The sequence below is a fragment of the Macaca mulatta genome, chromosome 7, assembly GCF_049350105.2.
Source record: "Macaca mulatta isolate MMU2019108-1 chromosome 7, T2T-MMU8v2.0, whole genome shotgun sequence".
NCBI classification, from domain to species: Eukaryota; Metazoa; Chordata; class Mammalia; order Primates; family Cercopithecidae; genus Macaca; species Macaca mulatta.
Window position 1 is genome coordinate 82,730,112 of NC_133412.1, and position 72,089 is coordinate 82,802,200.

Below are 72,089 nucleotides of genomic sequence, written 5' to 3' on the forward strand. Positions count from 1 at the left end.
TCCCTACACCCCCTGACTTAGAGCACTTACAAGGGTACCTGAGCCAGGCAGCTCCTACCTGCCACCTGTCCTCTTTGCTGGCTCTTGCTAGGGGTCAGACTAAGGACCATCCTGCTGTCCTCCTCCCGACCTGCTGAGAATCCACTCAGCTGCCCATATACCCATTTGCCTTTTCTCGTATACCATGTAGACCCCCACATACAAAAGGAACCCTTACAAATCTGAAGAATCCTATGGACAAAAGTCTGCAATTCCTCATGGCATCTGCAATCCCCCACCTGCAGGTCTACTGTTCTCACACACCTGTCTCAGGATTCTTTACATCGACTTGCAAAGTTTGAACTTGTTGCTTTGTGGACATTGCACTCAAGAGTTTCAGAATATTTTTCTTTCTCTCCTCTGCATCTATATCTTTCTTGGGCCAATTTGTGTCACTGCCCAGCTAATTTCCAAATACAGTACTTTGCTGTATTCATATGTCCCACTGCCATCATTCCCCTGTATAGATAGTGATTATTTGGCCTAAAGCTCATCTTTCTATAGCCCAGAGTGAACCCCAATCACACACATGAGTACATGCAGCATCTTTTTATGTGTGTTAACTTCCCCCTGGGCCCTGGTCTTTCCTGGATGCACTGGCTCCTGGGGATCCCAGCAGTGCCTGTTTTCCCTGGGACCTGCCCATCACACTTGGCAGGCAGGACATCATGGCAAGACTTCCTCTCTGCCAATCTGTCCTGCAAGATGAGGCAGGCCCTGCAGGATACACTCCTCAACGGCTAGACCCTCTCTTTCTGAATCAAGATTTTTTGGGTTTTTTTTCACCTGTTGGCTACTGAGAAGGAAAGGACACTCTGTAGTACTCTTTGAAGTCTCTTCCACTCATCAGAAAGACTTAGCCAAATATCTGAGTGTGCTCACGACCCACCATCCTATCAGACTACGTGGCCCTTCCTCAGACATCAGGACCATCTTCTGGCATCTGCCATCCTGGAAACCCTCTTCCTCCAAAGAGAAATTTGCCACCCCATCCAAGTCTCCTCTAGGGTGGGTGACATCCTCACGTGGGCCTTCCTGGCCTTGGGTATATGGAATTGTCTGCAGGCTCACATGTGTGATCCCCCAGCCAGGGCATCTGTGTCTGGTCTCTGTGATTTTAATACAGGGGTTATCTGAGAAGTGCTGCAGAAGAGAGGGGGATCAGGGGGCAGACAAAACCCAGAATCAAAGATGATGTGAATGACGCTGGGAGAAGAGTGGAGGGCTGGGGAACCCTGGAGAGAAGCAGGTGGGGCTTGAGTTACTCGGGGCTGTGGCCTACACCTCCAGGGCTAGAAATCAGAAGCTGTAAGCAGGATGTAGAAAAAAAAAGCAGCCTAAAAGTCTCACTCTTTAAGATGTGCTTCCTAGCCTAGCAGCACCAGCAACTCCTGGGAGCTTGTTGGAAATGCGGCGTCTCAGACAGCAGATCCACTGAATCAGAACACAGCGCGTTCCATCCAGGCTTCCTAGGTGACTTCCCAGACGTTTCCACACCACCTTAACTTAGCCTCTGCGGGCCTCCCGCAGCTGGGCCGGTTGGTGGCATCCCTACACCTGGCTCCTCCCACTGGGGCCCCTGGTGCTCTGGCCCTGGGCCTCTAACACCAAACACCCTGTCAAAGAACCCCCAGCAGTGGAGCCTCCTCCCCACAGCTTGGGTAGGCTCTGCTGGGGTCTCCAGACCGAGAAACATGCAGCTGAAGCCCCCACGGCAGAGGCCACACTGGATCTGACCATCCAGTTGGGGTCACAGCCCTACACAATGTGTCCTGATCTCCCACAGGGTGACGTTTGAGGGTTTCAGACTCTTGGGTCCCTTGCTCAGTGAACTTACAGTGCCTCCCTTGAAAGGCACCGTGCTGTGAACCTGAGGCTTATTTACAGACGTGTCCAAATCCTCTCTCTGGTCCTGTGTGCAGTGGCCACGCCCTTCACAGTCTGGATGTGGGTGACTGTGTATACCTGATACGCCCTGGATATCCTCCTTTGAGGTGGGCAGGAAAGCCACAAGGCACAGGTATAGAAGGAAGAACTGCAGGGAGAGGAAGCCACTGGCCTCCCACAGAGACTTGCTTAGGGCTCCAGGACAGATGTCCAGGCTCAGAGAGAGCGTTCCCTCCCATGGAGAAAATGGTTGGAATTCATATGAACTCTCCAAGCCCATAGGTCCTTGGGTATGGAACGAGGACTCTGAACTCCTTGATCTCCAAGGTCCCCTTCAAGGTGAACGCCCGCTCTAGAAACTTCCTCGTTGTCATCCTGCCCAACAGGGTTCTGTCCCTGGGTACAGACTTTCAGGTTGGAACTTTCCAGGTTCTAGGACCTCGTCCAGAGGATGACTATTACTACCTCAGAAAAACGATACACAAAACTCTGACAAATGATGTAGACTCAGACACAAGCGGCATCCAAAGGCAGTGGTGCTGGGACAATTAGATAGACACCTGCGAGAAAATAAAATTGAATCCATACCTTACACAATGGCTGCTTCAGGGACAGGGTTCAGGGAGACTCACTGCACATCAGGGTCACCGGGGTACTTGTAGCCTGCATTGGTTGGGGGAAAGCCAGTGGGGTTTGATAGGCTTGTCGTGGTCAAGGAGCTTCAGCTCACATTGCCCACTGAGCCCTCATTTGATAGGCCCCCCGTGGGCAGCAGCTGCCTTTTGTGGGCTCTGCTCAAATGACACAAGGACAGTCACTGGGCTTCTTTCTGCCAGGGGAGGGGAGAACACAGGATCAGAACTGCACATACTCTGGTCCTAATCGCTGGGCCTGGCAGGGAGCAAATGTTCCCTGGTCACCGTGCAGAAACAATGACGGTCACAGCAAGTGGGGCTCAGCACTTAGGTGGGCTGCATCCTTCTCTAAGGTTCAGACTGAAAGACTGAAAAGGGGGTCCAAGGGGAAGAACAAGGGGGAGGGAAGGAGACTACCCAGAATCTGAGCTCTCGGGAGCCAGGTCAGACCCCAAGGCCTCTCCCTTTGTACTTTTCCATGAGGCCTCTCTCGTCCATAGCTTTTGCCAATACAGGTTGGAGATAGGCCACTCAGTATTGCAATCCCACAAAAGACAATGGGAAGGCTGTCTCTTAAAAGGCCATTTTAAATATTAATGGTCATAGGGCAATGCTCATAAAATTAACTGAAAAAATCAGGTCAGATGACCCACTTTTGTAGAGGAAACAACAGCAAGGCACACACAAGGCCAGAGGTCACTCTTTGTCCAGGTAGTCGGTCCCTCTCTTGTCAGGCATCAGATGCCCCCATGTCCCTGTCACAGCACTTTATTCTCTGTCATCCCTGGCAGTGATGTGTCCTGGTCCTCCCCAGATTCACTTTATTGAGCCTTCCAATTAGCATAGTGCCTAGCATAAGCAGGAGTTCAATACACGTTTGCAAATGAGTGAGTGAAGGATGGATGGATGGGTGGGAAGGATGGATGGATGGGTGGGAAGGAGGGAGGGAGGGAGGGAGAGAAGGGGAGGGAGAGAGGTAGGGAGAGAAAGAGGGGAGAAGGAAGGAAGGAAGGAGGGAGGAAGGGAGAGAGGGAGGGAAGGTGAGGAGAGGGGAGAAGGAAGGAAGGGAGGGAGGGAAGGGGGAGGGAGAGAGTGAGGGAGGGAAGTGGGGAAAGGGGAGAAGGAAGAAAGGAGGGAAGAGAGGAAGGCAGGGAGGGAGGGAAGAGAGGAAGAGACGGAGGGAGGAAGGAAGGGAGGGAGGCAGAGAGGGGAAAAGTTCAGAGAAAAATCTACCAAAATGCTAATCAGGGTTATGATCTAGATACCTTATTTTATCTTCTTTATAATTACCAGTCTTCCAAACTTTCACCAGTTAAAAGATCACTTTTATAATAAATATACTTTTTATCAAAACTCAGCTATTTGATTTAAATCCATCTGAAATGGTTTCTCATAACTCCAAGTCCTATTTTTAACTAATGAATCTAGAAGACACTGGAATTAGTTCATGTCTATCAAAGTGGTCAAGTCTTGAACCAACATTGGGACACATGATCTGACAGTTTCCTAAATGCTCATTAAAGAAATGGGACTATTTGGAATCAAGGTGCCCCACAAATCTAAACAAGAACCCCACATCTAAGGATGAAGGGGAGCACAGGTGCTCCCCTTAGGGAAGATGACAGCAGCACTGGGGACATGGACAGTAACCCTTAAGATGGTGGGCCTGTGTCACCCAAAGTTGCCACCTCTGAAGTGCCCATAATAAAGGTGGCAAGAGGGAGATCTCAGAGGGAGATCTCAGACATTCTACTGGGTATAATATTCCAACCTGCCCGACTTTGCTTCCCTGAAGCTAAATTCATTCTGCTTTTAAGAAATGGATATTGTCACCTTGTTGGGGTTATAGGCTCACACCTATAACTCCAACACTTTGGGAGGCCGAGGCAAGAGAGAGGATCACTTGAGCCCAGGACTGTGAGGCCTGCCTGGGTAACAGTAAGATCCTGTCTCTACAAAAAATTCAAAACTAGCTGGGTGTAGTGGCACGAGACTGTAGCCCCAGCTACTTGGGAGGCTGAGGTGGGAGGATCGCTTGAGCTCGGCAGGTTGAGGCTGCAGTGAGCCATGATTATGCCACTGGGTGACAGAGCAAGACCTTTTCTCCAAATTAAAAAAGAAAAAGAAAAAGAAAAGAAAAGAAATGGAGGGGCTGGATTATGCAGGTAAACAAAAAAGCCCTTCTGCGGCCTCCTCTCCACCTTCATCCTCCTCCTCTAACCAGAGATACATCCATGGGCCCCAATCTCCCAAGCACCAGTCACCACCAACTTCTTACCCCCAAGAAAGAGAACAGCCTCAGGGGACCCCCCAACCTCAGCACTCTCTCTGGGCCTCTGCAGTCTCACACAACTCCGTAGCTTTCGCAAGGCCGAGAGCCGAGGGACCTGGTTGGGATCAGGGCCCACCCTTCTGCAAGGCTGGCCCTGACCTTAGGCCAAGTCCCAGCAATGTAGCACTGTGGGTAGCATCCAGGCCTCCAAGCAGCAGACAGACCACTGCTAGCAAGGGATCTGGGTGCGTTTATTACCAAAGCCTTGGTTTCCTAGCTTGACAAGTAAACATCCCAACAGAGAAACTACTTTGTAGTGTTGCTGGACACATTAATGAATTAGTGCTATGTGCCTGGTAGTGCTTTAAAGACATCAAAACATCCAATTCATAATATCCAGATGAGGTAGGTACTGCTGTTGTTTCCCTTTTACAGATAAAGAGAGGGTATCAAAGAGAGGTTAAGAGATGTGCCTAAGGCCACACAAGTGGCAAATGTTAGAACCAGGATTCCAGCCCAGGGAGTCTGGCTCCAGAGTCTAAACTAGTTTTACTATGCAAATGAGTGTCTTTACAATGCATGTAAAGTCTTCAACGCAATGCCAGGAACATATTAAAAGCTCAATAAATAGTAGCTGATCCTCTTGGCTGCTGGGATGCCTCAGTAAAGCAGATGGTGGCCACCCAGTGCTCTGTGTACAAACCTCATCTCCCTCCTACACCAACAGCCTTATGAATCAGGAGTGTGCCTGTCTTGTCCACCTTTGCATTCCAGCAGGCCCCAGCATCATGCCTGTAGCTCTCTGAAAACCTGCGGATGTATAAGATGACACCCATTTATCAAGCACCCACTGTGTGTGCCTTATCTCATTCAACCCTCCCACTGCCTCATGGGCAAGCTGGGCATTTCAGCATCTTGGCAAAGGGACACCGCCCTTCCACCAGGATATCGGTGGAGGCCCCTGGTCTGCAGCCCATTCCCCTTCTCTTGCCATCCCCATCCAGTCATTGTAGCAAGGGGCCTTGCACATAAGCATGGACACCCCAGGCTGCATATTTGAGCTCCAGCCATGTCCACATCTCAGTCACAGCTGGCCATTCTCAGCCAAGGCATGGGCATACAAGTGGCCCTAGGGAAGATGAACCCTGTGCAGGCCCTGGGAGCTAGCAAAGGGGCATTTGGGCAGAGAATTATAGAAAAGGAAGGATCTGGGGGTCCAGGGGACATGTCCCTTTTTCCCTGCAGACCTCTTTCCCCATTGGGGAGCTGCAGCCAGAGTGGGAGCCTCTTGGAACATATGACCTTGTCTCTTTGGCCCAGAGCTGATGTCTTATGCTATCCCAAGTGTGAGCTGTTTTGGTCTCAAAAGAAAAGTCCCTTCCTCTTCCCTTCAGGGAAAAATACTGAAGAGGGCAGGAGACTGGTGGTTTGAGACCTACCCCTTAGAAACCATGTGATCCTGGGCCGTGACTGACCTTCCCAGCCTTGTGTGTACAAAATGAAGACAAACACCTACCTCCCCACCCTGTTGGCAGGACTCAAAGGATGACAAAGTGCCAAGCAAATCAATGTTTTCTTATGGATAGCCAGGGAGGTGAATATAATTCAGGGGAAACAGCCCTGGGCCTATGGAAATGGTCAGTCTGTTCCAGGAATAATACCTACCTAAAGGATGCTGTTAAGGACTGAATAAGTGTGTGTGCAAAGGCACCTGGCACCCAGGAAGAACTCAAAAACTATTCATGGTAGAGGTGGTGGTGCTGGTGACGACCATTCCTGGTGGTGCTGGTGGTGCCAGGCACCTGCAGATATTTGGCTAAATTACATATTTTAATGATCACAATAACCAAAGAGGTGTGTTCCTATAATGCAGATGGAAAAAGCAGGGCCAAGATCACAGGGTTCGTGAGTGAACAGTGAGGCCGGAAACACACGCCTGTCTGTCTGCATTCTATTCCTCTTCCCACCACACTCAGCACCACCTGACTGGCTGTCTTGCAGACTCTGGGGATAATTCATTCACAACACTCTTACCTGCTCACAATAAGAAGCCTGTTCACAGCACCCAGGCCAGATCAGCCATTGAGACATTTATACTAGAGATAGTGGGCCACCTGCTTTGCCAACAGATACACAAGAGCTCCTTGTGTTCCCGTCCACATCAACTCGGCTCATCAAAAAACCCATCCCAGGGAAAATGAGCTTGCTGATAAACCAACCAAGCATAACAAGAAATACCAGCAAACTTTGAGGCACTTTACAAGGAAAGTCACACCCAAGTACTTGTTGGACCCAAGAAGACTCAGGTAGCAAGGCAGGGAGTAGCTCACGACAGCCACCCGAACAGTCACTTCTATTTAGTTCTCGAAAATAATGGAAAACAAACTCGGTTTTCACAAGTGGTATGTTGTGTACACTGAGTCCACATCAGGTGTTCTTGAATTCTCTGATAAATAAAAACCACAAGCAATTGTGGCACCACCGGGCTGGAGGGAAGCACCGGCTTGCACCTGTCATTAGGAGCAGCCTGGGGCCTTATGGGGCAGACCCTTTTCCTGAACTAGTGGTGTTGGAGTGAACACCTTCCAGGTCCCCAGGGCTCGCTCCTCACCCTGAAAAGATTAAATCATTTATTTGCATAAGAAAATATCTAACCCAAATACAGGAGGCACAGGCGGGCACAGGGCGCTGTGGTTACAATACAAGCAACATCTGGACCTGCAAACTCATGATGCTGCTACAAGAAGTGCGTGCAGGGAAGGTGGGTGGCTGGGGAGGCAGCCCAGCATCATCCCCAAAGTCTTTACTATTGCTCTCCCCTCTGATGAGTCACAATGCTCTTTGTTGGTGATGCTTGTAACATAACCCTCCTCTCCCCTCTTCAGCAACTGGCAACACCAAGGTGCTAAACTCTTTTTTTTTTTTTGAGACAGAGTTTTGCTCTTGTTGCCCAGGGTGGAATGCAGTGGCGTGATCTCAGCTCACTGCAACCTTTGCCTCCCAGGTTCAGGTGATTCTTCTGCCTCAGTTTCCCGAGCAGCTGGGATTACAGGCACCTGCCACCACACCAGGCTAATTTTTATATTTTTAGTAGAGACGGGGTTTCGCCATGTTGGCCAGGCTGGTCTTGAACTCCTGACCTCAGGTGATCCACCCGCTTCCCAAAGTACTGGATTGCAGGCATAAGCCACCTCGCCCAGCTGCCAATCTCTTTAAATGGCTTCAGCTGCCAAATCACACCAGCAATTTTGGGTCACTGATGCCTACCCCTCTTCTCCTACAGACCCTGCTCTTCTGGGTAATTTCCCCTGATTCCCTTAAAATGATACCAACACCCAAGAATTTCACCAAAGGGGGCAAGCACGGGACACAAACTTACCACTGCATCAAGGGCCCTTTGAGGCTAATGTGCCATGTCCTTATAAAGCATCTCCCATCCCCACATGGTGTAAGAATAACCATACAATTCAGGCTTTCATAACAGGAGATGCAGGCAGTAGAGGGAGAGGCTTTGATGTTAGGACTTTAACTTACTGGCTTCCCGCAGGTGTTCCACGGCACAGCAGGGGAAACAGATTTTGTAGAAGAGGTCAAGGTGAGGATGGAGCCTCAACAGAATCTTCAAAACCAAAAGGCAAGTTGCAGTACCAGCCGACCCTCCGCCATGCAGAGACCGCTGCAGACGCTGAAACACCCTCCTCACCGTCAGGCTGGCTTGTCCCCGGGCGTCTGAACAAGCCAACCTGACAGGATGGGTACTCAGTGGAGGACACTCTCTGAGAAGACTGAGATGGTGGGGAAACCCACTCTCCAGGGCTGGCTTCCCATTCAGCTATTTGAAGAAAGAGCTACCCTGGAGAACCTTAGTCACTGCTGCGGTTGTAGAGAAGACCGAGCACAGGAGTAGCTCCTCGCGGAGGAGGGACACAGACCACACTCCCAGCTTCTTGGTGACCTCCAAGGGAACCAGTTGGAACAGCAGCAAATGGGCTTTTCCTCTGGCTTTTGCTCACCTCGCTGTGCACCCAGCCCAGATACATTCCACACTTACTCATAGAGTAAAGCAAGCCAGGTATGAGGCAGTTACAAGCTAGCAGTTTTTTATGTGATTGATTCTGTCTTCTCTGGAGATGCCCCAAGATTCTCTGGAAACAATTAGGGCTCAGTATTTCCTAGCCAAGGAGCAAGCTTCCAGGAAATGAGCAAGTGAGCCTCCAATTGTATATGTAAATGTAAATTGTGTATGTAGATGTAAAAACAGCATGCACGCCCCTCCACCCCCAAGCCTTTTTCATTTCCAAGCTTTTCTCTAAATCACCAGGATCCAAATACCTCCCACCCAGCTCCCATCCCCGCCCTCCTCCTCAGCCTTGGGCCCACATCTGTCTTCACAAAAGGCGCCTCGCTGGCCTGCACCACAGAAAACATCCAAGCCCAAGGTACACAGGGTTTGTGTCTAAAGGGTTTTTATTGGAGAGCCTGTAGTGCTGAAGTGCCACCAAGGATTTGGAAGGTCACTCTCAGCAGCTGCCACTTCTACCAGGACCAGTGGCGAGCACCTGGCAGATGGAGCCTGGGTATTTCCGCGTAAGGCAGAGGAATCCAGCTTTTCCATGAGGTTCAGCTGCAGTGGTCGAAAACCCTGTATGAGCCAGCAGTTCCAGTTCAAAGGTTGAGGGGGCGAACAGCTGCGAGGTGGCTGGGCTCCCGTGAGTCACCACTCAGGCCTGAGTACACCGTGGAGAGGAGAGATAAAGCAGCCACGGCTGTTCTGTTGCCAGTCCCACCCCTCTGGCAAACAGATGGGGGAAAACAGAGAAGGAAAGTCAACAAAGAAGGTGAAATGCAGGGAGCAGAGACTACACGCAGGCCCCCCGTGGCTGGCAATGCCATGCGTGGTGGGCCAGCTGCGCCATCCTCACCCAGGGCTTCCCACGGGCTCTGCTCTTTCCTGCAGAGGCCAGACTGCCTTCCTGGCAGGTGGAGGCTGCCGAGCTCCCATGCCCCTTCCCACATATCCCCACTCTTCTCAGAAAACTGAAGAACCTGAAGATGGAGGTGAGTCAGGAAAGGCTGGAGTTTTCATCCAAAAAAAGAGAGCAGGACAATAAACAGGCAAATACATAAACCCTGGAGCAACGCCAGGAAAAAAGGGGGAAATAAAAAATAAAAAAATAAAAAACACATTTCTAGAGACAGCAAAATCCCAGGGTCCCAAAGGCACTGCTAATAGACTACTAGAAGCGTCTTTGTTGCAGCCAATCACCTCTAGCCTGGGAACACCGCTCGTCGGGAGGCCTCGATCAACCTGAGAAGTCAGCCCAAGGCCCTGTCTCCAGAAGCCAGCAGCAGATCTTTGGGTCACATCACCAGCGAGTCTTCACTTCACCAGCTCAGAGGTGAGCCACTCTCACCTGAACCTCTGCCTTCCCGCAGGGACCTCCTGGGTCCTGTGGGGCCTCCTGGGTCCAGGCGGGTTTCTAGTCCAGCCCAGTCTAGACTGACTTCAAATATAGTCCCCCTGACAGTGTGCTTTTTTCCAGCCAGCTGAATCACCGTTCATTTTTAAAATGGTTTTTAAAAATTACATTTCTAAGGCAAACAACGTAGAACTGTGACAGAGCAGAGGAACAACAAAAAAGCACAAAGAATGCTGCTAATCACAAGCTGCCTAGCACTTTCCTTTCCCTTCAGAGAAGGAGAAACTTTTATCACACATGTGCACATGAGCACAAGTGCACACAGTTTTTCCCTGATACTAGAATTCTTTGTGAAGTAGCCATGCTGATTTCTGCTGAACATTTTTTTGAAGAAAGAGAAAGGAAAGAAAGAAAAGAAAGAAAAGAAAGAAAGAAAGAAAGAAAGAAAGAAAGAAAGAAAGAAAGAAAGAAAGAAAGAAAGAAAGAAAGAAAGAAAGAAAGAAAGAAAGAGAGAAGGGAGGGAGGGAAGGAGGGAGGGAAGGAGGGAGGGAGGGAGGGAAAGGAACCACAGATGTGTCCAGGTCTGGAAGGGGCTGACCAGCTCTAAGAACATCCACCTTGAACTCTGACACAGGTAATGCCAAAATGAGGCCAGGACCTGACCAAGCCAAAAAAACAGCAAAGGATCAGATGGGGTCCAATGTGTAGATCCAGTAGAGAAGAATGTCAGAAATTCTAAATACACAGTTGGACATCCTTCAGGCTTGTTTTAGATTCTTGATCCTCCTGATCTCTTTTACTATTGTCAACAATTGTCTTAAAAAAACTTTTTTAAAATCAACATGTTTCTACCCTTTGCTCCGTAGCAAGGCACAAAGCCTCTCACACGGGGAGTAGAAGTGGGGGACACTTTAAAGGGGCGCCCAAAGGGTGGCAGAAGCAACTCCGTTGTGGTGATGTGGAAACGAGCTTGCCAGTGACACTCTGAGCAGACGCCTGACACCCACGAATGGAGCTGGGGTTTTATACATAACGTTCATTTTGGTTTCAACACGTCTGATGTGAGAGGGCTTCCAGGTCTTCACACCCCAGGTTGCAGCTGACCAACTTTCCACAGGATGCCAACAGGCTGGGAAACAGGTTTTACCTAAAAGAAAGGGAAGGACAAGAGTCAGCCCCTTCCGGCAGAGCCCCGCACCCATTCTGACCCCTCCTGAACATCTCTATCCCTCACCCTCTCAGCCATTGAAAAGGTCACAGTCCCCAGCCACAGGACCTTTGAGTGTGCTGTCTGGAAGGCACAATCCACTCTTCCAGCAAACCCCCTCCCTCCCCTCAGCTCCCAACTAAGGATCCCTCCCCCAGCTCCCCACACAGACTCCCTAGAACATAACCTCTTTCTCCTTGTATCTATCCCTCCTTGCCAGCACTTCCAGGGTGTTTACACTAGGGGTTGGAAAACTTCTTCTGTAACAATCCAGAGAGGAAATACTGTAAACTCTGCAGGTCCCGCAATCACGGTGATAACTCCTCAACCCTGCTGTGGTGGTGGAACAGCAGCCACGGCAAGAAATGCTTGGCCATGGCTGTGTTCCAGTAAAATCTTATTTATAGACACTGAAATTTGAATTGCATATTACTTTCTCTTGTCATAAAATAGTATTTTTCCTTTAGTTCTTTTTCAACCATTAAAATGTGAAAATCATTCTTGGCTCCTGAGCTGTACAAAAACAGACAGCGGGCTGGATTTGGTCCCTGGGCCATAGTTTGTTGACCCCTGGCTTATGTATCTGATTAGCGTTGGTCTCTTGCTTAGACTGGGAGCTTGAGACAAAAGCCACGTCTAAGCTTCCTTACCTTTAAACCCCAGGCCCACACCACAGTGTCAGACAACATAAGAAGTACAATAAATAAGTTTAGGCCAGGCATGGTGGCTCAAGCCTGTAATCCCAGCACTTTGAGAGGCCGAGGCGGGTGGATCACATTCTGGCTAACACGGTGAAACCGCATCTCTACTAAAAATACAAAAAATTAGCCAGGCGTGATGGCGGGCACCTGTAGTCCCAGCTACTCAGGAGGCTGAGGCAGGAGAATGGCATGAACCCGGAGGCAGAGCTTGCAGTGAGCCGAGATTGTGCCACTGCACTCCAGCCTGGGCGACAGAGCGAGACTCCGTCTCAAAAAAAAAAATAAGTTTAAAAACTGAATCTGCGGCCAGGCGTGGTGTCTCACGCCTGTAATCCTAGCACTTTGGGAGGCCACAGCGGGTGGATTACTTGAGGTCAGGGGTTCGAGACCAGCCTGGCCAACATGGTGAATCCCTGTCTCTACTAAAACTACAAAAATTAGCCAGGTGTGGTGCCACACGCCTGTAATCCCAGCTACTTAGGAGCCTAAGGCATGAGACTCACTTGAACCCGGGAGGCAGAGGTTGCAGTGAGCTGAGATGGCACCACTGTACTCCAGTCTGGGTGACAGAGAAAGACTCTGTCTCAAAAAAAAAAAAAAAAAAAAAAAAAAAACTGAATCTGCTCAAGACATCATCAAAAGGGACTTTAGAAAAGGAGGGAAAATTTGACCAGTTAAAGCTGCCACCATCACCTCTTGATGTTTGATTATGGGCATTATATAATTACATGAGCAAAATAACAAGGATTTAATAGAATTTACAAAATAATGAACTGCCTGTCATAATATTACATAATACCAAATACATTACCATATCAGGTAGCTATTTACTAGAAGATGTAAACATCCTATTTTTAGGAAATACATAATTATTTGCAGGAAAGGGCCATGATATATATAACTTACCCTCCAATGGTTTAGTAAAAACCGTTTGTGTGCACACACACACATATATACACGGATGAATCAGAAAGCAAACAGGCAAAAAACGTTAACAGGAAAATATGAGTTAAAAGTACAAGGGAGTTCCCTACACTATTTTTATTTTTGCATGAAATTTAATTTTTTTTCCACATAAAAAGTTGTTTAAAGAGAAAACATAAGCCAGGCACGGTGGGTCATGCCCGTAATCCCAGCACTTGGGGAGGTCCAGTTAGGAGAATCGCTTGAACCCAGTAGTTAGAGACCAGCCTGGGCAACATAATGAAAGCTTGTCTCTACAAAAACTACAAAAATTAGCTGGACATGGTGGCGTGTGTCTGTAGTCCTAGCTACCCAAGAGGCTGAGTGGGATGATCACTTGAACCCAGGAGGTTGAGGCTACAGTGAGCCAATATCTTGCCACTGCACTCCAGCCTGGGTGACAGAGCAAGATCATCTCAAAAAAAACCCTACTCAACAGACTAGAGAAAGAGAAAAGTCTCCAGCAAGCCATGTCCAAGCTGTACAGGAGGCTGGCTTTCTTATACTGATCCCCTGGCCCCTTCTGTGGGTTGGGGAGTCGGGGGATCTATCCTCTCAAACCAACATCTCAAAGCCCAAGCACTCATATCCCCCACTGCAAAGAGGAAGGGACTAAGGACCCCCAATGTTAAGGCTCCTACCAGGTCTGACTCCACCATCAGGCCTTCCACTGCCTCTTGCTGCAAGGTCAAAGTCGAGGATGAAGGGTGGGGGCACAGGAACTGAGGAGGAGCAGTGAAGATTTCAAAGACCAAGAATCAGAGCTGAGGGCAGGGACCTGATCACCATAGCTGTGCCAGAGCAGATCTGGCCACAGCAGGCCTGTGGGCTCTGGAGAAAGCAGCCGGCAGAATCAACGGAGATGCAAACTCTGTACCACTGCCATGCTGAAATTCACCTCTGTGAGTGTCTGGGCATCCCACGGAACTGCTCTGAATCTTACGGGGATCCCCTACCATGCTGTTTGCCCTCACCTCACCCTCAGGTTGCTGTCTCTATCCGTGTACTTAAGAAACGCCCACATTGGCCGGGCGTGGTGGCTCAAGCCTGTAATCCCAGCACTTTGGGAGGCCGAGACGGGCGGATCACGAGGTCAGGAGATCGAGACCATCCTGGCTAACACGGTGAAACCCCGTCTCTACTAAAAAATACAAAAAACTAGCCGGGCGCGGTGGCGGGCGCCTGTAGTCCCAACTACTCGGGAGGCTGAGGCAGGAGAATGGCGTGAACCCGGGAGGCGGAGCTTGCAGTGAGCTGAGATCCGGCCACTGCACTCCAGCCTGGGCGGCAGAGCGAGACTCCGTCTCAAAAAAAAAAAAAAAAAAAAGAAACGCCCACACGTACACAAGGTAGGGAGCCACACTGCTCATCGCAGAATCCTTCACGCTCCTCCACGGGGAGAAGTCCACCCGCACATGCCAACGCCTGCCCAGGTCAGGCCTGGCCACTGGCTCTCTGGGTCTCTCCAGGAGATGGTAGAGCCATACCCCAAGTTTCAGCCATGTAGTTGGCTGGGCCTTCAGGCTCTCTGGGGTGACTGGGACTCACGAACAATACTCCAGGGACAGTGGAGGGAACAGGCTGTCTCCAGAGGAGGCTGGTTGTAAAGTCCTGGCTCTCTCAACGTCATCTAGCTGTTTCCCTGTGGCCATCTATGGGCCAGAAGCTTTGGGGTTCCCCCGAGGAGTGGCTTGGGGGACAGAGGATCAAAGCTGCCGCTCACCCAACATCCCTATGCTGGCTCAAACGTCCCTGTGCCTGCACCTGCTGTAACTTCTCCCTGGAATGCCCTCACTACTCCCTACACGTTGAGCCACCTTGGGCTCACTTCCTGGTCCTCTCAAACTCGTAAGTTTCACCTCCTCTGGGAAGAACTTACTGCCCCCTTCCTGGCTGCCCACAGCACCTGTTCCTTCCTCTGTGAGAGCCAGGTGGTCTTAGAAGTGGCCATGCTCAGCCAGGCACAGTGGTTCACACCTAATCCCAGCATTTCAGGAGGCCAAGGCGGGCAGATCACTTGATGTCAGGAGTTCGAGACCAGCCTGACCAACATGGTGATACCCCATCTCTATTAAAAATACAAAAATTAGCTGGGCGTGGTAGCAGGCGCCTGTAATCTCAGCTATTCAGGGGGCTGAGGCAGGAGAATCGCTTGAGCCCGGGAGGCAGAGGTTGCAATGAGCCAAGATGGGGCCACTGCACTCCAGCCTGGGCAACAAGAGTGAGGCTCCGTCTCAAAAAAAAAAAAAAAACAAGTGGCCATGCTCCTGCTGTCTCCCACTCTCAACACAGGCCCCTCGAGGGCAAGGCCAGGCTCACATAGCCTGTACTCATGGTGAAGGGAATTATCAGGCTCCCCAACTAGACACACTCTAGATGACAAGCAGAGATTCCAAAAGGCCTCTCTCAGCCCCCCTTCTCATTCCCCAGAACTGCCAAATTGCTAGTGACATTTCATTGTTAAGGTAAGTCAGAAAGAGTCAATGCCGACCACCACCCCCACCAAAATCTCTGTAGGAAGTGAAGGCATATTTAGCTGCCACGGCCCAGGCTTGTTCAGATTTCCCACTGTGCTATAGGATGACACCGGGTTACAACCATCCCACACAAGGAGAATGACATGTCCCCACTTGCATCTGGCCCATGTTTTACAAGAAGCTTGTCTGACCGGTGAAATAGCTGTCAACACAGGAGCACCTGTTGCAGCACCTGTCAGTGGCGTCCGGCACCCTGGCAGCTGACCTCTCTGTGCAGCCGGCAAGGACACCCTGGGAAGAGGACGCAGCGGCCCCACGAGTGAATGACGGAGAAGCCAGAGGGAGGAGGCCTGGCCTGTCTGTGAGTATGTCTGAGACAGAGAGATGCGGGGACACCACCACCATGTGTCATGTGTCCCTGCTTCCATCCAGGGACACACAAGAAAAGAACACCTGAAAAACATGGCTTGCTTTTGCAAAAGCATTGATACTTAGGATGATTTGTGTTGTTCGTCTTTCCTTCCTTCCTTCCTTCCTTCCTTCCTTCCTTGGTTCCCTCGTTTCTTTTTCTTTCTTTCCCTTTCCTCTTTGTTTGTTTGTTTGATCAGATTCCTGTTCACATAGGCTCCATCCTTGTAGACATAAGACACAAGAATTTTTAAGGTGCCCTGGCTTTGAGCGAGACACCTTAAATGAAAACTGCCCGCAGGCTGCCAATATTGCTTCCCAAACAAACAAAAATTCTCCGGGCGATGCCCATTTTTAACACATATGCTCTGCATTCTGCAAGGAAGAGGACTGGCAGAGGTTTATTCAAACTGGTCTGGGGATGGCTTCCGATGCTGTTTCAGATAGTTACCCTGCAAGTCAGTGGCTCCTCTCCGGTTCCTTCCAGGCCTCAGAAGCTCATGATGCCCATTGTTTCCATACCTACCGCCCAGGCAGCTGTCCATCTGTTGATGCTCCTAACAGTTCACCCTCAGAAGACCACAAGGAAGCATGGGGTGCTCAGCCATTCAGAGGTCCTCAGTAAGTAGAAGCAGCTGCAAGAAGTCACTGCCTTGAGTGTGTTTAGCAACTGCCATGAGGGCATCCATGGGGACTCAGAGCTCCCGGGTAGCAAGCCAGGTCTGTTTTCCCATACTCCCTGCCTACCCTGCAGAGGCCTCATGCTGCAAGCCGCACAAAAATGCCCTTGGTTTCCAAGACAAGACACCAGCCAAAGCCCTCAGCATTACAGCGGAAATCTCATGGGTTTCTAATTATACTCCCGAAGGAAGCCCTACCCACAAGAGGGTGGGAAGCAGGGATTTCTAGAATGCACGTCCACACACCCCACGGGGCCACATCTTTTCCACATATAAGAAGCGGGGACAGGGACCTCCCTCTTGGCAGGGAGGCAGGGCTGGCAGGAGCAGCGCGTTCTCCCAGCAGTGTGCCTTTGGGCTGCGCCTGTCACAGCTGCTGGGCCGCCTGCCACACACACACGGGAGGAAGAGCCCACATCTCTCTCGTCCTGGGGGACACCAAAGTCTCCTGTAATAAACCGGGAATGCAAAGAGGCCCAGAGCATCCACACAACTGCACACTAGGCAACAAAGCTCAAAACACATGCAGCGGAAACCCAAATGCCTCTTGAAAGATAGAACCATTTCAAAACCCCAGGGTACTCTTATACTCCAGTTAGCTATCATTTCTCCCTTCTAATTAGCCTTTTTAAGTACAGAGTTAGAGACTCATTTCTATAGAACTCCTCCCTCCCTCCCCAAACTCTGGCCCTACACACTTGAGGTCTTATCTCCTACGCTGCCTGTATTCTTATTCCTCCTTCATTTCCTACCTGGCTGAAAACTTTGAGGGGGAAAAAAAAAAAAAAAAAACCTGGCTGATAGGCAAAGGCTCTAGGTCACAAGATGTTCTCAGAGAGTTGCCTGGGAAAGAATAAGAAGCAGGTTACTCTGCCTTACTGCCCCGGTGCCAAAAACGTGATTTTCCTCTTTCCACTCAATCATAAAATAACCCAAAGTCATGATTCATCTGATTTAAATGTAGTCTGTTTCCTAGAGAGAACTGAAACATTTGGCTGAGTTATGTCTAAATGGGAAAAACAAGTACCTGTGAACAGATTAGCAATGTGCAGACAAAGAAGTTCACAAAAACATTAAACCAAACATGCAATGTCCTAAACTCTTTGTTCTTTCACACCTATTGACCTGAAAAGTTGCTCATGATTCATTGTTTGGGTAGAAAAATGTGCCAAAACAGCGTGTATAATACAGTCTTATTTCTATAAAAAAGAAAGTTCCACATATATGTACTCACACACACTCTAGTGGTTACTGGTAAGTAGTGAGATGATAGGTAATTGTATCTTTCCTGTTTATTATCTGTATTTTCTACAGCTTAACATTACCTCTGTAACAAGAAAAGCCAGCACTACTTAGTCTTTCTAAACAGTCACTCATCTTTAGGCCTGAGGACTGCAGTGGGCTCGTGTCTAGTGACTCACCTCCAAGTTCACTCACATTCTGATTTTATTTCAACCACAAACAGCACAAACTTCTCAAGGAAGGAAAGCAGAAAAGGCAAAAGAAGAGATAAAACGTTTAAGGACTTGGGAGCAGGGACAAGGACTCTTCTTAGTCCCAGATGACATATCTACACAGAAGACCCAAAGATTCCACATTTATCCTACAAGAATTAATAAAAGTTTAGCAAGGTTGCTGGATTTTTGTTAAAAAATCAGTATCTTTTAAAAATAACTGCAATAAACAAAAAGTTTAAGGATAATATTTTTTTAAGAGACATCAGAGACAAAGTCATGAATCATGAGGTGGCGGCTTGCAGAGAAATCTGCTTTTGACACTGTCCCCAGAATGACAGCAGAGAGAACCTGGCAGCCCCAGAAGCAGAAACCCAGGCATGGAGATTGATCGGTGGGGCAAAGGGGTTCTTTAAGGCTGATGGTCTGGAGCGGAAAACTAATACAGAGGGATCTGCAGGGTCCGGAGTTTCTGCCTAGAATAGGGGCAGAGGAGACACCACTAAGGTGCTTCAGGAAGCTAACACTATTCCTGTATTGAAAACCACCAAGTGTTGGCCAGGTGCCATGGCTCACACCTGTAATCTCAGCACTTTGGGAGGCCAAGGCAGGTGGATCACGAGGTCAAGAGATTGAGACCATCTTGGCCAACATGGTGAAACCCCATCACCACTAAAAATACAAAAAATCAGCTGTGCATGGCGGTACATGCCTGTAGTCGCAGCTACTCAGGAGGCTGAGGCAGGAGAATTGCTTGAACCTGAGAGGCGGAGGTTGCGGTGAGCCAAGATAGTGCCACTGCACTCTGGCCTGGGCGACAGAGAAAGATTCCATCTCAAAAAAAAAAAAAAAAAAAAAACCACCAAGTGTTGACGGGTCCCGCACTATTGCTGTGTCAGATAGAGATGGAATGCACATCATTAAAGTGGCCAACGAAAATGACCCAGAGCATGCCTGCAGACCAGGGGTCTCACTTACTTTTGCCCTTGCAACACGCCAGCCAGCAAGCCAACCTGGACTTTCAAAACACAAGCTTGGACTTGTCTGTTAACTTTAATACCCACCAGGTGGTTTACCTTTAGTAGTTTACCTTTAGTAGTTAGTCTGTTTCACAGCCAGCAGCAGTGCCGATATGGCACTCATTGTCAGCCTAGAAAAGGAACTCGCTCCATTGTTTGAAGAACAGAGACAAGCTGTGGAAATTTCTTAATCTGACACTGGTTTCAATGTGTGCCTTATCTTCATCATACCAGACACAACATCAGTCCAGCAACCAGGCCACAATAATATGGATGTCTATGCCCTCAGGGAAAGGCCCCTTTTCCCACCTTCTAGGAAACAGTCTATAAAGAGAATTTCTGAGCAGATTGATCGTTATATTTTTCTTTGTTTAGGGTCTTCTCTTATTTAGTGGGATGTGGAGATACCACAAAAATCGTTCCGTCTATCATTGTTCCCATGGAGTTAGCTCAGTCACCAAAGATTGATGAGATGCTGTTCAGTGGCTCAGAATCAAAACACTACGTTGATCCACTTGAACCATTAAATGCTCCCTGTTGTACAATATTCCCAGCCCTGCAGGAGGAAGTGGACTCTTGACTGTGAATAGTGATGAGGACATGGTTTTCTTCACATTATATATTACTTCTTTGTATTGAGTGTGAGACAGATAAAATGGCTTAGCGATAAACTCAATAGAGTCACTAACTTTCCTATGTACACAGTCATCCCTGTTATCCTCAGAGAATTGGTTCCAAGACCTCCTGCAAAGACCAAAATCCACAGATGCTCAAGTCTTTTATATAAAATGGTATAGTATTTGCAAGTATTCTATGCACATTCTTTAGTATACTTTAAATCATCTCTAGATTATTCCTAATACCTAATACACAATGTAAACACGAGGTAAATAGTTGTTATACTATATTGTTTTTTGGATTTGCATTATTTTCACTGTTGTATTGTTTTTTTCCCAAAATTTTCTTTTTTCTTTTTTTTTTTTTAAGACAGGGCCTTGCTCTGTTGCCCAGGCTGGAGTGCAGTGGCATGCTCACGGCTCACTGCAGCCTTGACCTCCCAGGCTCCAGTGATCCTCCCACCTCAGTCTCCCAAGTAGCTGGGACTACAGGCATGCACCACCATGCCTGGCTAATTTTTGCATTATTTTTTTGTGTAGAGGTGGGGTTTCACCATGTGGTCCAGGCTGGTCTCAAACTCCAGAGCTCAAGAGATCTGCACTCCTCGGCCTCTCAAAGTACTGAGACTACAAGCATGAGCCACCATGCCCGAATATTTTCAATTTGTGGTTGGTTGAGCCTGCAGATGTGGAACCCTCAGGTACAGAGGGCTAACTATGCATTATTTTGTGGTATGGATAAATATTACCAATTGATTTGATTGTTTTCAAAGGGTGCTGCCCTTTACCTAAAATGCAAATTACAGCTAAGGGGATTTTTCTCCCATTCTGCTATCCATAACCAATCCGTTTTAATGCTTTCAAGTTCTTCATAAGATTTAGGTGTGATTCACTAACAAACTCAGCTTCCAAAACCAGTATGTATGTAAACGTGATAATACAGTCTTTTTTCCAGATATGAGTATAAATAAAATAGTACTTTAAAGTAAAAAATTTACATATCAAAATGTAAAACACCTGTGAGAATATATCTAATAAAAATGTATAAAACATTTATACGTAAATTTTTGAAAGTACTGAAGGCCGGGCGCGGTGGCTCAAGCCTGTAATCCCAGCACTTTGGGAGGCCGAGACGGGTGGATCACGAGGTCAGGAGATCGAGACCATCCTGGCTAACACAGTGAAACCCCGTCTCTACTAAAAAATACAAAAAAAAAAACTAGCCGGGTGAGTTGGCGGGCGCCTGTAGTCCCAGCTACTCGGGAGGCTGAGGCAGGAGAATGGCGTAAACCCGGGAGGCGGAGCTTGTAGTGAGCTGAGATCCGGCCACTGCACTCCAGCCTGGGCGACAGAGCGAGACTCCGTCTCAAAAAAAAAAAAAAAAAAAAAAAAAAAGAAAGTACTGAAAAACATTTTTTTAAATACCCAATAAATGGAAAATCCATTCTCTATTCATGGATTGGAAAAGTCAAAGTAAAAGTGCTGATTCTCCCTAAATTGATCTACAGGCAATGCAGTTCCAATCAAAATCCCAAACACTTGTCTTGTTGAATCTGACAACTGATTTATGCAGAAGGGCCAAGGACCGCCAAGGCTGTGCTGAGGAACACAGGTGTGGAAGGCTCGTCTTCCCGGACGTGCAGAAGCCACGGAATGTGGGGAGCCCAGACAGGGACAGGCCTGCATTTCTATTCCACTTTTACTACTAATTGGGACTTTGGTCAAGCAATGCCCCTTCTCTGGATCTTCGAGCCCTCATCTCAAAACTATGCTCATCCTCACCTCTTCCATTAAGAAGCTCACATATTCAAAGTACACCTCAAAATGATCTGAAAACCCACACACTACAATCCTAAAGTCACAAAGTCACCTGCCTTTGGAGCTCATCGGTAAACTCCATCCAAGCAGGAATGCCACCTACCCAGTCACCCACATCCTCAGCTATTGACATAAGTGAGGCTGAAAGATAAGTTTCTGTTTGGGTGCCCAGTGTGTGGCACACATGGCTGCTTGGGCCGGACCCCCACAGCCAGTGGACATCTAGCTTGTTGTCTGAAGCACAATCCTCCTTTTCCTTCTTTAAAGGTGACTTCGTGTTCTCATTTGGGAAAAGCAATAAATAAGCAATTCTCTGCTGGGTTTCCAGGTGCAGTGTGTTCTAGGAAGGGATCTGATATGGTTTGGCTGTGTCTCCACCCAAATCTCATCTTGAATTGTAGCTCCCACAACTCCCACGTATTGTGGGAGGGACCTGGTAGGTAATTGAATCATGGGGGTGGGTCTTCCCGTGCTGCTCTAGTCCTGACAGTGCATAAGTCTCAAAAGATTTGATGGTTTTATAGGGGGGAATTCCCCTTCACAAGCTCTCTTGCCTGCCATCATCCATGTAAGATGTGACTTTGCTACTCCTTGCCTTCCACCATGATTGTGAGGCCTCTGCAGCCATGTGGAAATGTGAGTCAATTAAACTTCTCCTTATAAATTACCTAGTCCCAGGTATGTCTTTATTAGCAGCACGAAAATGGACTAATACAAGATCAGAGCAGGTCTCTCCATGTGCAGAACACCCCAGGGCCCAACACTTAACCAAAAAACAAGAACACATGGACATCATGCCTGACCTTGAGGTCCCACCAACCCACTGCCCCAAGACCAGGAGGAAGCCTCTGTCTCCACCCTGTACCTGTATTTGATGTCGAATACTGTGGAGTCCTCATCCTCATCATCCTCTTCATTTAGCGGCGCCATTTCCACTCGCTCAGCTGGAGTGGTGATGATATCATACTTGCGGGTCTTCTTTAACCTCTTTCCTGACCTGCAGGAGAAGAAGCACATTCATGAGAACACAGCTGAGAGAGAAAGAGTCATTGGGCCCAAGCCCCAGAGGACCTGACAGCAACTTAGCAGCTGGTGTTAAGTCAGGTTTCCTTCCTCTGTCTGAGAGCATGAGGATCTGACAGAAGGCAAACCATGCTGCTGCCTCCAGCCTGGCTGCTGAGACCACTCCCAGCAGATTCGGTGAACGCCCTGCTAACCCACTTACGATCATGGGACCTCAAGTGAGTGACTGGCCTTGTTAACCCTTAAAGCAGAGGTCCCTGGCCTGAGCACTAAAAACTCAGTAAGCAAGATAAAGAATACACAAATGCTCTCTCTCTCTCTCTCTCTCTCTCTCTCTCTCTCTCTCTCTCTCTCTATATATATATATATATATATATATATATATATTTTTTTTTTTTTTTTTTTTTTTTTTTTTTGAGACAGAGTCTCACTCTGTCTCCCAGGCTTGAGTGCAGTGGCGTGATCTCGGCTCACTGCAAGTTCTGCCTCCCAGGTTCACGCCATTCTCCTGCCTCAGCATCCTGAGTCCCAGGCACCCGTCACCACACCCAGCTAATTTTTGTTGTATTTTTCATAGAGAAGGAGTTTTGCCGTGTTAGCCAGGATGGTCTCGATCTTATGACCTCATGATCCACCCGCCTTGCCCTCCCAAAGTGCTAGGATTACAGGCATGAGCCACGGCACCCAGCCACAAACGTAGTATTTTAAGAAGGCAAAATTCATGCTTTTAAAAAAAACCCCAAAGATCAAGATGTCCAATGAGGACCAGGTTTGTCACAGCCTGATGCTTGAGGGTGCTGCCCTATGGGCCAGTCAGGGGAGAGCTGGGTCAGAAATGGGCTGCTCTGTGCTTGTGTGATCAGGGGCAAGTCAGTTCACCTCCCTGAGCTTCCATTCCCTCACAAACCACATTGGATAGGAAAAGTCTTCCTCACAGGTGAGGGAGAACTGCATGAGATGATGCAGTTATGCCTGCACACAGCAGGCTCCTGGCAAAAGTCACTATTAGGGATGATAAAGAGGAGTTAAATATGCTACATCACTACATCGTTTCTCCTAGGTCAAGGGCTTGTGAAAATGAGTCAATTTTGTTTCCATCATGAGGATTCATGAGGAAAATGGTTACAACACTACAGTGTTCTGGTTTTGTTTCCTTGTTTTGTTTTGTGTTTTAAAGGCAGGCTCTCAGCTGGGTGTGGTGGCTCACACCTGTAATCCTAGCATTTTGGGAGGCCAAGGCAGGCAGATCACGAGGTCAGGAGATTGAGACCATCTTGGATAATATGGTGAAACCCCGTCTCCACTAAAAACACAAAAATTAGCTGGTCATTGTGGCAAGCGCCTGCAGTCCCAGCTACTCAGGAGGCGCGGCAGGAGAATCACTTGAGCCGGGATGCAGAGGTTGCAGTGAGCTGAGATCGCACCACTGCACTGCAGCCGGCGACAGAATGAGACTCCGTCTCAAAATAAAATAAAATAAAATAAAATAAAGACAGGGTCGTATTCTATCACCTAGGCTGGAGTGCAGTGGTGCAATCATAGTTCACTGCAGCCTCAACCTCCCAGACTTCAGTAACCCTTTCACCTCAGCTTCCTGAGAAGCTGGGACTACAGGCACATGCCTCCAAACCTGGCTGGATTTTTTTTTCTATCTGTAGTAGAAATAAGGTCTTGTTATGTTGCCCAGGCTGGTCTCGAACTCCTGAACTCAAGTGATCCTCCCGCCTCAGCCTCTCAGAGTGCTGGGATGACAGGCATGGGCCACCAAGCCAGACCTAACACTATGTTTTTACCTTTAGGATGGTAGAGAGTCACCGTGGGCTGCAGGGAAAGCACTGACACAAGCCACTTCAGCCTCTAGCCTAAGACTCTCTGCACAAAGGCTGTGATATGTATCAGAACATGGCTAGAAGGTCTAGGATACCACTGGGAATAACACTATTAGTGTGATGACTAACGTTCTTTGTGTTTGTTCCTCCACTCTCTTGAACTTTTTCCTAATTGCTTTGTATTCACTGATGTCCCTCCTTTTTCAGAATATTTAATACTGTCTATGAGAAACCAGCCAACCCAGAAAGTCATAAACAGGGCACTGAAGAATCAGGTTCCCTACACATTCTTCTTGCTGACTGTAAGCTATTCCTGAGTGGAGACCACATCAAAGACACACGCGAGATCTCTTTGTCTTCAGCACAGAGAAACTCTCCAGTAAGTTGGCAAAATGAATGAAAACAGAACTTCACTTTCAGGTTTTCTAAAAATTTCTTAGCAACAGCAACTTGGTCTTGTCTTAACTGATATGATTTACCAAAAACATGGTTTACCAAAGTGCCACATCATGTCTTTGGCATAAAGCAACCTACACAACCCACAGCACCCACTTCTCATGTTTCCTTGCGTAAAGAAAAGGAGTAGGATTTTGGAAGAGGGGGAAAAATCAGCTGTAAAGTCTGATGACACCCAAGCCTCATCACACAGCATTTTTCCTCTCTGCTTTCATCACAGGTGCATACACACACACACACACACGCTCGCGCGCGAGCACAGGCATGGGTGTGAGTCTACCTGGATTCTGAACACAGGATAAAGCATGGTGCAGATGCCAAGCCTTGTGGTAAGAGGATAAACCAAAGGGGCATACAGCCAGTCACCTTGCCAGTAGCCTTGGGACAACAGTATTTAGGAAGCAAGCTTTGTGTGGGACTTAAATGCTAACTTTATAAACAGTTGGATTCACATTCTCTCCCCCAAGAGATTCTTCTCTCCACCTCCCTCCAAAGGAGTAAAATAAATCTCTGCATTCTGCCCTGGATGACTTATGATCCCGGACCAATTCCATCTCAACACTGGAAGGGGGAAATTTAAGCCCAGAAGTGGATCCAAATGCCACAAGCAATCCAAGACAAAACCACAAGAAAAACCACCCATCCTCAAATCTCTGAGTCTAGGGTCAAACTCCTGATCTACACGCCTTTCTCGGGAAGACAGCCCTAAATCCCTGTCCAGACAAGTTGTGGCTATCTGGCAGGAAAGCTTGGCTTCTGCAAAGGGGCAAGGCTGGACTGTCCATTTCTGACATGCAGCTGAACAAGCATCTGGAACAGTAGAAAAGGAAATGTCCTGCAAACCCAAGGACATGAGAAAGTCCCCTGTGGACCTTCAAAAGGACACACCCAGATGGCTTCAGGCTGAGGAGTCATAGTCATGTTTGTGACTCTTTTTCAGGCATCGCAAAGCCCAGAAAATGCAAAATCGGATTCGCAAACCTCATTGCATACTTGGAACTTGGTGCCTCATGTAGTCATTGGCCCTGGGGCAGGACTGATGGCTGACCCTGGGAGAAGGCTCTGGAGGCTCTGACTTCAGCCCTGGCCCTGCCTTGTGGGAGTGAATCCCGGGAACCTATAAAATCACTCTTCCTTCTCTATAATCTTATTGTTCATGTATAGAGTCTTACAATAAGAAAATTAGCCTGCTGAGCTAAAATAAGGCCCTTGAACACCAACCCATGGGAGAAGGAAGAAAACTACACTAGCATCTAGAACACTGTGGCCCATGATGCTTTAATGCCAGCCTCTGCAGCCAAGCAACCCCAGAAAATAAAAAATCCCAAGATTATATACCAAAGGTGTGATGCCTAATGCTTCTATGACAACTTGAGTGGCCACAGGGTGCCCAGACGTTTGGTCACACTGTCTGCGAGGATGGCCCTAGATGAGATTAACAGTGGAATCAACGGGCTCTGAGTACAGCAGATGGCCCTCCCTAATGTGCGTGGGCCCCATCCACGCAGTTGAAGGCTTGAATAGAATAAAAAAACAGAGCCTTCCCTCAGGGAGTAGGAGAACTCCTCCTGTCTAACTGCCTTCCAACTCGGACATCAGTTTTTTCCTGCCTTGGGACACAAACTGAAACATCGGCTCTTTGTGACTCTGCAGCTTGTCTGCATTTAGGCTGGACCTTATACCACCAGCCCTCCTGGGTCTCCAGCTTACAGATGGCAGATCCTGGGACTGTCAGCCTCCATAATCGCATCAGTTGATTCCTTACAATAAGCCTCTCTCTCTCTCTCTCTCTCTCCCCACCTCCCTCCTCTCTCTCTCTCTAGCTCTCTCTCCACACATACACACACACACACACGCATACACACACACACCCTATTGATTCTGTTTCCCTGAAGAATCCAAATACAAAAGGCTGTTAGCAAGAGTCCTCATGTATGCTTCAAATGCCAGTTTTGACATAATGAGCTGAAGAAATTACATTTCAAACAAACAACCCTCTGAAACACAACTCTCTTTACAAAAGAAGAGCAATTTCTGCTGTTTCCACTGCTGGGTGTGTTAATAGGGATAAAACTGAGACTTCTGAGAAGTTTAAAGACATTGAGACACATTCCCAGCTGAGGTGCACCGGCTGTGTTGACAAGGGTCTCTGTGGATGGTGGGCAGGAAACCTCACAGCGTATAAATGGAGTTGGGGGTACAGGGACAGGGCAGTGGGAGTGGGGGTGCGGGAAATCTTCACACTTTTTTTTTTTTTTTTTTGAGACAGAGTCTCACTCTGTAGCACAGGCTGGAGTGCAGTGGCACAATCTTGGCTAACTGCAACCTCCACCTCCGAGGTTCAAGCAATTCTCCCTGCCTCAGCCTCTGGAGCAGCTGGGATTACAGGCACCTGACACCATGCCCAGCTGATTTTGGGATTTTTAGTAGAGATGGGATTTCGCCATGTAGGCCAAACTGGTCTTAAACTCCTGACCTCAGGTGATCTGCTGCCTCGGCCTCCCAAAGTGCTGGGATTACAGGCATGAGCCACCATGCCCAGCACATTTCTCAAATTAAAAGAACTCTTCCTTTACTAACTGTGCACCAGTGAGAAGCCGGGAAATTTAGGAACAGAGCCAATCAGCATTTTCCACATACCTTGAGATCCACAAGCCTGTCTGAACAGTGGGCTCACAGAACAGTGCAGTTCTGCCTCAGAGAGAGAGAATGTGAGAAAATGGGAAAATAAAGTGCATTCGAAGCCTAAAAAACCTAATCAAGTCTGGCTCTTCTTCTCTAAGTGTATATTCTTTAACATGTCTTTTTAAATAATAGTCCATAAGGCTGGACACAGTGGCTCACGCCTGTAGTCCCTGCTACTTTGGAGGCTGAGGCAGGAAATCACTTGAACCCAGTAGACGGAGGTTGCAGCAAGCCGAGATCTCACCACCACACTCCAGCCTGGGTGACAGAGTGAGAGCCTGATTCAAAATAATAATAATAGTCCCTAAAAGTTGAATTTTTCCTGGGTGCCAGCTAAGCAATTTAAATTTGTGATCAAATGCAAAACATCTAAAGCACCCTGCAAGGCACGTGCTGCTGGTATCCCTGTCTTACAACTGAGGAGACTGAGGCTCAGGGAAGCCGACTTACCCATAGCCATGTAGCTAATTAGTGGCAGAGCCAGGGTTTGAAGCAGGCAGTCCAATGACCAGAAGACTTGCAGTGGGGCCTCCTTCCCACATGGGTGAGTGAAAGTGCCACACAACTACCCATGGTCTGAAATGTGCCGCGGAGATAGGCTGCATGGGGCTTGAGAGTACAGACTATGGAAGCAACTCAGGAAAATCACAGGGCATAGTGAGCACATATGACCCTTTAGAGGGCCAGGGGGTGCTCCAGCTCAGACCTCCCCAACAGGTCGCCTTAAGCCATCCCTGGCATGCCCTGCTCTGTCACTCCCACTCACTCCCATACAAGAGCCCCACTCCACGTGACACCAGACTTCGCGGCCACTTGACTTCAGCACTAAAAAACTCTTTGCCCTCCCTCATCACACTTTCCGGAACATGTCACTTTGCGCAGCTCACATTTTCATATTCCACACTGATCTGGACACACTTCTAATAAACCCTTTCTAAACTGTGGCTCCCGCAGGAGGTGTGCTGGTTTGCAGCCAGCCCACAACCACTTCCTCCCTCCTTTTGGCATCTATATCCTCTGTGCCCTGGGTGAAGCCCCCTCCCACATGGGCCTGGCCACACTGCCAGTTCCAGGAGTGGACGTGAGCCTGGAGCCTGAGCCAATCCAGGTATTGCCATCCCCAGGCCATGGCAATGGCAGGGGAGCAGGGCAGTGGGGAGGGGAAGGCACGACCAACCCGAGCCAATGACCCTCTGCTGTGAAGGCTGGAACAGGGGAGGTGGGTGCCCCTCCCAATAGCCTTGAGGCCCAGATGACATAAGCCATCATGCCACCATCTAGAAACAGAAAATAAAGGCAATATGGTGGAGGGCAGATTGTAAAGAGAGAGACCAAGTCCTAAATTGACTACTAAGCCAGCTCTCCTTAAAAACTACAAACTCTCTTTTTCACCAAAGCCAGCTGGGGCCGGGTTTTCTGTCACACATAACCTAGCAAACCTTAACTGCCTCGAGGTCTCAGGGAAGGCACTGCACGAAGGGAAACCACCACTGTAATCACAATACCTTCTTGGGGCTTTTTCCATATTTTAATAGTTAGCCTTCCACATGTAAGTATAATTTTCCTATATCCTCAAGTCTGTTTAAACCCCAGGTCTCTGCCCCTTATAGAAACAATGAACTATATACACAGAAGCAGAGTGATTTTTTTGCTTAGGGCTACCTATGAGCAGGCTTTCAATGAGGACAAACATCCGGTGACTGCGCCTCCCAGAACTGCCATGAGCCTAAGGCGAAGGCAGAGACTACATGGCTGTGATGAAGCTGAAGTCCCCTGGGTCCCTTTGCGGGCAGTGGGCCAGCCATGGGAACAGGACCCTCATCTTACCCAGAGACACACGCAGCTCAAGGACAAAGCGCCTGGTTCTAGAAAGAGCCCAGGTTTGCAATCAGACTTGGGTTTGCAGCCTGGTGCCCCCACATCCAGAGCCTGTCCCCTCAGCTATGTACTGGGTGGTATTGGGGGCCAGTGAGACAGCAGCCTACGAGGGCAGCCCAGCGAGCACCCCCCATCGAAAAAGGAACTTTGGGAAATAAAGAAGTGAAAAGACACTGCTGGCCCATCGTCCACAGCGGGAATCTTTCTTTTCTGAGATAGGCTATTATTAACCAGGAGGCGTCAACCTGGTTGAGACGTAAAGTGGTCGTTTTATTAATAAATAAATGTCCATACTGTCTTCATAGGAACAGGCAAGGCCAGATAATTTCTAGAAGAGATAAAGCACTGTTCCATCCAAACCAAAACTCATTTCTAACGAGAGAGGAGAGGTTCAAAATTACTTTAGTCTGAAATATAATCCTGAAGCCAGAGGGTTTGTTTACTCAACGGACTGTTCACCAGCTGCTCAGAAACAGGTTTCGTGTGAGTGCTCATACATCCCACTTATGCAAACAAGGAGGCCGAGGGAGGACACCAGCCCCCAGCAGGCCACAGGGGGGAGGCCTTCCTTCCTCGCCCTTCCCCACAAAGAAAACAAAACAGGACTAAACCCTTTAGACTCAATTCAGTTTTGAGTGTGACAGTCAGAGCCACCGACTCTAAGTGCAGAGACTGAGGTTCAGCGCTCAGCCCTGCAATTCCCTTGCTGGTGTGCTTCTGAGCAAGCCTCTCATCATGAACCCAAATTTCTTCATCCATTTCTACTTCCTAGCAGGTGTGGTCCAGATTCTGATGACAGAGCCTCTAACACCTCTCGTTCTACTTACTCCAAGGGGCCACAGGCTTTCTCACTTCTCCTGAGGCCATTCCAGGACATCCCAACCAGGCTGGGTTTTCTCCTTCTTCTGAATCCTGCAGCCCCTCTTCATAGGCACATCCCTGCCACTGGGCACCATCTACACATGACCTCCAGGCACGCGGGCCCCTCCTGCATCATCCACAGCACTGTGAATGTACCAGCAGGCACTGTGAGACGGCAACCCTGAGTGCCAGGTAATGCACATGTGATCTCATCACAGCCTCCAGCCAGTGAGGCAAGGAGGGCTCCCGTTATCAAAGCAAGGAAACCAAGGCCAGAAGGCACTGAGTGACCTGCCCCAGGAAGCAAGCAGGGCTCAAATCCAGGTCCATCACACTCCACAACATGAGCCCTTCACACTCCAGCAAGAGGATAGGAACTCACCTCAGACCTCTGGATGTGCCCCAACCCTATGACTCAGCACTCGACAGACACTTCTCAGGACCCAGAGGTGCCCCTGCAAGTTCTTTTGGTTGCCAGCCAGCTCCTGTGATGACCAAAAGCAACCAAAACAAGCTTGTGTCAACAGAAGGAGGGCACGCTGTGCCTCTGACTAGGAAGTTTCAGTCTCATGAAGATTTCAAGCCATCTAAATTAATCTGCAAGCTTAGTGAAATGCAGTAAGATACCAACCAATTTCCACTGAGGATCTATATGAGCTGATTCCAAAATTCATGAGGATGGGAGAAGCAGCAAGAATGGAATAGCCGGGAAAATTCTGTAAAGGAGTTAGATAGTAAAACATGCTGTAAAACTATAATAACTGAACACGGCGTGATATGGTTTGAAACTGTGTCCCCAACCAAATCTCATGTTGAACTGTAATCCCCAGTGCTGGAGGTGGGGCCTGGTGGAAGGTGACTGGATCATGGGGGTGGGCCTTCATTAATGGTTTAGCACCATTCTCTTCCTTTTGTTCTTATGATAGTGAGTGAGTGCCTGAGAGATCTGGTGGTTTAAAAGTGGGTGATACCTCCCACCTTGCTCTTTGTCTTGCTCCTGCTCCCACCATGTGAGTGTCTACTCCCCCTTTGCCTTCCACCATGATTGGAAGCTTCCTGAGGCCTCCCCAGAAGCAGAAGCTGCCATGCTTCCTGTACAGCATGCAGAACCATTAGACAATTAAAACTCTTTTCTTTATAAATTACCCAGTCTCAGGTATTTCTTTATAGAAGTGCAAGAACAGATTAATACACAGTGGCTTCCCACATTAACAATCAGATGCTATAGCAGAATAGGAAGTCCAGAAATACACCCAAATACACACTGGAATCTAGTATAGGATAAAGATGGCATTTCAAATGAGTGAGAAAAAGGTAACTCATTAAATATTTTGTTGATAACCACCTATATCTCATGCTTTATATCAGAATAAATTAGATGGATCAGACTTAAATGTAGAAAATAACACCATAAAAGTACTAGAAGAAAATATAGGAGAACTCCAAAATCCGTTTTTTAAAAAGGATGATAAATGTAAACACATAAAAATGTCTTATAGTCAAGGCAAATAGGCCGGGAGCAGTGGCTCACACTAGTAATCCCTGCACTTTGGGAGGCCGAGGTGGGCAGATCACCTGAGGTCAGGAGTTCGAGACCAGCCCAGCTAATATGGTGAAACCCCATCTCTACTAAAAATACAAAAATTAGCCAGGCATGGTGGTGGGCGCCTGTAATCCCAGCTACTTCGGAGGCTGAGGCAAGAGAATTGCTTGAGCACAGGAGGCAGAGGTTGCAGTGAGTGGAGATTGCACCACTGCTCACCAGCCTGGGTGACAGAGTGAGACTCCATCTCAAACAAACAAACAAAAAAAAGTCAAAGTAAATGATATACTGGGAGAACTATTTCCAACTCATTACAAATTTTGGTTTTTGGTTTTTGGTTTTTGGTGGGGTTTTTTTTGTTTTTTTTTTCTTAAGACAGAGTCTCACTCTGTTACCCAGGCAGGAGAACAGTGGCACAATTTTGGCTCACTGTAACCTCTGCCTCCAAGGTTAAAGTGATTCTCCTGCCTCAGCCTCCCAAGTAGCTGGGATTACAGGCACGCACCATCACACTCAGCTAAGTTTTGTATTTTTAGTAGAGATGGGGTTTCACCATGTTGGCCAGGCTGATTTTGACTCCAGACCTCAAGTGATCCACCCACCTCAGCCTCCCAAAGTGCTGGGATTACAGGCATGAGCCACGGCACCTAGCTAACTCATTATAAATGTTTTAAAATTTAATCTCCTTAATATATATATAGTCCCTGCAAACCAATAACAAAGATCAATAATCTAATTGAAAAATTGGTAAAGAACATAACACAGGCAGTTCACACACACACAGACACACACACACAAACCCAAATGGCTCCGCATTCTTAACTATGAAAAAATGTCCAATCTCACTTTCAATAAGAGAAATGTAATTTTGATCTTCACACAGATTCAGTTTTTCACCTATTAATTTAGCAAAAATAGAACTGTCTGAAAACACACTGTTGGCAAGGATGTAGAGAAACACTCTCTCATTACCTGTTTGTGGACATGTAAATTGTTACAACACATACAGAGAGCAGTGTGACAATATCCATCAGTTACAAAAGGTATAGCCCTTAACCAGTAATTCCATTTCTAGGAATTTGTCCTATGTGGCGGAAAGTCAGGGACGCTGAACAGAGGGACGGCTGAAGCCATGGCAGAAGAACATAAATTGTGAAGATTTCATGGACATTTATTAGTTCCCCAAATTAATACTTTTATAATTTCTTACGCCTATCTTTACTGCAATCTCTGAACATAAATTGTGAAGATTTCATGGACACTTATCACTTCCCCAATCAATACCCTTGTGATTTCCTATGCCTGTCTTTACTTTAATCTCTTAATCCCATCATCTTCGTAAGCTGAGGAGGATGTATGTCGCCTCAGGACCCTGTGATGATTGCGTTAACTACACAAATTGTTTGTAGAGCATGTGTGTTTGAACAATATGAAATCTGGGCACCTTGAAAAAAGAACAGGATAACAGCAATGTTCAGGGAACAAGGGAGATAACCTTAAACTCTAACTGCCGGTGAGCCGGGTAGCACAGAGCCATAGTTCTCTTCTTTCAAAAGCAAATAGGAGAAATATCGCTGAATTCTTTTTCTCAGCAAGCGACATCCCTGAGAAACAGAATGCGTCCCTGAGGGGAGGCCTCTGAAATGGCCACTTTAGGGGGTGGCTGTCTTTTATGGTCGAAGCCAAAGGGATGAAATAAGCCCCAGTCTCCTATAGCACTCCCAGGCTTATTAGGATGAGGAAATTCCCGCCTAATAAATTTTGGTCAGACTGGTTGTCTGCTCTCAAACCCTGTCTCCTGATAAGATGTAATCAAAGACAATGCGTGCCCAAAACTTTATCAGCAATTTTAATTTTGCCCCGTCCTGTGATCCTGTGATCTCACCCTGCCTCCATTTGCTTTGTGATGTTTTATTACCTTGCGAAGCATGTGATCTCTGTGACCCACACCCTATTCATACACTCCCTCCCCTTTTGAAAATCGCTAATGAAAATGTGCTGGTTTTATGGCTCAGGGAGCATCACGGAACCTGCTGACTTGTGATGTCTCCCCCGGACACCCAGCTTTAAAATCTCTCTTTTGTACTCTTTCCCTTTATTTCTCAGACCAGCTAATGCTTAGGGAAATAGAAAAGAACCCACGTTGAATATCGAGGGTGGGGTTTCCCCTGATAGTCCTACAGGTATGTTTCCACATGTGTGAAATGACACCTACATGTCCATTAACAGGAGATTGATTAAACAAATTATGTTACATCCATCTAATGAACACTAGAGATTGATTAAACAAATTATGTTACATCCATATAATGAACACTAGAGATTGATTAAACAAATTATGTTACATCCATATAATGAACACTAGAGATTGATTAAACAAATTATGTTACATCCATATAATGAACACTAAGCACCTATATAAACGAATGAAGAGTTTTTTATAGCCTAACAAGGAATAACCATCCAGACACACAAGATATTTTTATAAAGCAAGATGACAAGCATAGTGTATGTATAAGAGATAGAAAAGATATCCACATGCAAAAGAATAAAGTTGGACCCCTATAAATCATGTAAAAAAATTAACTCACACCATATACAAAAATTACCTCAAAATGGAGCTTCCATATAAGTATGTAAGACTTATATGTAAGAGCCAAATTTATAGGAAAAAATAGCATAAACCTTTGTGACACTGGATTAGACAATGGCTTATTAAATATGACACCAGAAGCAAAACCAACAAAAGAAAAACTACATAAATTGGACTCATCAAAATTTAAAACTTTTGTGCTTCAAAAGATATAATCAAGAAAGTGAAAAGACACCCCCATAGAATGGGAGGAATCACTTGCAAACTATACATCTGATCAAAGTATTTGTATGTAGAATATATAAAGAACTCTTACCCATCAATAATAAAAAGACAAATAATCCAATGTAAAATGGGCAAAAGACCTGAATAGACAGTTCTTGAAAGAAGATTTACAAGTGCACAATACACAAATGCAAACAAGGTCAACATCACTAGCCGTCAGTGTATTGCAAATTAAACCCACAACAAGATGCCACTTCACACCCCCTAGGATGGCTATAAGCAAAAAGACAGACAATAACAAATGTTGGTGAGGATATAAGAAATCATAACCCTCATACACTTCTAGTGAGATGTAAACTAGTACAGCAATTTGGAAAACCATTTGGCAGTTTGTCAAAAGGTTAAACATGGAGTTATCACATGACCCAGAAATTCCACTCCTAGGTATATTCCCAAGAGCCATCAAAATATATATATGTCCACACAAAAACTCATACACTTGTTCAGAGCAGCATTATTCATAATAGCCCCAAAAAGGAAACAACTTAAATATCTGATATGGTTTGGCTGTGTCCCCACCCAAAGCTCATCTTGAATTATAGTTCCCATAATCCCCATGTGTTGTGAGAGGGACCTTGTGGGAGGTGATTAGATTATGGGGGTAGTTCCCCCATGCTGTTCCCATGATAGTGAGTTCGCATGAGATTTGATGGTTTTATAAGGGGATTTTCCCCACTCCGCTCTGCACTTCTCTCTCCTGCCACCATGAGAGGACATGTTTGCTTCCCCTTCTGCCATGATTATAAGTTTCCTGAGGCCTCCCCTACCATGCAGAACTGTGAGGCAATCAAACCTCTTTCCTTCTTAAATTACCCAGTCTCAGGCAGTTCTTTATAGCAGCCCCTCAGAACAGGCTAGTACAATATCTATCCATTGATGGATGGGTAAATAAAAGATGGTATACCCATTTGATGGAACACTATACGGCAATAAAAAGAAATGATACATGCTACACATAGATGAACCCTGAAAACATTATACTAAATAAAACAAGCTATTCACAAAAGACTACACATTGTATGGCCCCATGTATATGAGAGACCAGAATAGGGAAATCTATACACATAAAGAAAATTCAGAGACGCATAGGGATTAACTACTATGGATTCATGGTTTCAGTCTGGAGTGATGAATGTATTCTAAAATTGATTTCAGTGATAGATGCATAACTTTGTAAATATACTAAAAACCACTGAGTTGGACACTTTTTTTTTTTTAGAGAGATAGGGTCTGGCTATGTTGACGAGGCTGGTCCAAACTCCTGGCATCAAGCAATCCTCCCATCTTGGCCCCCAAAGTGCTAGGATTACAGGCATGAGCCACCATGCCTGGCTGGGTTGGACACTTTAAATGAGTGAATATGGTATATAAGTTATATCTCACTAAAGTCATTATAAGAAATAGGGAAGGAATGTGTGTGTGTGTGTGTGTGTGTGTGTATGCATGTATATATTACATTCACTTGCTTCTACATTTATAAAATCTCCCTGGAAAGATTTGACAAGAAATTGACAACATAAAGTGAAGAAAATTGTGTGGCTAAAGAGTAGAATGCTTTTTGTTATATCCTCTTTTGTTCTTTGTGAATTTCGAACCATGTGAACATATGACCTATTTTAAAACCAAGTAAATAAATAAAATTCAATATAAATGATTAAAATAAATTTGAAATGGACTAAGTCTGTGTCAGCTGCCCCTCTGGCAGGCGACCCTTTCCCCAGAGCCCACCCATGGCCACCTCCGTGTGGCTTTACCCAGCTCTACTGGTGACTTCAGAACCCAAACTCAGTGACTCAAACCTTTCCTCCACCTTGGCTGTTTCCACTGAAGTAGTTCTGTAGCCCAAGGACCAGCGTTCTGCCAAAACTATATTACTTGTCAATAAACAGCAAATGTGAACTCTGACATTTGGAAAAAGCAATCAAGAAAATGAAAATGGATCGTGGGAGAGGAAGATTGAAGCACACAGGTGCTGCCAGTGTAGACAGGAGGACTAGCAGGCGACCCTGAGCCAGGCGGTCCCTCTGATTCTCTGAGGACACAGACCTGCCTCGCTTTTACCCTCTGAGCTCTACACTGCACCTCCTCCTCAGGACACAAGAAGTAACAGGCTCTACACTGCACCTCCTCCTCAGGACACAAGAAGTAACAGAGCTTCCCTTAGAAAACCAGCTACACTTGAAGAAATGAAGAACATGACTCAGAACCCACTCTTCAGCCCTAGCCTCTGCCCCACCCTCTAAGGAAGCAGGTGTTGGAGGCCCCTGGACAATCAACAGGCTAGCCAGGGTCTTGCCACCATGGCCTGCCACCAAGACACATTCCCAATAACCAGCCTACCTCCCTTTCTGCCCTGGGCACAGCCCTCTGAGCTCCACCCGACACCTTCCACCTAGAGCATTTTTGACATGCCACTGAGAGGCAAACACCAGTGTGATAGAAATCTCATCTTATTCCACTGCAGGTGGGCCACTTCAGACAAACAATAAGTCACACGAGGCAGAAGTATTTTCCTATAGTGCAGCAAGAGCCTCCAGATCTCCAGTAGCCAAGCTCCAACACAATCCAGCTCCGGCAGATCCCTCCCCAACACAGAGGCTGGGGAGACCTTGGATGCACCCTCGACTCACCCCTGTCCTGGGGCACCCCCTCCCACCACACTGTAGCCCCTCTGTTCCAGCACCCAGCACCCAGTCACCCAGTCAAGCACCATGGCTCAACATACCAGGTCAATAACTCAAATGCCCGAAGGCCTTGTACACAAAAGAAACCAGAGCAGCAGGATTGCCAAGACCTAAACGAGGGAACAAACAACAGTGACAAGTGGTGGACAATGCTCTGTCTTCGAGTCAAAAAGGCACAAATAGCGGCACCCTGCCCAGCCTAGGTAGAGTGGCAGCCACCCAGTTCCTGTCCGGCTGCCCCTGGAACAGAGGTCTTGCACTTCCATGTATCCCCTTCTGTCAAAAGAAGCAGGAAATCTAGATTTTTATATAAAGGCTCCTAACTTATAAGTGTTCTCAACTATCTTAGTTTTTAAAACACCGTGCAGACCAAAAAACAAAACAAATGTCTATGGGCCAGATTTTTCGGCCCCAGGCCATCAGTTTGCCATCTCTGACTTGGTTCCCTGACCATGGTTCATTAGGTCCTATGTGCCAAGCATGAGTGATATTTAGTAATTTGGCTCAAAATCATGAGTCCAGAGAGATGTAATGATATGCACGTTCCACCAAATCCTTCCTTATCTCTGTTCACCAACAGTTCAACCATGACTAAGGAGTGTTGACCATTATTTATATAACCTAGTTGCTTCCTCTCCCTCCTGGGCACCATCCCATTGGGGTTAGTTAACCAAGTGTTAGCACTGTTGATTGACCCCAGGATGGGCATGCAGCACACTGCACAGACTATGCCCCTGGGGGCTTATGCTTCATAGAGGATCATCCAGCATGGTCCGGACAAACCTGAAGAGCTCAATGACAAGTCTTCAGGTTTTCTTCATTACAGTAAAGTGTTTACCCTCCATCTGCTCCCCACCTTGTTTCTCTTTCCCTCTCTCAGTCCCTGAGGGACAGATCCAATGCTTACTCTTCCAAGACAAAAGCAGTACACATTAAATCCGGCAACAGCAAATGCCCCAAGACCTGTTCCTCCAGCTCTCGGGTGTGTTTGCAAAGGGTTGGTTCTGCTTTGTTTTTATATAAGGTGCCAGGGGAGGGAAGTGAGGTTTAAAGCAGAGAAGGTAGCCTCTAGGGGCAGCTCCATGGAGTCAAGGACAGTGGCAAGATGACTCAGAGGGGCCCTTGGTGGACCCAGGGGACCTGACCACCACCTGGAAACTCTGAGGTCACAGTGCTTTGGGACACAAGTCATAAGGGGCCCTTTCAGTACCACTTATCCCTGCAGCCTGGGTAGGGGAGGCATGGGAATGTCAGTCCTCACCACCCACTCCTTCTAGGCAGATGCTCCCAATGCCCCCTCCACCCAGCCCCAAGGCCCAGCTACATGACTGGAGTTTTCATGAGTAAGTTTCACCTATGAGTCCTCTTCTTCCTCACCAAACCTACACCCTTCCCTTTCTGGCCACGTCCTTCACAATGCCCTCCTTCTCTGGGCCCTTCAGGACAGTCTAACACGTTCCTCTTTCTCCTCTTCATCCACTCAGGCCTCCAGTCCTCCCAAGTGGTCCTTCCAGCACCTTCCACAGGTCTCCCCAGCCATCCTGCACCCCCTACACCAGCCACGTAACTATTCATGCATTCTTGGTAAATCCCTGGTACAATCTAATCTGGACCAACATTTCTACAGAAGCCCTGTGATTACTTCACTCCTGTGTTCAAATCCTCCATTTGCTCCTCTCACCCACTACAAATCCCCAAATCCTCCAGCTAGAATTGACTTCCAAAATCCAGCTGCGATGGCAAGGGTGAGCCAGACTCCTCCCCTTCCCCAGCTGCTCATCCTCAGGCAAGACACTTCACCACTTGAGCCTTGGTTTTCTCATCTGTGAAATGGGGATGATAAACCAAAATTAAAATTCTAAGCCCCTCGACCACATGAATGAACCCGTCCTCTCAGGAAGGCTATTGATGGCAATTTGGAATCTCGGCAGTGCCAAAGCTAACCTGAAAAACTAATTCAGGCCATGCTGGGAAGGGTAGGGGGCTGGACATACCTGATTCTACCCTCCTCCCCTTTGGAATTATTGATAGACCCTTTAAGTCTGACAAGAAACATTTACAATCTATTTTCTCCAAAACCTGCTACCTGGAGGCTTCACCTGCATAATAAAACCTTGGTCTCCACAACCACTTATCTTAACCCAGACATTTCTAAGTCTTTAGACAATAACTTAACTCTTTCAACCAATTGCCAATCAGAAAATCTTTGAATCCACCTATGGCTTGGAAGCCATCCCCACTTCCAGTTGTCCTGCCTTTTCTGGACCAAACCAATGTACATCTTACATGTATTTGATGTCTCATGTCTCCCTAATATGTATAAAACTAAGCTGTACCCCAACCACTTCGGGCACATGTTCTCAGGATCTCCTGAGGGCTGAGTCATGGGCCAGTGGCCACTCATATTTGGCTCAGAATAAATCTCTTTAAATATTTTACAGAGCTTGACTCTTTGTTGACAGGACTGACAGTACACCACTCATAGGCACGAGGAAAACATATAAAATGCTTATTACAGAGTCCATTACACAGTAAGGCTTAATAAATATTAGTTGTCATTATTGTCATCATCATCACATATTTCCAAGTGATCATTTTTCACAAACCCTACCCTCGGCAAAGCTTGCTTCACCCATCTGGTCCTGGAAGAACCTCTTCTTCCTCCCATCCTGCCAAGTCCTAATAGTCCTCCTCCGCCACCATGCCTTCCCAGACTATTCTGGTCCCTAACCAAAGCCACTGTACCCATCCTTTCTCAGTTTATCTAGCACTGCTTTTAATACATGGCTCCCCTGTGGGACTGGATGGCTCCTTATCTGCCAAGTAGAATCATTCAAGGCATAAGTCAAAAATAAAATTCTAAGCCCCCCAGCCAGTTGAACAGACCTGGCTGTTCAAACCTGAAAAACTAAATTCCAGGCCTAGACAAGAAAGAAGGTCAGACATGCTGTATTATACCCCTCCCTTTTGGAGTTTAGGCACAAATGACCAGCATCAATAATGAAATAGAGATCATAAGACTGGCAAAACAAGGCTCTTTGTGGCAATAAGATAGCAAATTCCAACCTGATTCTGTATAGCATCACATGACAAATAGCAGGCCCCGAAGGAAATGAAATTTTACCCAAAAATATCTGTGACATAGTTTGAAATGGCCCTGGAAAGCCATCTTTTATGGGGAAATTTTTGCATCTGTAGAGAATCTTCATTAATGCAGCTAGGCCTTTGGTGGATCTAGGAGAGATTAACTAAAAGTCTGACACCTTTTACGGTCTGAAAAGAGACATTTACCATCTATTCTCTCTGAAGCCTGCTACCTGGAGGCTTCATCTACATAACAAGAACCTTGGTCTCCACAACCCCTCTTATCTGAACTCAAGCATTTCTTTCTATTGCCTTCAAGTCTTTAGACAAAGCTTAACTCTTTCAACCAACTGTCAATCAAAACCTCTTTGAATCTGCCTATGGCCTATAGGGTTATAGGCCCCACTTCAAGATGCCCTACCTTTCTGGGCTGAACCAAAGTAAACCATCCATATATTGATTCATGTCTTTGCCTGTAACTTCTATCTCCCTAAAATGTATAAAGCCAGGCTGAAACCTGACCACCTCAGGCCCATGTTCTCAGGACCTCTTGATATTGTTCCCCAAGCCAATATGGTCACTCATATAGAGTTTGGGGTTTTTGTCAACAAAGGGCATTATCCTATCCCCTAGATTGAGCTGGATGGTCCTTGACCTCTGATGTGTCCCATGGCACCCCTATGTTCACAGTGGGTGCTAACTAAACACCCTGGGAAGAACACTGTCTACTCAGCCATGTTTTCTCCTAGGTGCTGGGTTCAGTGTTGGGGAGACCTGGCTGGACAGGGCCAAACTCAGCCTACCACATCTTGGAGGCCCAGAAAGGGCCAAGCTGAGCATCCAAGCCCCTAGACTTAAGTCCAGAAACAGATGCACCTGCCTGATAATTGTGGTCATATGGCTGCATCCTCATTTATGGACAGAAGCAAGACCAAAAGGTTGGGTGTAAATTACATCTGTTTTCAGAATCGTATTTTTCAATACAACAGGACACTTGGCTGCTTAAAGGAGAGCCAGAGACTTAGTTGACACACTCTCATTCTAAACATCCAATAGCCCTTGGAAGCATGTACTCTAATTAATGATGAGAAACAGCACCCAGAAAGGTTCAGTAAACTGACCGTATCAGACAACCGGCAGGCCTTGAAGCTGAGATTCTCGGCATATCTCAACCCTGGCACCCTTGAAATTCGGGGCTGGATAATTCTTTGGGTGGGGGTGGAGGTGCTGTTCTGTGTACTGTAGTATGTTTAGCAGCATCTTGGCCTCTACCCACTAGATGCCAGTAGTAAATTCTCCCTATCCCTACAGCCGCTCCCCACCCTGACAACCAAAAATGTCTCCAGATATGACAAAATAACACCAGAGGGCAAAATCCTCCCCAGTTAAGAACCATTTGAGCGATCTTGTTCTCTCCCTATACCATGATGTTTTGGAGAATTGAATCTAGGGCTTGCTCTCTACTCTCTTATTTAAAGAATCTGGATTTTGGCTGTATCCAATTTGTTTAACACTTCTTCACTGTGGCATATAATATCAAACATGAAAGAAGATGAACATTTGTCACTTCTATAGTTTTTTCCCTTCAATTCAAAGCCTCGGGCAAGCAATGAGAAATGACTGACTGATGCTAAACAAGTCCCACATCCTTTCTCAAACCTGAAAATGGGGCTGGATCTTCTAACCATGGATCCACCCAAAATTCCAATTTATTAAAATAACATTGATATACTATTAAATAATAAGCAATGACAAAAAAAATTTAATGGTAACTTTCCCTAAATGCTAAAAGTATTAAGCTTTTATATTTTCTTTTAAATAACTGTTCTTATTACAAATGTAATACACACACAATAAAAAATTTAGGAAATACAAGATAAGTAGGACAGTTCTCATCCTTTTCAAAGACCAGGCTTAGTAAAATTAACTAAGCATCTGTGGTTCCAATGTCTTCAGGGCATGGCAGTGTGCACCTTTTCCACTGACAGCTGGGCAATGTCAGACCGTTTAGAATTCAACCTCCCAATCCCTCGGGAAGCACCAAAAGAACCCTCCTTTCAGATAAGAGGATTTTACAGAGATTTTGAAATAAGAAGTGGCTGGGCATGCAGCCAACAGAGATCTGGGAGAAGTGGAGCCTGCATTGTGGAGATGGGAGACTCTCCAAGACTGGGAAAGGATCCCCAGGATGAAAGGAACATTGTGGTTTCAAGGTGGCAGGGTTTTCCTGACTTGCCCCCACTCTGCTCATGAGACACCAGAGCGTAAAGTCAGATTCCTTCCAGAATTCAGACAATAAAGTGTTCTGAGTGAATGTAGGGGCCAAAGGGTACTGATACCAGCAGTCCTTGGCTTATGTGTGTTGTCCTGAATCCATGTAACATCACCAGATGTTTCCCAATATCAAAAAATTAGGAGAAACACAGCTTTTTACTTCCTAGAGACAGCCTCTTTGCTGATTCCCTTTCAGCTCCCATAAACCTGCCAAGTAGCAGACCCAGGGGGTCCACCACACCGGGTGCCTACAGGACTGCTCTCACACATGTGAAGGTACCCGGCAGAGGGCACTCAGTCTCCAACCAGCTTTCCCTCCTTCCGATTTTGTCTCCTGTGTAAAAACGGTTTGCCTTAATGATGAAATACATTTAAAAAGGTGGACATGATTCTATAGATGGGGAAATCAGATTGATTAAGGAGAACATTTGGAAGAGACAGAGGCTCAACTTTGGTAGAAAATGAAGAAATATAAAACAAAACAATTAATACCAAATTATACCCATCAGATTGGAAAGCATTAGAAAGTCAGACAATACTAAGTGTTGGATATGATGTGAGAATCTGAGAACCCTCAGGCTCTGCAGATGGAAACCTACACTGGTGCCTACTCAAGGAAATCAAGAATGAGCACCCCCCAGGATCCAGAAGCCCCACTCCCAGGTATACACCCCAGATGCTCTCATACTGGTCCTCAGAAAGACACATCCAAGAATGCAGCCAGGAGGTGAGTATACACACAGGGGTATGCAGCATATACACATCATAACTACATGCTTCTGGATTGTAAAAGAATTCAAACTATGCAGAAACATATCACGAATAATAAAAAAATTATATTCATCCACAATCACAGAGATTTATTTGCACATTCATCTATACATGTTTATAATTTATTTAAATGAGCTGATACATGTCACTTTGTGACCTGTCTCACACTCAAAAATATATAGCAAGTATTATCTCAATGTCATCATTTTTAACAGCTGCATAGTATTCTGCCATAAAGATTACCATAATTTGCTTAACCAATGTCCCATTGTTGGATACTTAGATTATTTAAACTTTTTCACTGTCAAACAGAACTTCTCTGAATATCATTGCAGTGCATCTTGGCTTTCTCTTCTAATCATTAACATTAGAAGCAAAGAATATATAGTGCGGTGGAAAATGTACATCCTTTAAGAATGGAATCGCTTGATTGAAAGTATACATCTTTTTCATTAAAATACATATTCTTTGCTTCTAATTTCCTTGGATCCAAATTTTTTCTGTTGTCTGGTAAGGTGACTCTTTCAGAGAAAACAGACAAATAGGCTAGGACTGCCATTTTATAAGCAATCATACTTACTACACTCCCTTTTATCTACACTGTACAAATTCCTACCTTGCAGGTATCCAGCATCAATCATGCAGCTAGTCTGGCACATTTTGAGAGACATCAGCAATGTAAAATCCTTGAGAGCTCAACATTCTTTTGCTAAAAATATCTTTATTAAATGCCAGCTTGTGCCTGGAACCACACTAGGTATTAGGGAAACACAGAAGATTAATGCCTAGTCCTGCTCAGAAGAAGTTCAGCGACACTTGACTCTGAAGAGATGGAATTCAAAAATCGAATGTGCTTTGGAAGCACAGAGGGGCCCTAGCTGCGGAGGCTTCTCAGAGGAGGCAATGGCAATGAGGTCAAACAGCACCGAACTGACCATACAGTCTTAGTGACAGAGGGGACTCCAGGCAGAGGGTTAGAGTGGGACAAGATGCTCAGGCCACGCAATGCCTCCGGAGAACCCCCGGAAGTCCAGCAAAGCAGGAGGCGCACTGAGCAGAGCCGGGATGGGGGCTCAAGAGGGAAGCGGCACCCCGGTCTAAAGAGTCAGCCTTGCCCACACATTAAGGAGTTTGTATGCAGGGAGAATTGGCAGGGAGGGGTGGAAGAAGGATGAGACAGGCATTCCTGCAGACGAGGGAGGATGGACTGGAGAGGGACAAGGTTGGAGGCAGGAACCCCAGCTGAAGAGATATTATTGCAATTCAGGAGCGACAAGGTGGAAACAGTGGCAGGTGGAGAAGCTCCACCAGGGAAGTTGGTGTGGGCAGAGGTGAGACAGTCTCTAGGAGACTCAGGTGGTGGAATTTCCAGGACTCGGTGCCTGCATGCTAAGGAGTTGCAGAGGGAGAAAGGAAGGAGGGCCCCCAGCTAGCCCAGCAGGCATTTGGTGAACTGACTAACCAAGGTTACAGGCGAGCTTGGGACAAGGGAAAGGCCACAGTACAGACCGAATAGCACAGATGAGGTGCTGGCCCTGCCTTGGCTACACAGACTTGCAGAGTGTTCTAGAATCTAGCAATGACTTATTCCACTTCCTGGGATACAACTTTCTCATCTGCAAAGAAACATATGGGGACTGTGCACCATCAGGGCCCTTCCAAGCTGTAAAATGTTACAAAGTCCCGTCTAGATCAGAATCTGGGGTGGCAGCTGTCCACCTGAAAATTCACCCTAACAAGATTGCCTTCCTGGGAAGAGACATAGATCATGTCCATAACCAGCTTCTCCTATGAAGTCGTAAACTTCTTTCAACACTCCACACCCAAGCCACTAAAGATCCATCTCTTCCAGGCCAGAGTGCTGGCTTACCCACTCCAACATGAGGTTCGCACCCCTCACATCTGGGTGCATGCTGCCTTCTTTTCTCTCCTACTCCTGAGTAATAAACAGCAGACTAGCAAAATAGTTCAAATACCTTCTAAAAAAGAAATACACAGCCTTGTGGACTCCATGGCCTATTTTGAGCTAAATGTTTCAAACCTCCAGACTCAGAGCTGCTCTAGGCATTAACCTTCACTCCAACTGAACAATCAGGAAGTACGTAAATGACAATGGCACCTCTGCTGGATGGCAGGCCCTCATCAGGCATGGAGACACGAAGATGGACTGGACTTGCCAACCTCCAGGGCTCTCTGCTGAGTGCAGAAGCCAGCATGGCACGGTTGGACTGAAGGATGCACAGATTAGGGATGAGGAGGTCAGAAAATAGTGACCTCATTCAAATGTCCAGGAAAAATATACAGAGGAAGGAGGATGGGAGCTGGGCCTTGGTGGCTGCACGCACTTATAGAATATAGTTAGGCTAGAAACGGGAAACCACAGAGCATAAGGAGCAAGTGACAAGGGACTAGGCTGAGAAGCGCTGGTTGATGTCTGCATTGTGGACTGGGGCCAGCTTGCAAGGGCCCCGAATGCCACACCCAGGTATTGTCATACCTAGGTAGGGCCACAGGGAGCTGCTAGAGTTTGTAAACAGAGGATTGAGGCCAGGGGGTAGAGTGGGAAGAAGACAGGAGTATTTCAACCCAGAGTACATCAAGGAGACCAGCAGAGTGAGGAACGATGTGGCCTGAGACAAGGCAGGGAATGGTGGGGTAAGCGTGGGACCGTACTTCCCCTTTCTCCATTTTCTCAGACCACTGGCATCTAATTCTACATAGAAGGAAACACCTGGACCCAAAGTCACACACAACTGACAGCAAAGCTCAATACATAGATGGCTCCCAACTCTGCCTTTTCCTGGTCTGGTTTCTGCTCCTGCACTGAAAATGCTTCCCAGGAGAGCAAGCCCTGAAGCCCAACTTCCACAGCTGATCAAACACCAAAGCACAGTGTGTAGGCTTGGAAGCAGAGGGAGGCAGCATTGAACAGCTGACACACACACCCAGACTTCCAGGCGGGCGGGCCTCAGTAACAGGACAGGTTTGGTTCATTTCCTGCAAAAACAGGATTTCCCAGGCATTAAAGGAAATGTCCTTGCATTCCTCTTACCCCTGTCCCCCAGGATGGACAGGGATCAAGGACCTGGGACATCCTACCTAATTTGCCAGACACTTTATCCCTGAACATGAGCAACCTACAAAAGGCTCTCCAAGATCCCTCGTGACCCTGTGAATGTTCATCTAATGCAACTTAGGCAGGAGCCTAGGAAAGTCGTCTGCGTACCCCACTAACAGAAAGTAAGGGAGGCCACCAAGGGTCACCAAGAATCCTGAAGCCCAGCTCCAACCCCTGGTGCAAAACACCCCTCCAGTGTAATCCTGCAGGCAATTCTCCCACCCCCCACGCTAGAAACTGCTTCTTTCAGTAGCAAAAAAAAAAAAAAAAAAAAAAAAAAGAAGAAGAAGGAGAAGGAAGAAAGAAGAAAGAAAAAAGAGAAAAAGTAGGCGCGGCGTGAGGGAGCTGCAGATGGTAGAAAGGAGGAGTAGCGAGATTCAAGTTACACAGGTCCGGGTTCATATCCTACCTCCACCACTGATTTTACTTAGATAAGCCATTTTGCCTCTGAAAATGTTTTCCTCATCTGTGAAATGATTATAAAAATAAATTATGGAAAAAGCTGTCAGAATTCGGAGCACTCTTGTTAGTGTTCAGCATTAGCAGAAAGTCAACAAATGGAACCAAATATTTATTTTATATATATAGTTAAAGAGGGGAAAGAAAATTCCTAAAACGTGTACCAGGAAAATCCAGACGAGCCCACCCCGGCCCCCCACCCACCCTCCCGGGCAGGGCAGGAGGCACACGTCTGGCTGGGGCGCACCAGGGCACCTGTGCGTGCAGGTGGGGCGGGCGCGCGGCGACAGCAGGTCGGCAATGCCGCCCTGTCGACCGGCGGGGGAAGGAAGAGGGCGGGAGGCCCACCTGAAGACGCGCAGCAGCAGGCAGGCGATGAGGAGGGTGGTGAAGGCGAACGCCACGATCACGGCCGCCTTGAGGGTGGGTAGGTCGCGGAGGAGGGTGGAAATGCGGGTCACCAAGGCGTCGCCGCTGCTGTTGGAGCTGCCGCTGCCGCCCGCCGCCCCAAACCCAATCCGTGTAGTGTTCCCGGGCCCCGGGCCGGGAGGTGGCCGCGACTCGCGCTCGGGTTCGTGCCGCGGCGCGGAGATGGACTCGGCTCTGTTGGCGCGGGCGGCAGGAGCTGCCAGGAGCGCGAGCAGCAGCAGCGGCAGGAGCTGAGCGGGCGGCGGCACCGCGCGCATAGTGCGGTGGGTCGGCGCAGGATCAGGCAGGGCGCGCGCGGCTGAGCCCCAGGATCCGCACCAGCACGGAGGCCTGCACCGGGGGATCCTGCAGCGGAGGCGGCTGCGCGGTGCTTGGCAGGAAGCTGCGGCGCCCGGAAGAGCCCGCGCCACCGCCGCCGCCACCACCAACACGTTGCAAGGAGTCATTCGACGGGCCGCGGCCCCACGTGGGCGGGGCAGGCCGCCCGGCCTGGGTCCCAGCTGCGCTCCGCCCGCCCGCGACCCCAATTCCTTGGGACCTGAGACCCCGTGGTGAAGCAGCAACTGCCACGATGACGCTCGTGCTGGCCCTGTGCTGCACGTTTCACGTGTTTTATTTATTTCATTTAATTCTACAACCCCCTTTGAAGACAGGTATTCTGTTATCCACATTTGATAGTCGACTTAGTACCCAAAGAGCCAGCTCACAGCAACCCCGATTGTATCAGACTAAGAATCAAAGACTATGGGACCTAGAAGTAGACTCCCATTTTGCAGATCAAAAACTGAAGCCGACAGTAAAGTGGTTGCCTGATGTCCTATGTGACGCATAATTTCAGTATCTCTCCTAATTTCCCTCTTTCTCAAAAGGAGTTTCTTATTTCCTGCGCCTCTGCTTATGAACCGGACTGGGATGTGAATCTCTGCATTCATACCTTTGCTGTGGAACACCAGCTGGTGTGGTTAATGCCCTCCTGCCTGGCTGAAGTTTCTCCAGGGAATAGTTGGCTTGCTGCCTCTGGTTTGTAACAAAGCTAAATGATGCTTAGGTGAAGAAAGACGATTAAGGAGGTTCTAGTGGGAGGTCCAAAGGTGGGAATTGATGGGGGCACAGAGCCCCTACCTGAAGTACTAGAAGCCATTCCCAGGGCTTCAGGGTTCCCCTTTTACACTGCAGATGGGTCCTGGCAGGAAGCTTTTCAGTGGTGGGTAAACAGTTAAACACACATGACAAGGTCCCAGGGACCTTAAACGACCCATTTCTGGTCCTGCTGGAAAAAGAGACAAATATAGTACAGTGTATTCGTTGTCTATTGCAGCATAACAAATTGCCCTAAAACCTAGCAGCTTAAAACAACATGCATTTAGTATCTCACAGTCTGTGGGTCAGGAAACTGACCACAGGTTACCTGGGTCCTCTGCTTCAGGGCCTCTCCCAAAGGTACAATCAAGGTGTCAGCTGGGGCTGGGGTGTCCTCTGAAGGCTCAGCTGGGGAAGGATCTGCTTCCAAGCTCAATCAGCATTTTTTGGCCAGATTCAGCCCTGCACTGGCTGTTGGACTGGAGCCTCAGTTCCCCTGGGGCAGTTGGCCAAAGGCTGCCCTCAGTTCCTTGGCATGGGGCCCTTCCAACATAGCAACTTGCTTCATCAAAGTGTGCAAGTCAAGATAGCAATAGAAAGAGTCACCTAGCAAGACAGAAGTCATTGTCTTATGAAACCTCATCACAGAAGTGACATTCTCACACCTTTGTCATATTCTGGTGGTTAGAAGCAAGTCACAGGTTTCATCCACACACAAGCAGAAGGAATTACACAATGGCATGAATATCAGGAAGCAGGGATCATTGGGGCCATCCTAGAAGCTGCCTGCCACATACAGTGTAATTCATTTTGATTTGGGGAGATGGACAACAATCGGATTATCAGAAGCCATCATCCAGAAGGTACTTTTGAAATGCATGTTAAATATGCATGTCATGTTAAATATGTCCCAGTGATATGAGATATGGAGAGATCACATAATTTAGGTCTCTTCTAACTCTGAAACATACCTTCTGGTATGTTAAAAATGTTGCATTAGTAAAAAGTCAACATCATCATATCAGTATGATAGAAGATGTAAAAGAAAATTTTTAAAGAAATACCTCTGAGTCCATGATTTTGGAGCACTGTTCTCCAGGGCATAAACCTCAGCCATCACAGCCTCTTATTTTTGTACTTATCAGAAATTCCTGCACGATACAGCAAAGAGGTCCTGGGCTTTGAGCCTCTTAGCCGGGATGAAAGGTTTGACCACTGAATGGCCTTGGCCAAGTATTTAACCACTGAATGCCAGGTTTCTAATATCTGAAATAGGCTGGGTGCGGTGGCTCACGCCTGTAATCTCAGCACTTTGGGAGGCTAAGGTGGGCGGATCACCTGAGGTCAGGAGTTTGAGACCAGCCTGACCAACATGGTGAAACCCCTGTCCCTACTAAAAATAAAAAATTAGCTGGGTGTGGTGGTGCATGCCTGTGTTCCCAGCTATTCAGGAGGCTGAGGCAGGAGAATCGCTTGAACCCAGGAGGCAGAGGTTGCAGTGAACTGAGATCGCACCATTGCACTCCAATCCGGACAACAAAAGCAAAACTCCATCTCAAAAAAAAAAAAAAAAAAAATCTGAAGTAGGGACAAATAGTACCCAGCTCAAGGCCACTGGGAGCTTCCACGGAACAGAGAAAATATCAGTGCTATTTTCCTTATTTTGCCACAATTTGTGGACTGATGGTCTACATCAGTCATTAAACAATGCTTGATTGTTTAATGTTAACCTCAAGAATGTAGAAAGCATAAATGTTAGACTTTTTTCATAAAGTGAAACTTTAGAATCTTTCCTTCTAATCATTTGCTTACTTAAAAATTGCCCTCAATTAGAGTTCCTTAAAAACATTTTAATTCAAATAACCATAAACAATGACATTTTTAACATGGTAAATGGGCAACAAAACCAAATCTGGTTGATTTCAAAGAAGGGGAGATTATTGGAAGCATGTCATGTTGCTTCCAGAAATGACTGTAAGCTAAAGCAGAAATTCTAACAGTGGGATTTGTGGACTCCTGGGGTCTCTCAGATCCTTTCAGGGAATCTTCAAAGTGAAAACTAATTCCATAATGATAAGATGTTATGTGTCTTTTTCACTATGTTGACATTTGCACCAATAGTGCAAAAGCAACAGTGAGGAAAACTGATGGTGCCTTAGCACAAATCAAGGTAAACAATATTCATAGTCATTGTATTCTTCACAACTATACACTATAGGAAAAAAAAAATCAGTTTCACTTTAGAATGCCCTTCAGGTAGCCATGAAAATATTAAATCTTGACCCTTGAGACCCTTTTAATATTATACATGATGAAATGAGAAATAGGAATAAATCACTTCTGCTGTACACTTACGCATAATGATTGACTCAAGAAAAAGTATGTTTACAATTCCTAGAGTTGCAAACTGAACTAGCCACTTTTTTCGTGGAACAACATTTTTAATTAAGAGAGTGACTGATAAACTTTACACTTGGCCTTTGGCAGGCATTTTGTCAAAAATGAGCAAAATGAGGCTGTCACTTCAGGGACACCCACTGACAGTATTGTAGCCAATGACAAAATGCAAGCCTTCAGGTGAAAATTAGAATTTTTAAGAAAACTTGTCAATTAGGATGTTTTTGCTATGAACTTGACAGCTTCCCAATGCTTCAAAATTTTTATGATGATCTTGGTGGTGATATTAGAAAGTATGGGTTTTTTATATTATGTAATGAAACATATCAAAATTTGAAAGATTTGCATAAATTTTTCCAAATGGCCAATGCACAGTGTTACAAACTCATTTCTGAGTAAATGATCCACTCAAAGTATAAGACAGACCAATAGATTCTGATGAAACAAAATATAAAATATTCATTGCATGGTTTCATATTCCACATTGCAAATAATCTTTAAGAAACTACTACCTGCAAATTTTGGTATAGTATCAAAGAAGAATCTCCACAACTACCTGAAAAGGCTACTAAAATTTTCCTCTCTTTTCTGACTAAATATCTAGGTGAGGCTGGATTTTCTTTTTTCTTTTTTTTTTTTTTTTTTTTTTTTTTTGAGACGGAGTCTTGCTGTGTCTCCCAGGCTGGAGTGCAGTGGCGCGATCTCGGCTCACTGCAAGCTCCGCCTCCCGGGTTTACGCCATTCTCCTGCCTCAGCCTCCGAGTAGCTGGGACTACAGGTGCCCGCCGGCACGCCCGGCTAGTTTTTTGTATTTTTAGTAGAGACGGGGTTTCACCATGTTAGCCAGGATGGTCTCGATCTCCTGACCTCGTGATCCACCCGCCTCGGCCTCCAAAAGTGCTGGGATTACAGGCTTGAGACACCGCGCCAGGCCGAGGCTGGATTTTCTTCACGTTCTTCAACCAAAACAACCAACTGCAACAGATTGAATGCAAAAGCAGATATGAGAATCCAGCTATTTTCTATTAAGCCATACATTAGAGAGATTTGCAAAAAAAGTTAAAGAAAGGCATGCTTCTCTCTAATATTTTTGTTTTAGAAAATTAGTTATTTTTCATTAAAATATCTCTCATTTTTTTTGGTAGAGACAGGATCTTGCTATGTTGCCCAGGCTGGTCTTGGATTCCTGGCCTTAAGCCATCCTTTGGCTTCAGCACCCCTAAAGCACTGGGGTTACAGGCATGAGCCACTGTACCCAGCCAAAAAATATCTTATTGATGTTAACATGCTAATGTGTTATTTTTGTTTTTAAATGAATTTTAAAATATTTTAGACTTCATTTTAATTTATAATGCAGCAAATATCAATATGTATATTGATATAAAACAAAATAAACCAAAGCTCTTCGAGGTCCTCAATATTTCTTAGAATGGAAAAGATTCCTGAGACCAAAAAGTTATCTAAGAAATGCTAACTTCAGAGGAACAAGCTTAGGGAAACAAAACCAAACCAAACAAGCAAACCAATTAGGATACTTTCTGCTATAAAAAAACAGAAAATTCAACCTGAGCTGACTTAAATAAAAAAGGAAATTTCACCCCAATTACTCTGATGTGATTGTTACACATGCGATCAGAACATCACATGTACCCCATGAATATATACATGAATATGATGTGCCCGTAATATTTTTTAAATTATTTACATAAAATGTTTTTTTAAATCACATTGTACCAAAAGTAAAAGATGAAAATGAAATCTCTTCTTGCACATAAAGGAAGTGCCTGGGAGGGGAGGTTTCAGGATTGGTTCATTCAGCCATGTGCATAATGTCAAGGGTCCTAAATCTTTCAATCTCTCCACTGCTGGCCACAGCATTGACTTCAACCTTAGAAGGGTGGCCGCCTGGTCACAAGATCCACAAGGATAGCTGGAGTGGCAATCAGGGTGGAATGCTTTCTTGCTCACATATAGCAGGTGAGAGAGGAAAATACTTTTTCCAACTATGGAACATAAACCCTCCTCTCAGTCTGATCAGTCCATCTTGAGTCACAGCCCGAGGACTATCATGCCCTGATTGGACTAGACTTGCCTTGGAACTAGGGTTAGTTCCACCCCCCTCCCTAGGAAAATTAAAGAAAAAGAAAAGGTTGTGTTGGGAACAAAGGGGAAGACATGGATACTTAACAGGCTGCAATGCCCATTCCAACAAGCAAGAAACAAGGAACTGAGTCTGTCTGGATTTATAGAACCAAAGCCAAAATCAGACCCAGGAAGGATCTGGTTAGGAAACAGCACTGTCCAGCAGATGTCTCGCAGGCTCCACCATCACCACTGCCTCCTAAAGCCACCAGACAGTAGATGCCACTACTGTGACCATGGCTCAAAGAGTGCATTTTTATTTTTTTATTTTTTATTTATTTTTTTTTTTTGAGACAGGGTCTCACTCACTCTGTTGTCCAGGCTGGAGTGCAGTGGCACGATCTCAGATCTTGGCTCACTGCAACCTCTGCCTCCCAGGTTCAAGCAATTCTCACACCTCAGATCAGCTTCCTGAGTAGCTGGGACGACAGGCATGTGCCACCACTCCTGGCCAATTTTTGGTAGAGAGAGGGTTTCACCATGTTGGCCAGGCTGGTCTCAAACTCCTGACCTCAAGTGATCTGCCCACCTGGGCCTCCCAAAGTGCTGGGATAACAAGTGTGAGCCAATGCACCAGGCTTGTAAGAGTGTCTCCTTAACTGCCTGTGAATTGCATCACTGGCTTGAAATTAAAAGTCCTAAAATGCAGCATCCGATTGGCTACCTCAGTCACGTGGCACTGTCCAAGAAGGGGAGAGGGCATATCCCATTCTCTTCATCTTCCAAACGGGAAGAGGGGGGTCCTCCTCCACCAAGGATCACACCACTGGGTAGTCTACCACAATAAGGACATCTGGATGTGGGTAGCCAAAGCCAAAACTAGTAAACGGCCACTTCAAACACAGATGAAAATTCTTCAGAAATAATTAGATCAAAAAAGTAAGTAGATAGTTTTTTTAAAATAAATAAATAAATACGAGACAGGATCTTGCTGTGTTGCCCAGGCTGGTCTTGAATTCCTGGGCTCAAATCCTCCTGTCTTGGCCTCCCAAAGTGCTGGGATTACAGGGATGAGCCACCACGCCCAGCCAAGGTGGGTAGATATTGATGAGAGAGATATAAAGATAGATAGATAGATGTTAGAGATAAAGGATAGAGAGGTGATAGATGGGCATATAGGTAGGAGAGAGATATTTATACATATTTTCTATATACTGTACATACATTCATATATGCACATATATATTTTTATATGCACAATAAATACAAGTCATTTAATTCCAGTACACCACTTACTAACTGTGTGATCTTGTTTAAACCTCCTTATGCCTCAGTTTCCTCATCTGTAAAATAGGGCTAATAAAAGGACCTATCTCATGACAATATTTCAAGGACCAAATAAGTTAACACTTGTAACATGCTTAGCAAAATATCTTAAAAATGGTAAGTGCTCAGCAAATGTTAATTATTAATAAAATATCAGAGGAATGAAGAAGGATCATTGAAATGGCAGAAAACATTTAACTGTAAATCATTTTTCCAGCCTTCAAGGTTCACCAATATCTGAGGGAGGGAGTTTCCGATGCCCTGCCTGGGACACCTCCAGGAGACAACAGCTATGGAGCAAAGCTAGATCCCTGAGTTAATAATGTCTAAACCACCTTGGAATTCAGAGCAGGAACACCCTTTGGACACCTCTCACCTATTTGCTGTTTTATACATAGGTAGCCCACAGGAAATAGGTCTCAGTGAAGTAAACTAACCGTTTGGAAGACAGACATTCTCTATTCTCTGTGACTAGCAGCTAACTTAAAACAGTAGGACACAGGAAAATATATTGGAAGAAAATATACCAACATGGTTTGGTTTGGTTTCGTTTGGTTTGGGATGGAGTCTCTCTGTCGCCCAGGCTGGAGTGCAGTGGCCAATCATGGCTCATTGCAACCTCCACCTCCCAGGTTCAGGCCATCCTCGTGCCTCAGCCTCCCGAGTAGCTGAGATTACAGGCACGCACCACCACACCTGGCTAATTTTTTGTATTTTTAGTAGAGACAGGGTTTCACCGTGTTGGCTAGATTGGTATTGAATTCCTAGGCTCAAGTGATCCGCCCACCTCGGCCTCCCAAAGTGCTAGGATTACAGGCATGAGCCACAGTGCCCAGCCCTGGAAATATACCAACATGTTAATAGCAATTATCCCTAAATGTGGGATCATGGGGCATTTGTTTTGTCTTTACTGTATCAGACTTTTCTAGGCTCTGTAATAAATATGTACTAATTTTGCAGTTTTCTTACATGCAGTACATATATTAATCTTAACTATTTTATTTCCTAAAATGAATATGACATGACTTACCTTTGTTTTTAACATATCCTCAGGCAAAGGGCTTACAAAGATGACCAGAGATCAAACTCTGGAGCATGCGTAAGGAGAATGTGAGAGGCAGACTCTCCCTGCTGCACCCCACGCTGCTGACACAGTGTAGTGAAAATAATTTTTAAGGGTAGGCTGAAGAGGGGTAAGGAAATTCCAGATAACAATGTCCACTATGCATTGAGCTTTGCGCATAATCACACATACCTTTCACCCCTATGGGAAATAGGCATTAGCATCCCTATTTTGCAGAGGAGGAAACAGAGGCTTGTCAATTTAGGGACTTGAGACAGGCACATGTGCGTGGGCAGTGGAAGAAAGGTCTGGCCTGGTAAGGGGGTCCCCGTCAGCCCTTGGGGAGTTATTTCTATTCCAATTTGGAGGAGCTGCTGACTACAAATCTACCTGAGAGGGACCCACAGCAAAGGAGTGGAGGGGAAACCCAAGACAACTCAGCCAGAAACCCAGCAAGCAACCCCACAGAGTGTGCCAGCCCATCTTTCATTTCTTCCTAGATGTCAGCAGCACTCATGTCATCTGGAAGGCTTCTTCCCACAGCAACAGATATTTTTTGTGCCCTTGTTATGGGCTGGGCACTTTCGGGAAAAGAATAAATATATAGCATGTGGCCTCTAGCCGTAAGCATGGCCATTCTGATTTGCAGACAAGATACGTTAACTGTTGAGCTAATCACTAGTAAATAACATTTGCAGACCCAAGAGACAAGGATGGGAAGGAGTAGAGGATCCGTCCTAAGTATATTCCACAGTCATTGCTAGAGACATTCAGAATCAGGAACTCGTGTTTGTTGCATGCCCACTGTGTGCCACACTCACCTCACGTGCGTCTCATTAGTCCTCACAGCAACCCTCTGTACCCCATCATAGCCTCCCGGGTTAACGTGCAAGTAAATGAAGGTCTGCGGGGTCCTACAGTGTCTAGGGTCACACCAGCACCAGGGCACAGACCCTGAGCTCAGTCTTTCCAACTCCTAATCGAGACTGGGGTTGTCTCCAAAGACGGTGGGGCATTGATCCATTAAAAATATCCTGTCTCGCTCCATGGTGCTGGGAATATCAGAGAGTACCTTTGGAAGAGTAGAGCTGAGTAGCAGGAGAACCCTCTGGAACCCCAGTGAATCCTCCTGTGTGCAGGCCACAAGCACTCGTATAAAGAGCAGGCCCCAAATACTAGTGAAATGTCATGATCAAATCCACTTCTCAGATAGGCTCCTTTATACACAGTTGTTATCATCCACATAATAAAAGGAATTGGGATTTCCCTCATTTGTCTTAAGTCTTTGCACAATTTCCTCCCACCTTTCCTGGGCCTGCTGGGAGGCTCTGCACAACCCCACTGGGTGGAAGGCAGAGTAGGCGGGGAACCCTGGGCCTGGCAGTTCTGTTACAATACTGTGTCACAACACAGACAGATGGGGTGGCCAGAGTCAGGCAGAGAGACGCAGGGTGTGTCAGGTGGCTCTCCTGCCCTGCCTGTGCACACACATGCTGGAACCCTGGTACTGTACTCAGCTTTCAATTGAGATGAGAGGAAGAATAAACGAGGGACAATTCATCCTAACAACTCAGGACAGCGGCCAACCCTCTGGTTTGCCTGGGTCTGAGAGATTTCCAAGGATGCAGGACTCTGTTTTTAAAACCAGGTTAGTCCCAGACAAACCAAGAAGAGCTGGTCACCTCAGCTGACTCCTCTACCCTCAGGTAATGCAGCCCCTTGCCTTTATAGTTTCTGGTCCTTCCTCAGCCCACACGCGTGCCCCGCCCCTCTGTGTCTGAGCAGGCAGGCAAGCTTGAATACCAGCTAATATTTATTGAGCATTTACTTAGCGTCAGGCACTTTACATCAGGCCTAGGGAGAAAATACGGTTATCACCTCCTGTCACAGATGAAGAAGCTGAGGCTGACAGAGTTAGTGTATACAAATAATTCCATAAAACCAGCTTCTACGCACACTGGAGCTTATAAAGGTCTCCATACTTTGCCTTCCCAAGTTTGCCAGAGAGGGAGACAGAAAAAGAGAGAGAGAGAAAATGAGTGATGAGAAAGAGAGAACACGAGTGATGAGTGAGAGAATGAGAATTAAAGGTCTCTCCCTCCCTCCTGGATGGGGACAGGCCGCATCCCAGACATTAGCCCCCCTCTCAAGGGATCAGAGAATCAAGCCCATCCTCCGCGTGCTCTCTGCACCTCGCCTGTGGAGCTGACACAGCACCAGCTGCAGCTCATTTTACTCCCCGCCAGAAACGAGGGTGTTATCATGTGATATTTTTGCCTCTTTTTATAAATAATTCATCCTTTTTTGCACGAAAGTAAGATAGCCTGAAGCTAGAACATTTAAAAGGAACGTCAGTGCCTTATACATAAAACAATAACGTGCTAGTTTGCCAGAAAGTTTGCGAAAGTCCCGAAGCTAAAATACACCTCGTTCTAGGTCTATTTTTAGCCTGGAAAAGGCTTTCCGATGTCTTTCTCAGTTCACATGTGATAAGGGCTGTGTTATGCTTTCTCTGAAATGAGGCTTTCCCAAATCAGTTACATTTGCACAGGGAAATCTAAAAGATAACTTGCCAAATAAGCATATTTATGAAATCCAAATGCCAAGTACACAAATGCTTTTTTTAACTCCACAAAAATAAAGTATAAACAAACGGATAATGGAATCTATCGTCAACCATGGCTATGACAAATGGGGCCACAGATAGTTAACGTTTACAGGAGTCTTTTTCCCAAGACTGACAGGGAGTTTTCCTTTGCAGGATAGCAATTCTGGAGCTGGAAATTACAAGCGTAAGAACAATTATGGGGAAAACAACTATGTTTGATGATAAGATTTGGGCCTCCATGTTACTGTGGGCTCCCTCATCCCCTTGATATCATGCATTGGTTTGGTATTTATTTGTTTGCTTGTTTGTATTTGGGACGGAGTCTTGCTCTGTCACCCAGGCTGGAGAGCAATGACATGATCTCAGCTCACTGCAGCCTCTGCCTCCCGGGTTCAAGCGATTCTCCTGCCTCAGCCTCCCAAGTAGCTGGGACGAGAGGCACCCACAACCACACCCGACTAATTGTTGTATTCTTAGTAAAGACAGGGTTTCACCATGTTGGCCAGGCCAGTCTCAAACTCCTGACCTCAGGTGATCCTCCCGCCTCAGCCTCCCAAAGTGCTGGGATTACAGGCATGAGCCACCACGCCCGGCCTCATGCATTAGTTTTTTATGAGAAAGACATTTTATTTCTTTACCTATAATGATTTTTTTTTTAAAATACTGACATTGCTGTTGTCAAAATGTCTTCAGAAGGACACATGACAAACTCATAATGTTGGTTGCCTACAGCAGAGGGTGACCAACCAACCTAGTTTGCTGGGGATTGAGGGGTTTCCTGGGATGAGGACATTTCAGAGCTAAAACAGAAAGTCCTAGACAAAGTGGGACCAGTTGGTCACCCTACCTAGGCAGAGGAACTCTGGATGGCTGGAACAGGGGCAGGAAAGGGAATAGTAACTGTATCCCTTCATGCATTTGGAATGTTGAACTATGTAAACTTATTACTGGTTAAAAAAAAAAAACAGGTTAAAAATGTTCTGTCAGTATCATATGAGAGGACTCTTTTTAAAGTAGTAGATAGATAAGAGTAGCAAAGAAAAGGTTACTGGACCTATGCAAAATTAACATCAGTACATTTAAGGTCTGCTTTGTTTATTATTTCATTTGTTTCTGAAATATGTCCTCCGAAAGACTTCACAATTATTCACCAAAATAACTCAAAAATTTGTACAGTTCTTTAACCCTTGTTCTCACAACACCAGAAGGCCACTGAGGCTCACTCTGTTGTTCCATTTTGAAGATTAGGAAATGGTGGCCTAATGAGGTTATCTGACTTGCCCCAGGGTTGGACATGAGTGTGCCCTGGAGCCTGTGTCCCCAGGGCCAGCCTCTCCCGTGCTGGCCTACTTTATAGCTGGCTAGTATCGTCAAACCATGGAAACAGCGGGCTGTTGCCAAAGAGACATATTTCTATGAAAGTTTCTCAAGTGTCCCCTAGGAGAGCCTGCAGACGCCAGTGACGACATAATATTGCTGACGGAGCCCTCCCCTCCAATCGTGCTGCTCAGAGAGTGCCACCCACGGAGCAACGTTTTAGGAGATTCCAACACCTAAAGTCCTGAGGTGCGTACGTGGAGGGACCCCATCCTTGAGCTCAGGTGGACCATCTGTCCACAGTTCTTTTCACAGTGCAGTACTTTTCCCATACACATCAAAGTTGCTTTGGATCGAGAGGCGAAGACCAGCAGGGCAGAACTAAGCAGGCCACAGACATCTTTCACCAGAAAAGCCGAGGGTGAGGGGCAGGGCGGTTCACCCTCCGGATGGCTGTTTGTAAAGTAAATATTGATTGTGAGCCATCCCCCAACCCGCTCGGGAAAACACACCATCTGTTGCCTCTGCCTGCAGCTCCAAGTGGCAGTCACCCCCGTGTCCAGAAACATCCTCTCCGTACCTGTCTCCACTGCAATTCCCACAGCTGGCATTGTCAACCTCTCTGTAATGGCGGAGTTAGACCTTACATTTGCAGGAATTTGTGTTTTAATTCCCAGGCAGAGCTCAGGCCTCTGAGGGATAAGGACACAGAAAAGTCAGTTTGGAGATGGCCCCAGGTGGATGGCTGTTTCTCCTGTTCCCCACAGTGTGGAGCCCAAACCTTCACCCCTGTGTTGATGCATCCTAGACCTACTCTGGACATTTCCACCTCACAAGTGACGTTAGCACCCACTTCCCAAGAGGCACTGCTCGGCGTTCCTGACCATCTTTTTTCTCATTCCCCTCCAGCCTCAGGGATACACCCTCCTGTTTGAGACCAGCCCCCACACGTTGGCCCTGAGTTCAACGCTCCTCCACTTCCTCTGAGGCTCTGCTTCACACGTTACCTCTGCTTCCTCCTGTATTGTCATCCTCCAGTAGTTATTTCCCATTCTGGTTTCTCATTGAGGGGAAGGGGAGGTGAGGGGAGGGAAGGAGACGGGGGAGGGGAAGGGAGCAGAAGGGAGGGGAGAAAAGAGGAGGGGAGGGGAGAAGGGGAGGGGAGGAAAAGGGAGAAGGGGAGGGGAGGGAAAGGGAGAAGGGGAGGGGAGGGGAAGGGAGAAGGGGAGGGGAGGGGAGGGGAGAAGGGGAGGGGAGGGAAGGGAAAGAGAGGGAAGGGAAGGGAAAGAGGGGGAGAGGGAGAGAGGAAGAGAGAGAGAGAGAAAGAGAGAGGAAGAAGTGAAAAGGAGAGGAGAAGGAAGGAAAGAAGGGAGGGAGGGAGGAAGGAAGGAAGGAAGGCAGGAAGGAGGGAAAGAAGGGAGGGAGGGAAAGAGAAGGAAGGGAGGGAGGGAGGGAAAGAGAAGGAAGGAAGGAGGAAAGAAGGAAGGGAGGGAGGGAAAGAGAAGGAAGGAAGGGAGGGAGGAAGGGAGGGAGGGAGGGAAAGAAGGAAGGAAAGAGGAAAGAAGGAAGGAAAGAGGAAAGAAGGATGGGAAGGAGGGAGGGAAAGAGAAGGAAGGAAGAAAGGAAGGAGGGAGGGAGGGAGGAAGGAAGGAAGGAAGGAAGGAAGGAAGGAAGGAAGGAAGGAAGGAAGGAGCGAGCCTACAACTTTGTGCGTCTCCCTTTTGCTCTCAGATATCTCCAGCTGCTCCCTCCCTGAACCTCTAAGTGGCATTTGACGACACTGGGGCTTCCTGCCTCGGAGGTCTCCAGTTTTCCATCTTCCCTCTGACCTCTCTGTCCCGCTCTCTCGGGAGCTGGCTCCTCTCCCTTTTAACTCAGACCCCAGGGCTTCTTGCTGAGTTCTTTTCTCACTCTGGCCCCTTTCTCTGGGTTCTCAGGTACCCAGCATGTCCCACGCAAGATTCCTCATCGTTCCCCAAAACCTGCCCTACCTCCAGAGCTCCCAGGCTCTGCTGGCCACCACACTGCACTTGGCAGAGCCAGAAACCTGGGGGTCCCCCTACACTCCCCCCGTTACTAAGTCCTTCCTCTTCTCTCCTACAAACAGTCCAAATCCAACCACGAGTAAGTTAGAGTAACTTGTTTATTTGTTTATACGTCTCTCAACACACACACACACACACACACACACACACACACACACAATGTCCATCAAATCAGGAGTTGGGTCTGTTTTGTTCATTGCTATTTCTTCATCAACCAGAAATGTATCTGACACACAGTAAGTGTTCAATAAATGTTGCTGGACTGGACTGAATGGATAGGTTCCTACTGCCATAGTTTATAGCAAGCAACAGGAGTTGAGTGCACATATTTAAAGTCAGAAGGCAAGAGCTGGAATCTCGGCTTTGCCATTTACTGTCAGTGTAACTTGCACTAAATTAACCTTAAGTCTCAATTTCCTCATCTGTAATATGGGCATAAAGATAGCAGCTCACTTACCATCAGGATTAAATGAGATAGCACATGTAAAGAACTTAGCATAACTGGTATGTATTAAGTCATTAATAAACATTACATATTATGTTTCTTATTATTATTCTTTCCTGTCCTTGTGTGTCACCTGTATTATAACATCCTTCCAACCGTTCTCCTAGACTCCAGGCTCCTCCCTTCAGGAGAATTCCCACTCTGCTATCCTAATCAGAGTGATCTGCTTGAATGCAAAGTCAAGCATAATACTCCCTCGCTGAAAACCCTTATGGGATTTAAACTCTGCCTGTAGGGCCCAAATTCCTCAGTATGGTCCCAGCTTCCTCACCCCCAGCTTCAACAACCCCCACCTCCCAGCACCCCAAACTCTAACTTCACTAAACTCCTAGCTTCATCTACCCTTACCTCCCAGCACCCCAAACTCTAACTTTACTAAACTCCTTCCATGCAAGCCTTTGCCTAAACTCTTCCCTGGTTCTTCTACCAGGAATGCTCTTCCTTAACCCTCTCCTCTCCATTTTTTGCTTAAGGAACTCCTCCTAATCATTCTACAAATAAGACATAAGCTCCTTTGTGAAGCTTTTCCTGATCTCTTCTGCACAATCCCCCACCACCCCATACAAACTCACCCCTGCCCACACACATTCCTCCAGGACAGTTAAGGTGGACCAGCTGTCCCAGTTCAGGCAGGACTGAAAAAGTTGCCCAGGATGTGGGGCTTTCCAGCACTAAAACTAGGAGAGTCCGGGGCAAACAAGGGCAACTCTAATAGCACAGATCACATTGTTTTGGAGTTAGCTGTCTTTCTGATAAGATTGGAAGCAGCAGAAAGCTTACTTTGATCATCTTCATGTCCCCAACACCTAACCTGGTGTCAGGCACTTATATGGTCCATACTCAATAAATAGGTGCTGAATGCATTATTGAGATAGTGTGGAGGCAGTGGAGGAACTAAAGGCCGTGGTTCAGATCCCATTCCCTCGCTGTATGACCTAAGTTTTTATTTTCATTTATATATTTATTTGTTTGTTACTGAATGATTGAAGGCAAATTTCTTGGCCTCAGCCTCTGTTTCCTCATTTGTAAAATGGAGATAATATCCATTTCATCGGAATATTGTAAAGATTAAATGCATGCAAACTGGTTAACACAATGCCAGGCATATAACAAGCTTTCAATAAATGTTAGCTGCTATTTATATTCACTTTTTTAAAGGAGTTAGCACAGTGTATTCAATAAGAGTTTGTTCCCTTCTCCCCATTAAACAAATTAATACGGGTGGCCTTAAATGTAATTATATCACAGAGAAGGCTTCCCTTAGGACAGTGATCAGCCACCTTGGTTACACATTAGAATCCCCTGGAGGACCTTACAAACACTGATGCTCAACTCCAGGCCAATTAATTCAAACCTTCTTTGATGGATCCATGCATCAGCATGTTTAAAGGGCTCCCCAGGCGATTCTAATAGGCAGCTGGTTGAGAACTTCTGCCTTAGGGCACTGGGTTGTGGCTCTTTACCTCTTAATTGCTGCACTGGGTCTTTCCAAAGTTATCCCTAATCTAGCTATTGTCAACTGCAAGTGTTTAATACCCTCCGTTCCCTTCACTTTGTCTTCAGGGCAGGAACTGGAGAATTCTCAGCTCCCTAACCATTCCTGGCCTGTACCCAAGTTCCTAACAGCTTTTCACACCTGGCCTATCCCTTCAGAGCCTTCACAGCTTGATATTCCCCCAGGAAGTTGAAGAAATGAAAAAGAGGTCACTTCATCTGTGTCTTCCTTAAGGGGACAGATGGTTCCATTTTCTAGCCAGTGTTTCTCAAACTGGAGTCCACAGACATGTTATCAGGGACTCGCCACTTCTATATGAGGATTTTTTTCTTTGCATTTTTAATTTGCTAATAATACAAAATATTACTATTGTACATTAACTGGTTGCCCCTTTATAAAAGACTGCAAGATTTGAGTGCCCCCTGCAAAATTCGATATTTGAGGGGTTTGCATTTGTTTGTTTTTGGAGACAGGGCTGTCACTGTTGCCCAGGCTGAAGTGCAGTGGTATGGTCAGAGCTCACTGCAGCCTCGCAGTCCCAGGCTCAAGTGATCCTCCCTCCTCAGCCTCCTGAGTAGCTAGAACTACAGGCGTGAGCCACCACACCTAGCTGATATTTGAGTTTTGTAAAGGCAGTGCACACATATAGATTTCGAATTAGTTCAAATAGAAGGACCAAGCAGGGAACCAAATCCTCCCATTGCACAAAGCAACTGAAACAAAACAGGCTCCAAATGACCAGCAAGTAGTCGTCAGTCTCAAATTAGCTGCAGAAACAGATGCAGTTTGTGCGTCCTGTCAAAACGTAAGTGTTTGCAGCAGTTCATTAGCAGTGAGTAGTAAATACACATTTACTAAGATATTTTCTGCTCCCATTCCAAAAACAATGGGAAGAGAAACTCCAGTTGAGGTAGATTTTAGTAAAGCTATAATGCTAACTATATCTCAGTGAATGTGAGCCACATACAGATTTATCAAGGGCCATATAGTGCCTGATTGTCCAGCAGTAGCAAATACAGCCTTGACATTAAATACCATGTGTGCCTCATTCTAATAAGAGACAGTCTTTGCATGGATATTATTAAAGTCAAAATACAGGAATAGATGTAAAACTAGACCCAAGGCTGCATCTTTTCATTATTAAGCCAACAATAGGCATTTATTTTTAGTACAGCTCATCATAAGTCCCATCAAAATAATGTCATTTAGATGTGCCTATGTACTCTCTTTTGCTTTCAATTTGTAAATTTGTTTTTGGTTTTATAGGTGCATAAGAGCTTGAAGCATAAACTGTTTATGCCTAGTTTTATTTTATACCTAATTAAGAGATGGTAAAGATAACTCTATTGTTGCTGTCAATCCTCAGTGATCTTTTCCCTGGTGGTCTGGAACACTCATGCTGGCTACAGATCAGAATCAGCCAGACTGTCAGACACATGGGCTCCCAGAGGTTGGAGACTCCGGGCTAGAGGACAGGACACTTCCCTGGGCTCCGGATCTGCTTTGTCACTAGCGGCAGAGGCTACTTGGTGATTTATGGACATGGGTTCTTGGTCCTGTCATTTCACCATCTGCCCTCTCTTCCCGCTCCCACTTCCACCTCCGCCGGGCCTCAGTTTCCTTGATTCCCTGAGGTCTGTTGTCCTTTCTGTCCCTAATTTTTAGGGGTTCTGTGATTCTTGCGTTCAGTGCGTTATCAACTGAAGGTAGCGGATAAAGCACCCGCAGGGCTGGGGGTCAGACCTGGCTGAGAATTCTGACCCAGGCACTGCCCCACCTGGGACATTTAAACTTGATGAGCCTTGGGTTTCTTGCTGTAAAATGGAGAGGATAACACTGTCGCCACCAGATGCTGCACAGATTAAACAAGATCAGAAATGTCTGGGAGGCACAGCGCACTCCTCCCTGCCTGACTGGGCATTCAGTGCGTGTTCGATACTGCCTTTAAAGTTCCTGTTTGTCTTCAGGAGGGGTTCCTAGGCCTAACTGGAAAGAAGAATTTGTTTTTGTTGTTTCTAAAGTTCAGCCCATAACCTCCTTTCAACTAAACCAGGTCTTCCTGAAACTTCTCTAGATTTCTGAATGTTTGGCTTCAGGATGCACCAAGGAGTTGGGAGAAGCTCCCGGGTGGCCTAGGCTGAAGCTAGGGGGTGATAAGGCCCAAGGGCTGCCCTGAGACAAACCCCTTTCAGGGACCAGAGGAGAAAGAATAGTACTCACCCCATTCCAGGATGAGTGAAAAGGAGGCATATGTTTCCTGTGCACTTTTCAGCTAGCGGTAATGAAGCAAGCTCATTTTATATTTGATTTTAATAAAGGGTGAATGACTGATGGCTTCAAACACACACATCTGCCATGCCTGTTTACCCACATGAAATTAATCAGAGGACTTCAGGGCTGATGCTGGAAACATGGGTGAGGAGGGCAGGTTTCGCTTGCCTCCAACCCCACCTAAGGTCAGCTTTGGAGTTGGGGAGAAGCTTTTAGCTCCAACTTTCTCAATGAAGAGAGGTCACACTGCAGAGAGACAGGGAGGCTCCTGCAGCCCTAAGCCTAGGACCCCCAGAATTCTCTGAGCCCAGGTTCCCAACACCTGGTAGGTGGGTAGGAGGAGGCTTTCCATTCAGCCAAGATTCACAGAACCCCACACTGTGAGCCCTCCTCCCTGGCAGAGGTAGAGTTACCCTACCTGGATCCCTGAGGGCACAGGGAGCCCAAGGGTTCTGAGACACTGGGTTTCATTTTCCTCTTATCTATTAGCTGCCATTCTGTTATCTATTAACTTTATGATGATATCCTGTATTTTGATAGGATCAAGTATGTCTTCTGCTGAAAGGTTTTGTTTAGAAGGCTCTTGCCTGCCTCTAAATCACAAAGATATTTTCCATTTTCAGTTTGTATTTTATTTAATTTTTAATTACTGAATTCATCTAGAATCTGCCTTTACATGTGGTGTTATGTTCGCATCCAGTTTTAATTTCCTTTATGTAGTGAGACACAGTATAAAGGAATTTGGGGGTAAAAAGAAAAAGAAATATGTAATGAGGCAGCTTTCTCAACACCTTCTATTAAACAACCATCCTATTCTATTAAACAACCACTGGGGGAACTTAATACCCCATTGATTTTGTGGATTAAATTCCCACATGTACCCGACTCTGTCTAAGAGTTCTCCTCTCTGTTCTCTTGGTCTATCCATTTTTCCAAGTCCATTCTATATTGTCTTTACTACTATGGCTTTGAAATTGTTCTAATATGTGGTGGGAATGTCCCCCGCTCACCTTCCATTCTTTGCTCTTTTTTTAAGAGTTTGCTTAGTTATTTGTGGACTTTTATTCTTCCTTATATTTTATAATTTGTGTTAGTCTAAATAAATTATTATTGAGTTCACAAAAAAATTCAACTGGGATTTTTATTGGGATCGCATTGAGGTTAGCGATTAGGAGAAATTTAACATCTCTATAATATTAAATTATCCCATCCAAAACACGGACTATGTTTCCATAGATGATCCTCTATGTCCTTCTGAGTCTAAATTTATTTTCATAAAAATCTTGTATATTTTTGTATATGTTAACACCTAGATACTTATCGATATTGTGAATAGTATCTTATTACTATCAAAATTTCTAATTGGATATGACTGGTGTCAAGAAATACTATTGATTTTATTTTTGGATAATCTTATATCCAGCAAAATCTTGCAAGTCCATTTAATAGTTCTAATCATTGATCTTGTTATATTATCAATATAGATATTTATATCATGCATAAATAGTTTTATTTCTTCCTTTCCAATCCTTTCTCCTCTTATTTCTTTATCCCACTGGCCAGAATCTCCATGCTGTGTTAAACAGTAGCTGCATAGGTGTCTTAGTCCATTTTCTGTTGCTTATAACAATCCCTGAAACTGAGTAGTTTATAAAGAAAAGGAATTTATTTCTTACCATGAGGGGAACTAAGAAGTCTAAGGTCAAGGAGCCACATCTGGTGCGGACCGTCTTGCTGATGTTTTTACATGGAGACTCTGCAGAGTCATGAGGCAGCACAGGGCATCACATGACAAGGGGGCTGAGCATGCTAAGCTTAGATCTCTTTTCCTCTTCTTATAAAGCCACCAGCTCCTCTCCCATGATGATCCATTTAATCCACTTACCCATTAAGCCATGAATGGATTAATCTATTCATGAGGGCAGAGTCCTCATGACCCAATCACTTCCTAAAGGCCCCACCTCTCAATACTTGCACATTAGGAATTAAATTTCAATGTGAGTTCTGGAGGGAACAAATACTCAAACCGTAGCAATAGGAGTATCTTAAAGTAACATTTCTGTTCCCTCTTAGCAGTGAAAACTTGATTGAGTTTCTTCACCATCCTGAGTCTCCATTTCTCCAATTGATATGCATTCCTTGCAAGGTTGTTGTAATGATCATGATAATAACCCCAAAGTTCCTGGCACACTGTAGGAGCTCAAAGCATAGAGTGTGGTTTCACTAATTCCCATAATAAATATTGAGCTGTTCATTTTCTTTTTTTAAAATTATTTCCACCTTCTATGTCTTTATTCTGTATGAATATAAATACAAAGATACATCTAGAAATAAATATAAATAGGTAGATAGATAAACACACATATACAGGATTATATGTCTATATAAATATTCATGTATACAGAGGATGTTCCCCAAAATACATTTTCAATACCCCAGCATATTCTAAACATGCAGATATAGACTTACTTCCCTTCCACATGGCTCAATAACATCCCAGATTGGAAGACAGCCCTACAGTATTGTTTGTATAGACAAAGCTTCACCTTTAGGGGCAAAGTGTGGGAAGCAAGCTGGCAGTACAGCCATGTAATGCTTTATGTCTAGGTTAGCATTTCAGGACCCTGCTTTCCATCTCACTGTATGCCTATTCACATGCACCCTTTGGGGTCTGCCTTGATTCTTCAGCAGTCCCAATTTAGCTAATTGGCTGACTAAAATCACCTGGGCTGAGCTAACTGGCTGATTGGAAGCACCTGGGCTGGAGAGGCTGTGTAGGGAAATGACCTCTGACCTACTTTTCTTTTGGGGCTTTTTTACAAGACATATTCACAAATGGACATTACATAGACATATTCCTATAACCCTGTGTGTGTGTGTATCTACTGACATATATCTGTATGTAAATCTACAGAAAAAAGACTCTAAAGAAAACTGATGTTTGCTTTCCGCATCACAGTCTACATTCAAGTCACAGACCTTTCTTCCCCTACCCAAGGAATCACTTCCCCAGCCACCAATACAGAAAGACAAGAGGCACTTCTACATCACCCATTCAAAACAAAAGAAAAAAGAAGATCTCCTGAATTGATGGAAGCTTTCACGAGAAATAGTCAGTATTTTCAAATTTGAGTGAGGGCCTTTAAGCTGAAGCCAGTTCAACTCTGGTCCCTTATTCACCAGAAGGCAAAGGGTCAACTTTGACCTGGCAATGAATGATTCCCATGGCCTTAGTGCATTTTCTTCTCACAGAAGTGAGCAACAAGGACCAATGCTTCCTTCCTTCCTTCATAGACATTAAATGCAGCAGGATCTACGTCAGAGTATACCTTCATTTGTGTACTACTGTGGATATCGTTTAGAGGACAAATAAGATTCTACATTATGGAAGTTTATTTTTGTATTACTGTCAGTACCAATATCTATCAATACGTCCACCTTCTATATCTTTATTCTTTATGAATATAGACAGAAATATAGATAGATCTGGATATAGACATACATAGGTCTATAGATAAACACACATATACAAGATTATATGAGTATGCCTATATAAATATGTATGTATACAAAAGATGTTCCTCAAGAGACATTTTCAATTCCCCAGCCCATCCTATGGACGCAGATGTAGACTTACTTCCCACTTATCTGGCTCTACACCATCCCAGAATGGAACACAGCCATACAATGTTATGTATAAACATAACCAAATCTTTACTTTTAGGGATAAGACCTGGAAAGTAAGCTGCCAGTACTGACATGTAACAGCCATCCATTTTCTCAATATCCCATTCCCATTGTTATAGGGAGCTGCACCATTTAAAATATGTGGGATATCAAAAGTGGAGGGATGGTAATTATTATTTGACTCCAAAATGAATGATTTATAAAACAGTGGAAAGGATTTCAGCCCCCTACTCTAAAACATTGTTCATTGAGAGTTTTCACCAAGGGTAAGCAGAGTAAATTATCAACAGCAGCAGCAGGTACATAGATCACCTCAGCTTTTCACTCTAACTTTATAATGTATGTGTCAGCAAACTCATTATAGGCACATTTTTAAATAAGCTTTCATGATCAAGATGGTGGTGATAGAGAATATGGGACAAACTGAATTTTCTATGTTCTAAACTGTTGGGCAATGATTAAAAAAAAAAAGCAATGTAAATGTCAGGTTTTTTTATTTAACCCAAATATTTGATGAGGAAAATCTGTTATTTAACCTACATAAAGTTTTAATCTGTATATATTAGACCAGTGCTTAAAGTACTATAGTAATGTAAGTGCATTAATAAAATCTAAGTTTTACTCAATTCTGAAAAAATAGATACAAGCCATCAGGCAATTTTGTTTATCAAATTTCATGAAGAAAAGATAGTATCTCCACTAATTGTTGATACATGCTGGTAGGCTGGTCTTCCCCCCCACCAACATGTGTACTGAAATGCTAATAAATGAATCATCAACAGTAATTACAAATATTCTAGGGATGTGATTTCACAGCTCCCATTTTCAGGAAATTGCATATTTTTGCTCTGTTTGGGTGAAAGCATGTTTATAGTAACAACTTAGTAATAAAAGCCATCTTTGAAAACTGTTCTGGTTTTTTATATGACTGCAGGGATTTTTCTCACGGCTGACAGCTAAGATTTTAAATAACATTTGTACAACTTGGACAGATTTTCTGTTCTGCTTGGAAGTGGGTGATTTCACAATCCCCCTTAGTGACATCATGCTTATCAGAACTGCAATGAAAGTGATTCAGCCCCCTGTGCTCGTTCCTCACTGTGGGTGAAAGATGGTTACAGCTGTGGAAGTGGAGCTTGATTTCCCTATACCAGCCACTTTGATTCAGATTTCAGCACTTTTTCCCCTGTGATTATAAGCGGGAAGATTGTTTTGAATATGAACTACTAGAGTGCATGTAAAGTTGAACTGTGGAATTATAGTTTTAGAAGTTACTTTGGGCCGGGCACAGTGACTCAAGCCTGTAATTCCAGCACTTTGGGAGGCCAAGGCAGGCGAATCACAAGGTCAGGAGTTTGAGACCAGCCTGGCCAGCAAGGTGAAACCCCGTCTCTACTAAAAATACAAAAAATTAGCCAGGCATGGTGGCAAGTGCCTATAGTCCCAGCTACTCAGGAGGCTGAGGCAGGAGAATTGCTTGAACCCGGCAGGCAGAGGTTGCAGTGAGCCGAGATCGTGCCACTGCACTCCAGCCTGGGTGACAGAGTGAGACTCTGTCTCAAAAAAAAAAAAAAAGAAAAAAAGAAATGACTTTCAATATCAACTAGCAATGCCCTATCACCACCACCATCTCCACAAAATATGTAACAGATGAATTACAGAAAGAATTGTCAGGTATTTCAAAGCATGTATTAAGCACCTACTCTATCCCTACCTCGTGAAAGGAGATTTGGCCTCATTGTGCCATGTAATCTTCCCAGTTGTCTTTTGAGATGGCTAATGGCAGTTAACACCAAAGTCCCAATAATAGCTATTGAGAAAGTATATTACAGGGGTTAAGAACTTGGTCTTGAGTCATAAAGCCTGTCTTTTTAAAAAATTGTTATTTCCATAGGTTATTGGAGAACAGGTGGTGTTTGGTTACACAAGTTCTTTAGTGGTGATTTGTGAGATTTTGGTGCACCCATCACATGAGCAGTATACACTGAACCCAAATTGTAGTCTTTTATCCCTCACTCCCTTCGCACTCTTTCCCCAAGTCCCTAAAGTCCATTGTGTCATTCTTTTTTTTTTTTTTTTTTTTGAGACGGAGTCTCACTCTGTCGCCCGGGCTGGAGTGTAGTGGCCGGATCTCAGCTCACTGCAAGCTCCGCCTCCCGGGTTTACGCCATTCTCCTGCCTCAGCCTCCCGAGTGGCTGGGACTACAGGTGCCCGCCACCTCGCCCGGCTAGTTTTTTTTGTATTTTTTAGTAGAGACGGGCTTTCACCGTGTTAGCCAGGATGGTCTCGATCTCCTGACCTCGTGATCCGCCCGTCTTGGCCTCCCAAAATGCTGGGATTACAGGCTTGAGCCACCGCGCCCGGCCCATTGTGTCATTCTTATGCCTTTACATCCTCATAGCTTAGCTCCCCCTTATAAGTGAGAATATATGATGTTTGGTTTTCCATTCCTGAGTTACTTCACTTAAAATAATAGTCTCCAATCTCATCCAGGAGAAACCCTGTCTTTAAATCTCAGCCCTGCCACCTTAGTTGTGTGACTCTACTTTCCTAACCTCTCTGTGTTTGGGCCTCCTTGTGTGTAAAGTAGGAATAATAATAGCACTACCTCAAAAGGCAGTTGTGGGGATTAAACCAGATAAT

General features: G+C 45.9%; 1 protein-coding gene across 1 annotated transcript; it reads right to left on the bottom strand.

Moving 5' to 3' along the window:
• Positions 1–9,282: 9,282 nt before the first annotated feature.
• On the bottom strand, positions 9,283–47,942 carry FAM174B (family with sequence similarity 174 member B). The gene is made up of 3 exons (XM_001098234.5): positions 47,489–47,942; positions 22,463–22,594; positions 9,283–11,400 (listed from the first exon to the last, which is right to left on the bottom strand). The coding sequence occupies exons 1-3, from the start codon at positions 47,824–47,826 to the stop codon at positions 11,397–11,399; spliced, it is 474 nt and encodes a 157-aa protein (XP_001098234.3). The 5' UTR covers positions 47,827–47,942; the 3' UTR covers positions 9,283–11,396.
• Between the last annotated feature and the right edge of the window lie 24,147 nt (positions 47,943–72,089).

Coding starts and splice junctions, on each gene's coding strand:
- FAM174B (XM_001098234.5), bottom strand. CDS start 47,826: ATGCGCGCGGTGCCGCCGCCCGCTCAGCTCCTGCCGCTGCTGCTGCTC. Junction 22,595..47,488: donor CTGCTGCTGCGCGTCTTCAG/GTGGGCCTCCCG, acceptor CTTCTCCTGCAG/GTCAGGAAAGAGGTTAAAGA.